Source organism: Neolamprologus brichardi, chromosome 15 (assembly GCF_056152115.1).
Source record: "Neolamprologus brichardi isolate AB-2024 chromosome 15, ASM5615211v1, whole genome shotgun sequence".
In the NCBI taxonomy this organism is placed as follows: domain Eukaryota; kingdom Metazoa; phylum Chordata; class Actinopteri; order Cichliformes; family Cichlidae; genus Neolamprologus; species Neolamprologus brichardi.
Window position 1 is genome coordinate 15,296,892 of NC_142118.1, and position 68,716 is coordinate 15,365,607.

Here is a 68,716-nt window from a genome sequence, read left to right on the forward strand (position 1 = left end):
CTTCTACTAAGCTGCTATTTATCTATTTGTTGTGCTGTGGTGATGCTGGTTCTTTGCCCGAGAACATCCTCTGCAAAGAGGAGCTTTGGGAATTCAAAATTCAAAATCCCTTTTCTTTTCTTTCTTTCTGTTTTTTTTTTTCACATAAGAACCCTCTGTCGTCTGCCTTGTTCCTATGCACCGCACTTGACAGCTTCATGGGTTGGGCAGATAACGCGGTATGGAAACACGTGACCGGGCTTTGTGGAAGCTACGCTTCATAAGTGTGAAGACAGAGAGAAATAGATTGGAGAGACGCTGGAGGCGGCAGGAGCAGCAGTAGCAGCAGGAGGAGCAGGAACAGCAACCTGTTTCCACAAAGCAGGAGCGCACTCCAAGAGCGAAAAGGCACTTCTGCAGGCACCCGAAAAACTTAACTTGCTCAGAGAATTTGAAAAGCAAACTAATTATTATGATAAAAGTGACGATTTGCGTTTAAAGCTTTCACGGTGGTTGTCTCTCCTTTTATGTAAGATCTGAGTTGGTTGGAGGATGCGTTTCTGACTTGGACTAACGCGCGGTGAAAAAAGGCGATTCTGTGCACTTGGGAAAATTATGTAAGGTAAAAATCAGCACTTTTCTATTGTAAGCGCTGCATTAATACTTAGATTAGTACTTCAAATGCCTTTTTAATGTTTCTTCCGCCAACAAAGGGTTGGTTTTTCTTTTTCTTTTTTTTCTTTTTCTTTTTCTCTTAAATGTTACGTATTTCCAAATATTAATTTACGCACCGGAACACAGGTTCCAATATACATTCCCACATTAAATGTTTAAATTCGTATGGGAGTGTTTAAAACTGTAAGTGGAAGTTATTTAATAATTATTGTTCTGTAATTTTATATGTCTCTTAGTAAGTTAGACTGCACAAATTTGCACAATAAGCTTAAAAATGTATAAAACAGTACTAAGAACAACGTGAGCTACTATGTGGGTCATGCCTAACTAACTAACTCAGTAATACGTGTGGGAAAAAATCTGAACTGCACAGACTTTCAGATATCTGCAGTGGAAAATTTGAATTATGCCAGGATTATCCATCTTAGAGAAATTTCAGCCCAAATTTTGCACTGCTGCAAACTTGTTTCTGTTTATGGCTTGTATTTTCTTAGATTTTAAAAAATATTTCTGAAATTTTGTTGTTGTTTTGTTTGTTTTTAAATCAATTTGAAGGTTGTCCAGACATCTTAGACTGCAGTATAACCCTCAGACGCAGCCATGAAATCTGTGCTGGATGGTGTGGCAGACACCACCTTTCGGACTATTACATCTGGTTTGCAGTATCTGGGCTCCAACGATGCTAACTATGACGACCCGCTCAGTGATGTAGACTTCAAGGGCAGCTTCTCTCTGCAGAAGCCGTTATCTGCTTTCCGCAGCAACTCTTTCCCAAACAAAGTACCTCCAGACGAGGAGCTCATCCTCAAGGGCATCCCCTTCTACCCTACCAATGCCACAGACTTGTTTGGCAACAGGAGTACATTCAAAGATGAGACTAACAATATACAGTGTGGGGAGAACTTTATGGACATGGAGTGTTTCATGATCCTGACTCCTAGCCAGCAGCTGGCTGTGGCTGTGATGTCTCTGACCCTGGGCACCTTCACTGTTCTGGAAAACCTGGTGGTGCTCTGCGTCATCCTGCAGTCCCGCACCCTCCGCTGTCGACCATCCTACCATTTCATCGGCAGTCTCGCTGTGGCTGACCTGCTGGGCAGTGTTATCTTTGTCTACAGCTTTTTGGACTTCCATGTTTTCCACAGGAAGGACAGCCCCAATGTTTTTCTCTTCAAGCTGGGTGGAGTCACGGCATCGTTCACAGCGTCAGTGGGGAGCCTTTTCCTCACTGCTATTGACCGCTACATCTCAATTCACCGGCCTCTCGCCTACAGGCGCATTGTGACACGGACCAAGGCTGTCATAGCCTTCTGTATGATGTGGACAATCTCCATCGTCATCGCAGTGCTACCTCTGCTGGGCTGGAACTGTAAGCGTCTCAATTCTGTTTGCTCAGACATATTCCCCCTCATCGATGAGAACTACCTGATGTTCTGGATCGGTGTAACCAGCGTGCTGCTTATTTTCATTATCTACGCCTACATATATATCCTGTGGAAAGCTCACCACCATGCTGTCCGCATGCTGAGCCGCGCCTCCCAGAAGAGCCTTGTTGTCTATTCAGCAGATGGGACCAAAGTGCAGACCACACGCCCTGATCAGGCACGCATGGACATCCGTCTGGCCAAGACCCTGGTGCTTATCCTGGTGGTGCTGGTAATCTGCTGGGGCCCATTGCTTGCCATCATGGTCTATGACCTCTTCTGGAGGATGGACGATGACATCAAGACAGTGTTTGCATTTTGCAGCATGCTCTGCCTGCTCAACTCCACTGTCAACCCAATCATCTACGCCTTGAGGAGCAAGGACCTGAGGCATGCTTTCCTCAGCTCTTGCAATGCCTGCAGGGGCAGTGGCCAGCAGTTGGACAATAGCCTCGAGTCAGACTGCCAGAACAGAAATACCCACATTTCTGCCAACAGGGCTGCAGAGAGTTGCGTGAAGACCACTGTGAAAATAGCCAAAGTAACAATGTCTGTATCAACTGAAACTTCTGCAGAAGCTGTCTAATTGGCCATGACGGGGAAAACTGTGTAAATGTCATCTCTCCCCTCACCAAACAATGCCATTCCACAACGTAAAGCAGAGGTTAGGCATTCATCTCCCGAAAATTCCGACTTACATCCTCACGTAGATGCTTTAGTGGTTGCATAATTTACGTTTGTGTATGAGTACATAGTGTGCCAAAGTGCCAAATGGTATTGCAAGGTCATGTAAAGGACTCATATAACTGGAAGGGGTCATTAAAGACTATCATAAGTCTGCTGTTTACCAGAGACGTCATGATATCCAATTAGTGAAGGCATATTATATTTTTGTACTGTGAATTCAGGTTTTGAAAACAATATTTCATTTATGGGATAAGGGGCTACTGACATTTTTAAGTAGAGATGTTTTACTGTGTCATTTAGACTTTAACACGTCTTGCACCATAAAAGTATGAAATCCTCGCATCTTGACTTTCTACAGGCTTCATGTACATGTTGCATATCGACATTTCTATAAGCAAATAGAAGGAAAAAATTGATGCAAACTGTCTTTGCCATATAACATGTTACTTTTGTACTTCTGACAACACTCAGTGAGTGGCAAACGTGTGAGGAGATTTTTGAGAAATCAAAGGTGGTTTGTGTTCCAAGACAGAAAACATTATCGCCATGATGAAGCAAACTCTAAGGCAAATAGATTCACAGCTTTTGGCATCGTGAAATCTGAAATGGCATCTTCTGCGGGAGAGTGACTGTCCCCGATATCTGTTTCTTTACTCGCTGGCTGTTACACCCTCAGAGTAACGTGTCTTTGTTCCGATGTATACCTAACAACTGTACAGTGTTTTCTTGCAAAATAAAGTGTTCAGATCGACACATTCAACTACAAAGCCGAGACAACAATAACAAAAAAGCTTTTGTTCGAGGCTTGAACAGCTCAAAAACTGAATTTGGACGCAGTGTGCTGGTCACTACTGTAAAAAACTGACTCTAGCTGCTTTCATCAAATGTATGATTTTACTGGATTCAGCCTTGTACGTGTGTGATACCTTGTGACTTGGTGATATGTTTCCAGTCCTGAGCCTTTTGATCATTGCAGTGAGGTGTTTTAGTGCTACTGTTGCAGCGGGGCATCATGTTGGAAAATAACCCATGCACGGGGCTAGTGAAGTAGTTTTGGCGTAACTCTACATTTAAAAAAAAAAAGAAGTCTACTTTTTTTTTATGTATGAAAACAAAGAAACTAAGGTCTTTTCATTAGATGGTACTTTGAATGAGAGTTTTTGTGTATGCGTTCCGTGGAGCATTGACAACTGACCTTACAAAAGAAGCTCAGAAGATGTGATTTTTCTAATAGGTGATGTAGTACTTTTAATCTAGAAATCTCACAGCACAATTGTTCTGTAGACATTTATCTCGGTGTAAACTTATCCAGACAGCTGTTTATCAGTATGCTTTGCTGCCTCTTGTAATTTTGAGTATTGAAGATCAAAATGTCAACTGTCAAGTGGCTTCTGTACATTGGTGGCATAATGAGGAATCTATGACTTTAAAAATCCCAATCAGTCAAGTGTTTTTAGTATTGCTGTTCTCAAACTTTTGAATAAAGTCGCAGCTGGTGGTCACTTTGCCTGCAGTTTGTTTGTTTGATTGATTAATTAATGATGAAAAACAGCACGTTTTTGCCTAATCTATCCACTCAGTTGAGAGGGACCAGACGCTAAGAAAGCACAGCTCTGAGCTCCTGAGCATCTGCAATGCTTCAGTGCCCCCTTGTGGAAGAATCTAATCAGCCTTTTTGAATAAAGAGGACATTCCTCCTGTTGGATTTAGCTTTGTTACGGTTACTTATCGCAGCCCTAAAAGTGACAAATTGCAAATCACTGGCTGCAAATCATCTCCTGACAGCAACATCTGCTCTGATCTTTTTATCTCTTGGCTTACATGAAGAGGCAAATTGAAACATCTGTTCTCACAGCTGTCCTTGGGATTTTGTTTAATGCAGATGCTTCAGTCTTCAAAAGAAAAAAAAGCCACGAGGCAGCATACATGAACAGGTCTCTCAGTAGTCAGCATGGTGATTCAACGGTTGGCACTTCTGTTTCACAGCACACAGGTCCAAACCAAAGCAGGACCCTGGTACTGATGTGGGTGAATGAGATTCTTAAAAGTTTGACTTCCTGTTTAAATAAAAGTTAATAACCCTGTCAAAAAACAATAGCCTTTATTCTAATTACATTTTTCTCCTTTTTACATATTAGGTCGCTGATTATGCAACAAGTCATACAAGACTAGTGAAAATAGGTCTTTTCTACACCCTTTAGCACTAATATCAGTCTTAAATCAGAATAATAATAGTTTATTGAGCCGCAAAGCAGCATAGTGACACAAAGAAGAAGTGGTGAAATAAACAAAGCTAGCATATCCTGTTGTACAGTTCAAACATAGCATATGTGTACAGAGGTTGCTGAGGAAGTGATGGATGGGAAATGTCTTCAGTGTATCTGTGCAAGAGGTTGAGGGTTATTTCAAAACTCAACCCGCATCTCTGAGAGACAGACTTTTGCAATCTGATTGTTAGAAAGGAAAATACCACATTTTGTAATAATTGTTTTAGAATTTTTATTATTCTTAATATTATTCTTTGCATCAAACAACACAAGGCTGAAGCAAAGAGAACACAACTCTTTGTGTTATTAAACAAAAAAAGACTAAATCAAAGTGCCACACCCAAGCTTTAAAGTGAGTCCTACAGGGTATCAAAGGTAGAACAGTTCTCGGCTTTAACATTTGCGGAGCATTTTATGGCTTCTATATATTCTCAGTAATAAGGAATGAGAAGAATTCAATTTGTACTTGGGAGTTTGGTTTTTAGCAAGCAGCAAGCTGTCTGATATTATATCCGGCATAAAACACATATCCTAAAGTACCTTATTAACCTAACAGAGCACTTTGCTCACTTTTCTTCCCTAGAGTTTCTAAAAGTAGAATGAGAGGCAGAGCCTTCAGTTATCAGGCCCTCTTCTGTGGGAACCAGCTTGAGTTTGGATTCAGGAAGTCTTTTTAAAAACTAAACTGAAAACTTTCCGTTTTGATGAAGCTTATAGTTAGGGCTGGATGAGGCGACAGTAAATGATCCCTTATTTTAAACTGGTGCTGGGCTTCTTTTGATGCACTCATTTCTTTTTCATTTACCTCTTTTCACTCCCTGTGGATTCATACATCACAACTGCATTTAATCACTAATAATGATCAAACTCTACTTTCACCCATTGTTTGGATTTAGTCTTTTCCCTTACCCCCAACCAGCTGAAACAGATTCCTGCCAAACTCCTTAGAGATTATTAAAGTGTTCTGATTCTGATGATTCTGTTGGAGGCTTTCTTCGTGTTTTTTTCTTCCCACTGTCACTAAGTGTTTGCTCACTTCTGGTTGTTGAGTTTTCTCTCTAACATTTAAGTAACTTTACCTTACAGTATAAATTGCCTTGGGGGTGACTGCTGTTGTGATTTGGAGCTATACAACAAAATAAAATTGAATTGGGAGAGACCTTAGGATTAATTTAAACAGAAGCTTTTCTTCATTGGTTAGTAATGAGACAAGACGACACTTCTTTTTCTGAGGCACATTCTAAAGTACATAATTTAAACGGGATTATGTATGGACGACAAACAACACATAGAGAACATAGAGAAATCGGAGTTCTTCACCATTTAAGTAGCTGAATTTTAACTACTTTAAATATTGTTATTAGCCAGTTAATTATGTTAGGCAAGCTAGTGATGATTTCGGTCAATATTCCTCACACATCTACGATTTAATGCTTTAAAATGTGTACTTTGAATGGTTTCTTCTAGAAAACAACTCGTAAATGTCAAGTCTTTTGCACAAATACTTTTTAAAATGTATTTGATATCATATCCTAAGGTTTTACACGAAACTGAAACTTCGCGTGGATTTGGTACGTTTTATGAACAAACAAAAACAAATTTAAAAAGAGTGCGTTTTCTGTGTTTTCGGGAAATGTAGTTTTCAAAATGTACAACCAAACGGATGCGAATGTGTCTAGAAACTACAATTACCTGCAAGAGCTTGTCTTCTTGCACATGCGCATTACCAAACAAACGCAAACTAATAAAAGGTAGGGTTGTCCAAACCGTTGTAGTCGGTTCTCTCAGCTAATGTGGTAAAATCTGTAATCATCTGATTTAATGCGACGTTTTCGCTACGTTATTTTATCCTGGTCACGGTAAAATATATTCGTTAACGTGAACGTTGTGAGATTTATCAGTGGAAGACAACGGGAGACGAAAAAAATCCGTATTTGTCTGCAGCCCGGAAAGGCTTCTACCGATCGACTTAGCTAACACTAGCTAGCAAAAGCGGTACATACCCGGGCCCAGGCCGGCGGCTTTCTCGGATACCAAGGAATTTTGAAGTTTCCTGGCTTTAAATATTTAACATATTTAAGCGCGATGGCTTGTGGAGCGACTCTAAAAAGGAGTTTGGACTTTGATCCGTTAATGAGCCCTGCTTCCCCCAAAAGAAGGAGGTGCGCCCCGGTTATGTCTCCGGTGTCTTCACCGCAGAAATATCTGCGCATGGAGCCATCGCCTTTCGGGGAAGTGTCGTCCAGACTCACCACGGGTAAGAAATGATGTCTATGTTTGATTTCACGGCCCTCTAGTTTTATATATTTATACCACGCCATATTAACAAGTATTTCCAGTGGCGTACATGATGTAACACTCCAAACACGATTGTGTAAAGTTAAGACAAGCATTGTTATATTTAGCGCAGCATGTGGTGGTAATTTTGTTATAAATTCAACTTCCATCGAACTTTTATGGCTTTATGAAGAAACATTGTTTGGTATTAATGTGTGTGTGTGTGGGGGGGGATAGTAAAAGAATAATCTCTTACAGTTTAACTGATTGATTTAATGTATTTGTCTACAGTAGGGATATACATTAAAATAATGCCAAGGCAATACTTAATGATCATATCTGAATACTGCAGCGACTGTCTCCATACAATCACAGCACCTCTATGTAAAGATCTCATTTAATGCTGCTTCTGTCTTTTTCAGAGCAAATTCTACACAACATTAAACAGGAGTACAAGAGGTTTCAGAAACGGCGACACCTGGACAGTGCTTTCCAGCAGGCTGAAGGCTGTCCTCTGGACCTGCAGAACATTCCCGGTGGATCTGCCTTACCAGGTAGCTATACCTGGGTTGTTTTTGAATAGGCTTGTTTTGCTGTAATCCATCAACTTCCTGTTTGAGATCAGGGTTTAAAGGGTAATATAAATATTTAAGTCAGTTGCATGGAGTGTGGATGAGCTTATTGTGAGGGATTGTTTTGGGTTACAAGTCTGATTTTTCTAATTTTTCACACTAAATCATCAGTTTTCTTTTACTGCTTTGTTTTTTTTTTATAACATTACTTGCTTGCTGGGAAATCCTGCTGCCTAAGGCAACTCCACAAAAAAAAGGCAGAGGGAGAACAGATGACATTCCTTCCTTATCCTTTCGCTTTCTTTTCATTGTGAGGTGTGTTTTGTTTTGGGTTTTTTTGTAATTCTCCCAGATGGGAGTGTACAGCAGACATTGGAGTCTACAGATGGTAGAGGCCCTCTGGGTCTTAAAATTACAGTTGACTTAAAGCGTATTTGCTGTACTAATACTTAACTGCAGTCAACAGTGGTGTTAAGTCTAAAAATAAGTGTCAGTGGCACATTTGCGTGACACTACTACCATACATCAGGGTATTATGTCATCAGACAGTTCTTTATTTGAACTGTTCAGCCTCACTAAAACATTCATCAAGACGTGTGATAATTGTGTTTAGTGTTGTTTTACTGGTAACATAAATGGCCTTTTATTCTACCAATAACAGTAACAGAAATATACATCTTGGTTGAAGGTTGGGATGTTAAAAAAAAAAAATAGACAATCACAATTGGTGTATCACAGTTAATTTTCTTTTATATGCTTAAAATGAGTGACAGAACCCATAAACTCACCAAAACAGTGTTTACATAGGAATGTTTGGGGGGGGGACAGATCATAAAGTGAAAACCAGATGTGTTTTAGAGTAAGATTAAAACCTGACAGCAAAGCATATGCACTTGTTTTTTGTTTTTTTGTTTTGTTTTGTTTTTAAAACAAGATCTAGGGCAGATGAGGTGTTTTAAACTGTATAATTACAGTATGAGGCTCAGGTTAATGTATTCGACTTGACAGCAGGCTTGTTTTGACTATATTTTAGTTTTTCTCATCAGTTTTAAGTTAGTTTGTTACAACCCACTTTTCTGTTAGCGATTTTTGGTTGCTAGCTATTATCACACAGATTTAAAACAAACTTATAGAAAAACATGCTGGAATAAAACTATTGTGTTGCTCTGGTGTGTTTAACGACAAGAACCTGCAGCCTGCTCGTCTCCTACTTTCCTGAGTGTAGAGAAAAGCACCACGAAATAAATAAATAAATAAATATTTATATATATATAGAGATATAGATATGGATATAGAGATATGGATATAGAGATATAGATATATAGAGAGAGATATAGATAGAGAGATATAGATATTAAAAAAACCCAGAAGCATCACTGTTTGGAAAAAGCAGTACGTTCACTTGACTGTTTTATGCTTACTGCACTGCCACACTTGAAGTAGTCCACTGGTGCAGCTTTTATACTCTTGTCATTAGCTGGTCTCATAGCCCACCATGAAATAGTCTACTTCCAAAAGGCATTTGCAGTAATGGTTCATGATTATGGACACAGTGACTCTTCTTTTTCCCCCCTTAACTCGGCACAATTTTGTTAAGTAATAGGAAATATCTTTGGCCAGAATCTTCAGTGGGGAGGTGTCACCATGGCAACCAGGAAAAACAAGCTTTAAAAGGGCATTATTTTGTTCCCCCAGCAGTTGTTTTCATGAAGATAATCAAGTTTGTTTGTTTTTCCTTTGCCTAAACCAAGTCATTTTAATGTTAATTAATATAATAATGTATTATAAACCTGTCATCTGTCTGGTGTGACTCAAAGTGTGGCCTCTGGTGTCAGCAGAGAAATGGTTTACTCTTCCACAAAGCGTGCCAGCCTCCAAGTGTGGACGTTTAAAAAGTGGAAAAGTATTAATATATATTAATTTTGTGTGGCACTAGTCAATAGATTAGGGGTTGTGACTGTTTCACTAACTGCCGAGCGACTGCGTTGCATTAATTATGAACGTGTAGGCAATCTTTCACTGTCTGTGACACAGCCTCTCAGCCGAGTGTCTATTCACACAGTGAGGGCACGATTGATGCAGCACATTGCTGCCACCATGCTCACACTGTTCTGGAGTGGTTCTAAAATGTACAAGCACAACACATTGCAGCTTGTTAGCCTAAACTCTATTGTTAGAAACAAAAATTAGAAAAATAATGTCGGCATGACTTGAGACTTGTAGGCCGTTTTGCTGGCAGCAGAAATGCCTGATTCGTGGTGCAGCGGTATCAAAATAAGGCAAGACTGACTGTGCTTCCTTTGATTTGTTTGAAGCAGGGCTTTGATTTGTTAGCATGAAGCTGGCAATTTTTTATTTCTTTGTTGCTGCAGGCTGATTCTCTGGGCTATATTTTGCCTGTAGTGTTGTTGTTGTTTTTGTTTTGTTTTTTGATACATATAACTTACATGTGAATTACTGACTCTTTCAACAGGTACATCCTCAGGTGCTTCATCTCCTGCCAGGAAAGAACAGCCTTTGTTTTCCCTCAGACAAGTTGGGATGATCTGCGAAAGACTACTGAAGGAGCGAGAGGACAAAATCCGTGAGGAGTATGACGAGATTCTGACGACAAAGCTTGCAGGTATAGTTTTGTTTTTTTTTTAAATTTATTTGTAATTTTATGTTCACTTGCAAGTAATCCAAACTGAGTTTTTTTTTTTTTTAAATATTTAATTTATTCCACCAGAGCAATATGACGCCTTTGTCAAGTTCACCCATGACCAGCTGATGCGAAGGTTTGGAGAGCAGCCTGCAAGCTGTGAGTGTATATTTTTGCTGTTAAACATTTCTGTCATATTAGCGATAGCTATGGTATTTGCCTCTTCAGGTTAAAGTGCATAATAAGTAGTTAATATTAAAATACAATATAAAAGGAAACTTGCTTTTCATGGCAGATCTCTTGTCAGAGTCTGTGTACATTTATGCTTTATCAGCAGTTACACAGCTTCTTGGTGCATGTTTACATTTTCACAGCAGACTGAAGCTGTCTGAGCTAAATGGAAGTATAATGATGTGAGGCTGAACTGTCTAAAATGACAAAGTATTTGCTGCAGTAGACTGTGCAGCCTTTTCAGTGTGCCCAGGCATATCAGCCTATGCTGATAAAAGCCTCAGAGTCTAGCCAACATGAATGAAATTCAAATCGTTGATGATGTTTTAGCTTCTTAGCTATTTGTGTGAAGGAAGAACTCACATTTTAAGCGGTAGCAACCAGAACTAGGCTGCATGTTAGTGCTCGCTCATTTTTCCAGAGTTTGGTTACAACTGACACATAGTGACTCATTTTCTATATTCAGGTGCTGCAGAAGTGGTGCAGTGTTTGGTGGGGATGTCATTCAAACAGCCCACCAATCTAAAACGGCAAACCGCTGATATAACTGTGATCGAATAAAGAGGAACTGGACTTTGCGATATTTATTTAAACTTCTTCATCTGCAAACATCTCTCAAAACCTACTTTTGAAAAATGTTTCTGGTGCATAAACTGTATATAAATATTCAGTCCCTCCTTGTTCACCGAACCCCTTTATTGAGGGGAAAGCCTGCAATATTTGCCCCCCTTAGTGGTGCTGGTGACTTTTCCACATCTGCTGTGTGGATTGTGATCAGTTGATCAGTTTCTTGTAGACGTGGTAGGGCTTGACTTATTTATTGACAGGTTGCTGTAGGCTATTTGCAGATGTATCAGTATTTGTATTTATTAATGGCCAGTAAATGGTAGGGGGTAAAAGCAGTAGAGACAGGGCAAACACCCTTCAACCATGTTATGAATATTGACTTTGCATAGTTTGTCCACAAGAGGGCGCTCTGCAACTTCCATGATCACAATGTGTGTTTGCGAACACAACAGCCAATCCTGTACTGGTCAGGCTTTTATTATTAGCTTAATCATTTACAAACATGCTACAATTACTTTTTTCCACAAATAAAAATTCATAGAAAACAAAGAAATCTGTGAAATCTGTTTTTTGCATGTTAATATAGAAGATGTTAAATTAAAAGTAATATTGAAAAGTAAATTTTTAAAAACAAAATGCAAACAAAATTTTGAGCTCTAGTTTGGTTTTTCCATGCTGAATACCAGTTATGAAGTTTTCAGTGCAAACATTTTTAGCTGAACTTTTGTTAAACTGTCTTATTAAGACAGACAGTTCCTGTCTGCCATCTCATATGTGTAATCGTTTATTCCTTTTTTCCTTCCATAGATGTTTCCTGAGGTCGGCGCCCAAATGGAGTACCATTTACTGCAAACTAATCCAGGGCCTCACTGGGTCTAGTTGGACTTTTCTCCTAGCTGTGCCATATCGCCTCTATGTGGACTCTCTGCCTCAGGCATCAGTTAGTGGCACTGATGTTTGCTGTTGCCTCCAGAGTTTGGAGGGCGCCCTGCTGCCTTCATGTCTGAGGACCCGCTGTGGCTCCACCCGTGGCCTCTCCACTGCCGCATCGATATTTATTTGGCGTTGTTCTGATGCCTTTGTGAAAGGCTGACTGCCGCCACTCATTTGACCTTTGATTTCACTTTATTTTTTATCATATTGAGTGGTTCCACAGAGAGGATGTTACTGTCGCGGCTTTTCTGTATGTACTTTTTTGAAAAAAGGAATGGCTGAAGGCAGCTTTCAGACTGACTTGAGGAACAGTTGTCTTGGCTTGTTTCAACATAGTTTAAACTGTACTGGTGATTACTGCTTTTACACTTGTATACACTGTATATTTTTATTTTTTTGCTTGATGTGTGTCCATTGTACCATAATTTCATGGTTTTATTTGCTGTAGGTATAAAGGGGCTTTGATTCAAGAAAATCAAACAAATAAAAGTCTTTACACAAATGTTAATTTTAGATTGTGGGTTGTTTGGGGGGGAGGGGGGGTTGTGTTTGTTTGTTTTCTAGCCATTTACCCTTTCTATCACTTGGTAATGGGCTTTGCCATTGTGATTTGTTACTTGGGGGTAGTTGTTGCTCATCTCCCAGGCCACAACCACACTCAAGTAATTCATAAAATTCATACAAATCAACTACTAACTGAAAGGTTGGTGGTTCAGTCCCTCCCTGCTCCAGTCTGTATCCCAAAGTATTCTTGGGCTAGATACTGAGGCAAGTTGATCCAAATGTGTTCATCAGAGTGTGAATGTTAGAAAGCCCTTTATTTAGAAATGGTGGTTGTGTGAATGGGGCATGTTGTACAAAGCGCTTTGAGTAGAAAAGTGCTATATAAACTGCTGTCCATTTACCATTTATGTAGTTGTTGCATTAAACGCTTATATAAAAATCAACTTGATGTTTGTTAAGATAAAAATTTTGGGGGACTAATTTATTGATTCACATATAAACAAGGAGCCCCAGGCCTCCAAAAAGTACTCATGTCATATTAGTGTTTTGGTATGTTCATTTATAATTACTGGTCATTCATACGTTCTGTAAATGTATTTAAGGCTTGGGGCAATAGCATTCATTAGGATAATAAATGTGAACGCTTAACACAAAATGACAATATTCAGCTGAAAAGTTTTTTTGTTTTTTAAAATAAAATTCGGCCCTTATATTCTGATAAGAGCCATAAAAATTGCAAAGCTTGCAGTACAGTAGCAGAAAGCTTAAGTAAAAAGAAAATTACATTTGGTAATGAAAAAAGTAAAATCACTGTGATGCAGGGATTATTGAATCATTGTATGTTTATATAGTAGTTATGGTGGGGTATTCCATGCTTGAATTTAACGCATCAATTTGACATTGGTCTTGTTTATAAACATCAAGTTCAGAAAAAAAGCATCAATTTTGACTTTGAAAATCACGCAGAAGCCCTGATATTGATCGGATGTTATCTCCTCGGTAATTCAAAGATGAGAAGACTCGAAAAATAGAGAAGTGTAATTACCCAACTTCTCCTTCCAGAGATGGTATTTGGAATAGATCACGAACTTTCCAGTAATCCGCGGGACTATTTTTCCTCCATATTTCTAACTTTCATACCTCCTGTTAAAGGTCATTTAAAATCACCAAAGATCTCGATTATCAATAAATTTAAGAAACAGTACAAATATAACTTAATCTTTCCCTCAATCTTTTTAGTGAGGATTTATATATTTTTCGACTCGTTACTTATGGAAAAAAGTTTTTCTAAGCTTTAAAGCTGCATTTAACGAAGTCACGTGAGTCCTCGAGCCAATTGGACCCTCTGTGTTACCAGGGAAAACACTTGACTCAAGCTCCATTTAACGGCTCTTGTTTTAGGACTTGCTCAAGTGCACAGATTTTATCCAGGGACTTGAACTTTTGTCTCTTGTAGTCAATAAAAAGCTACAATTAATAATAATAAAACGTTTCTTTCCGCAGGAGCGTTGTTGGTCATTTTTAAATTCACCAGCTCCCTCGTTTTAAGATGGCTGGCGATGATAAAACTAACCGCAGTCATACTGTCCGCCCTTTCACCTCCACTTTAATTTGACTTTTTCTCCTCTCCATGCCATAATAGGACCGGGAGCAGCCTAGAACAAATTCGAACAAACCCTTTCTTTTATTTACGCTATTTTCTAAAGCGAAGCCTGTGATTGGCCGAGGAAATCGGAAGTAGTAGCAGTAATGCGGAAGTGCAGTAGCAATGTGTCAATGTGAAAGCACCCTGCAAGGGTTTTTTTTAAATTTCATGCATAAAGGTTAAGTTAAGGTTTTGTTCGTGTGTTTAGAAAACATGGCTTGCTTTTTCAGGAGAAAAATCGCGGAGAAGGTAATGCGGCTGGGAGTCTCAGATTTTCACAAACCTGTGTGCTAATGCTATCATGTTTTGACCCTGCAGGGCTGTGATTGAACACTTACAATGTTTATCTGGTGTTGTGTTTTAATGTCTAGCTGGGTAGAGCGCTGCAGCAATCAGAGGATGTTTTTATTCCAGTTCTGACAGCAGTTCCAGTCCTGAAGAAACAGTTAAGTCTGTTTGTGTCGCTCACTGCTAACCTGTAGGATGCTATAAGTATGTTTTGTCCTCTCACCTGTTTGTCAGAGACTTTAAAAAAAGTTGTGATCCTCAGGCAGGGAGCCGATTTCAGGCTTTTAATTGGAACACTGAGAGCCAGTGGGATTTTACCATCCAGTGGAGACGTTCAGGTGCAGACAGAAAACTTGGCCACTCAGGTGAGATTAAACCACCCTTAGACAGTCACCATTCCTCTTCACGTGTAATTCCACCGCATGTATATATTTTTGGTGGAGGTCATGGTAATACCCGCGGCTTAAAGTGAGGCCCTTAAAGAAATTGTTTGCTCCAGGCAAAGAAGCGAAAGAAGCAGACTGGTTTAACCTGAAGCCTAACCTGTGACATGAACTGTAAGACTGTGACAGGCTGAGCTGCCTGTAGCCCAAGCTCTCACTGCTTGTGATCTATTTCATTCCTCATTGTTCCAAACAGGCCAGTCTTTCAGCTTCATGTGCATCAGTTCATCAGTTTCTTTAAGCACCGCAACCATGTGTTTATGACAGTTGGACATTGCACGACAGTCATATAATTGTATAATCTGTTCCTACAGATTATACAATTAATCTTCCTCAATTCAATGAGTTCTAGTTTGTGTTTGTCTCATATACATTAGATGAAGCTTTAATTTGTTTTTAGTAGGTAATTCACACTTGATCTTTCAGTTGAAGCAGGACAATGTGGTGGAACACATCTCAGCTGCACGTGGAATTATCAACTTTAAAGTTAATCGCAAGCTTCTTGCTCAGGTTTGAGTTTCCACTCACACAGTGACAGCTTAAGCAAACAAAACAAAATGAAACAAAAAACTTCCACAGCTTCTGCTGTGATCACAGTTCCTCTCCACTTTTTCTGTTCCAGAAATTGTTGGAGCCATTTGGAAATAGGGAGGATGATAAATTCGGGTTAAATAGTGAACTTTTCAATACTCTCACGACAGGAACGACGTTAGTGGAGTACAGGTAAGTGTGTTTTTCAGTTTTATTTATGTGGCGATAAATTTAAATGTGGCCTCTTTGTTAAAACGGGGGAAGGATTCTGTATGTCTCCCCCTTATTTTAACATACACCCCCTGGCTATGTAATTAGGTATGCCTGTTCAACTGCTCATTAGTGTAAACATCTAATCAGCCAATCACATTACAACAACTCAGTGCATTTAGTCATGTGAACATGGCCAAGGAAACCTATGGAAGTTAAACCTAAGTGTACGAATGCGGCAGCATAATAACACAGCTTGTCACAAAGCTCAAATTATCTCAAACTGGTCCCTTGAACATGACGGTGAGTTCACTGAAATGCCCTCCACAGTCACTGAACTCAATCTAATAGAGCAGATTTGGGATGTGGTAGAACAACATGGATGTGCAGCTGACAAATCTTTAACAACTCTGTCATGTCATTACTTAAATATGGACCAAACTCCCTGAGGAATTGTATCCAGCGCCTTGTTCTTTTGAATAAGAAAAAGTGGCTAATGTAGCTATTGAGTGTATTCATTTCCACTTAACAGACAGAGTTGATATGTTGATATGCTTACAGCTCTCCAAACATTGCCAAAAAATTCCATGCTGGGCACTTGCGGTCCACAATAATTGGTGAGTATAAACTAAACCGATAATAATAATAATAATAATAGTACAATTATTATTAACTGAAATGCATGTGAGCTACATATTAAATCGAGCCTTACCAATGAACTTATTACTGATTACAGAAATGTGCACAAAAGGGTTTAAAATGATTTTTATTTTGTCATTTTGAGCAACAAGTTTAGTTTTTTTAACCGTGAGTCTGCACAGTTTTACCTTTAATTATCAGGAAATCTTCAAAATATTTATATTGTTAGCTTGAAGAAGAAAATTAAGACCTGATGTGTCATTACTAGATTTTCAAATTCTTAAATATCAAATAGTTTTTCAGCAAGTGTAAAAAACTATAAACTCTATCTTCAGGTAACTTCATTGCTAACCTTAAACAGTCACTTGGAAATGATGTCATTCGAATGAACTACCTTGGAGACTGGGGGATGCAGTTTGGTGAGTTGGTCAGAAAATTACTCTACAGTGAGGGATTATCTTTTGTTTGTTTGTTTGTTTGTTTATTAAAACGTCAAGGACAAGTAACCTGTCTTGGATTTCAGGTTTGCTGGGAGCTGGATTTGAGCAATTTGGAAGTCCGGAAAAATTAAAACAGAATCCCTTACAGCATTTGTTCGAAGTGAGTTTGGATGTTCGGAGAAGGACCCGATAGATGCTCTCTGACTCTCAAATTTATATTTAAGCACTGAATGAGCCTCAGTTGCATGTTTAGAAGATGTTGTTTTTGTGTTATATTCTAAATGCTGTTTAAAAAGGCATTTTTAAACAGCACCAGTGGTTTTTTTCTTTTTTCTTTTGCTTTGCAGGTTTATGTTCGAGTAAACAAAGAAGCAGAGAACAATGAGAATATGAAACAGGCTGCCAGAGACTTCTTTAGACAGCTGGAGCAGCACGAGAGCCATGCTGTCTCCTTATGGCAGCAGTTCAGAGACATCACAGTGAAGGAGTATCAGGACATTTATGAGGTTAGAAAGCTGCCTGACAGCTTGGTAACAGCTTGAGTCTCTAAAGATAGAAACTTGAAATGAGAAATAAAAAATTTTAACAGTTGACTGCCACGGAGCACGACTGAGATTGATTTAAAATCTCTCCAGCGGTTGGGGGTCCACTTCGACGTTTACAGCGGGGAGTCCTTTCACCAGGATCAGGCCCAGCAGGTGATGCAGCAGCTGCAGAGCCGGGGCCTGCTGAAGACATCTGAGTATGTGACCACCTTCGATTGGTAACTGGTGTGTCTAACACCAAGTAAACATGTGCTAAGAGGCCACTGATTAGTCAGAGTTCAGCTTCCCTACAAACAGAATACAAATAGATTTTAACAGATGGGGAAGTTTATTTGCAAAAAGTGTGTCCATCTTTAAGCAAGGCTTTAAACTGCAAATAACATATATTTAAATGTGAAGGTGTCGTAGATCCCCGATGCATCAGTCATTCATTTTGGAGCCATTTGGAGATGTCACAGAACTTTTTATAGCTCTGTTTTTGATCTCGTTCAGCTCTATAGGGAAATATCTGGCTCTTTGGCTAATACATTCTCCTCTGTGCTCACCTGTGTCGGCCAGCTCTTTGGTGCTCAGCAGTCCTGTTGGTTTTTAGGGCTTTACTTTGAAAAACGAGAGCAACGGCTGAACCAAAACAGTTAAGCTGGAAGGCAGAGATTACATTTGAAAGAAAATACAGATTCACATAGTTATCTACCAGTTTATTGCTACATGCCACCCCTTCTATAATGATATTGTTAAAATATTTACCTAAGCCCAGACTTCTCTCACCCCATACACCTTTTCCAGCTCTATCAGATAACCAAAACACTTCAACTGGCTCATTTTACTGAGCAGGAGCCAGTTGAAGTGTTTTTTACAACACACTATGTTGACTTAAAAAAAAGATCAAAGGTCCAGTTTACCCTTTCCTGTACAGGATCACCCGCATCCCAACCTAGAATCAGGCCTAGGGTACCGGCTCAAGGCAGAGCATTTGGAAGCTACTTGGGTCTGCCCTCCCGTGAACTCACAGGAGTGTAGGGATTCAGTGCTTAGTAGCTTAAAATTAGTAGCTTAAAAAGTGAAATACAGTAAAATATGCATATATTCAACAGCTGAGCCTGACCCTATGTCTTCTGGACATAATTAATTTTTTTTTCTGTTGACAGGAAGGGCACTGGTGTGGTGGACCTTTCCCCCAATAGAGACATGACCAACGTCTGCACAGTGCTCCGCAGCGATGGTACGACTCTCTACATCACCAGGTTAGTTAGCAAGAATTGCGATCGGTACAAAATGATGAAAGCTTTTAGTCCTCGGGATTTAAGTTTATGTGAGCCCACTGAAATTGTTAGCTGCTTTAGTCTGAAAAATTGAGTGCACCTGGTAAATGATGTCTCTCCTTCTGATTTGACGCCATAAGCACTTATTTTGTATTTTCTGTTTTAGAGATATCGCTGCAGCCATTAACCGAAAGGAAAAGTACAGTTTTGATGAGATGATTTATGTGGTAAGCACACCCAAGCTCTCTTTTTTGCCTGTTGCTTTATGCCAATAACAGACGAGGAATAGATAGTAGAAATTGAATGACTTTAATAATCATGGAGCCCAGTTTATTTTCTGCATTATAATTTTTGTTTTTTGCCGTTAATTTTGTGAGCTGAAAACAGAGCAGAAAAATAAACTACTTTCACAACTGGTCATTTAAGTAACTTATACCCAAGCAATCTTTGTCTAATGTGCTTTTAAAAAAAAGCAGAAGAAATGTATTGAGAAATACACCTGGTCTTTCGTTTTAATGAAAAATAAATAAATAATAATTTTCTGGTAATTTTCTCAAAACAAGTTGTAAATAATCAAGAAAAGCAACTGGCAGATTAACTGTTTATGGTTAGTCTGTATGATATTCATATTTTGTATTTAATTCAGTATTTAAAACAAAAAACTGAAAAAAAAAAGTCTTTATAAGACTTAATATGAAATATTGTATTAGAAACACTAACAGGACTTTCTATGAAAGCTTGGAGTTATCTCAATCTAACTCAATAACTTGACATTTCAAATTTTTCTTTTTCTAGACAGATAAAAGTCAAGAGAATCACTTCTCCCAGTTATTCCAGATCTTGCTTGCGATGGGTCACTCTTGGGCAGATGGGTAACGTAGCATTACATAAATTCACTGATAATGCACAGGTTTAATGAAAACTAATTAATATCAGCTCTTAATAATCGTATTTTTGCACATTATGTTTATGAAAGACTTGAAATTAAAGATGCATTTAAGGCTGGAATGACAGTAAACCTCAGCTCAGTAATTACAGGATTTCCACGGTCTCTTATGTAATTCAATGAAGATAGATCCAGCATTACTTTACTCCTCCCACCCAAAACAGGCAGCTGTTGTAATTAGAAACAGAATGGAATTCTGCTGTCTCATGATGTCTGTGTGATGGTGCTGGCAACTTTGTGTTGGCCTTAATATTTAAGCCAACTTCAGGCTTCTATTCTACATTTCACTTAAATTTTCTGCCACTTGTAGTTATTGCTTTTTTTTTTTAATAAAGTTACACTTAGAAAAAAATAATAGCATACATTTGTGAAAGTACATGCATATCAAGAGTTTATAAAGTGCTTAAAATGAGTGCTTCTTATAGTATTAAATACATGATTTTAGGTGTCGGCACGTGTCCTTTGGTCTGGTGCAGGGCATGAAGACCAGGGCCGGTGAGGTGGTGTTTCTGGAGGACGTGCTGGACGAGGCTCGAGCCAGGATGCTCAACAACATGAGCCAATCAAACAGTAAGCCTGTCACACATTAGGCAGTTCTATAACAGTAAAAGAGTAAATAAATACTTATGTGTCCTTTAAGTACTGTTATGTGCCTTTCTCCAAAAGTTGATTCTTTTCATCTGGGCGTAACGTTTTCAGTGGGAGAAACGTTTCGTCACTCATTCAAGTGACTTCTTCAGTCTCAGCTGACTGCAGGTTTCCCCAGTCTTATAAACTTGGATGAGTGACGAAACGTTTCTCCCACTGAAAACGCTACGCCCAGATGAAAAGAATCAACTTTTGGAGATTTACTTACCTGGATGATTGAGAATGCATTAAGACGTTATGTGCCTTTAAAAACAAAATCAGCACTTCAGTCCTCAATCGACTGGTGTGCAGGAGTTTTGCTTTTATCTGTAATTGTTGTCAATTGCATTTTGCAACAAGAAGATGGCGCTCTTCTCTAAAATGAACTTGATTTACATTTTTACCTGATGAGCAGTGTCCCAAATAGGTATGGGTATTGATAAGATTTTCACAATTCGGATTCCATTTTCGATTCTGTTTAACGATTCGATTCTTTATCGATTCTCTTATCGATTCTTTTTTTTTTAAAAAGGAGAACACAAAGGTCGATTAGCTTAGAACTTTGTCTTATATCTTCTCTTTGAACAAGATAGAAATTTAGGAGTAGCATGGCCTTACAAACCCAGCAGTGAGATCTTAAGAGATCCTTAAGAGATCCAGCCTATGTCTCTTCCATGGGGTGTCACAGGGTCCCCGGGGAAAAAAAACTGTAAATGTAAAATAATAAAATAAATATTCTTCTGTAGCAATAACAAAGTATAACATAAATTATTCAGTAGCAATTACACAAGAATAACCAGTAATGTCCCTGCCTACAACTAAACACATTCACTTACCGAAAATCGGGGCATCTGCTGTGGTAAATGGGTGCAAGCCTTTGACCACAAACTTAGTCACTGCTCGGTGACATTCATCTATCCTGGCCTGAAAGGAGACGCTACCGGTAGACTGCAGCGAGAACTGCCAGCATCTGAGCCAGCCAGACTCTGTCTCTCTCTCTCATCATGGTCACCTAAATGCACAGTAATGGCAGGTTTTGTAATAAGGCAGATCGCGCTAACATAATATGCACTGTTAGTTGATTATTTACCTGCCGCATTAACGGGAGAGGACGTGCAAACGTTACCGCTGCTGCTGGGTTGAGATTCACGAGTCCTGAGCGGAATTAAAAACACGACATTCATTTAAGATCATCGTGTGTTTTGTGAGCAAATGCTTTTGCATATTCGTAGTGTTTCCTCCCTTAAATGAAATATCTACTTTGCAAGTATTGCAAGTTGCCCTGTTGTCATCCGTTCTGGTAAAGTATAACCAAGCTTTTGAGCATTTGAGCCGCTTAGGCGCCGTGTTTCCTGCCAGGTAAATGACGCTCCGCAACGTGGTGACGTCATTCGGGGCGACTGGAATTGATAAGGGAATCGTTTCCAATAATGGCAAACAATTCCAAGGAATCAAAACAGTGGGAACCGGTTGTCAACAAGAACCAGTTTTCGATACCCATCCCTAGTTCCAAATATATCCTCCTGTAAGCAGCTAAGCACATTTTTCTCCCACAATGAACTACACATGCCAAAAAAGGTGTTGGTCAGAGTTGACAAGAGCTGAAACTACTTGTAGATGGTTAAGGCCTTTAGAAAAATGCCTCCTTAAAAAAGTACAAAGACTGGTATGCATTGTGACATTATGGAACTGAGACACATTCTTAACGTTGACTCAACACGTACTTATTGATTGATTACTGTGGGAGTGCCACATGTCAGAACAAGGGCTGTTTTTGTTGTCACTGACTAAATTTAAATCTTTCCACAGCAACAAAGGAATTGGAAAACCCAGAGGACACTGCAGAGAAAGTAGGAATCAGTGCCCTAATAATCCAGGTCGGTTATTACAAAAGATGTTTAGTATTTTTATTTAAAAATACTGCTAGTATTCAGCAACCAGCAGCTTCATTCATTGATCTGCGTGCGTGATTAATGTTATGATTGGGAGTTTCAGGTCTTTTTAAGTCAGATAATAACATATTGGCCATTAACTGATATTCTAAGTTTGCTAAATGTTCAAAATTAGTGGTCATAAAGATCTAAAAGACTAATGTAAATCACATATTTGTTAAATAATTAAGACTTTGTTTCAATAGTACAAAAGAAAATAAACAAGATTATTACACTGTCAAGTATAATATTCCACCACTGGCTGCTTCATTTCTCGGTCTTAGTGATGATGCGGTGACTCCTTCTTTCAGGAGTTGTAGCATTAAAGCAACATTTATTTATTTTTTTATTAGTTTCTGGCCTTCATCGGGCCTATCACGAGCCAAAACCCATCAGTTAAGCAGTAAAGTCCTGTTGATGCATTACCTTTCTCACACCTTTCCTCCTCTCTGTGCACTTTGCAAGTAGGCATTGACGTGCCTGAAAACTCTGTGTTTCAGGACTTCAAAGGCCCCCTGCAGTCAGACTATAAGTTTGATTGGGACCGGATGCTGCAGGCTCAGGGTGACACTGGTGTCTTCCTTCAGTACACACATGCTCGACTCTGCAGGTCTGAGATTTCTAGTATTGATACGTTTTCATTTTGGATCCTCTATCCATTAATCTATTCAGTCATTTATTTTGGAAAATGAGAAATAACAGAGAAACATTTGAAAGACATCACACTTTAGATGCATGTCTGACATCCTTAATTCCAAAAGGTTGACAGGATATGTGTCATGTGATTCACATATAATCCTGTTATTACAGTTTAAAGCAGACAAACAAAGGTGTAGAGGCAGTTGCCTTTGACCCATCACTTCTATCTGAGCAGACGTGTACTGCCATCCTACAGCACCTCCTTCGGCAAGCACCCTTTCTGAACATCTGTTCTTTGTCAATGTCAATATTTGTTCCACGTTTACAAAACTGTCCCTTCTTTATTTGCAGTTATGACGAGGTATTGTACCAGTCAGCTCAGGTTTTGCAACCTAAGCACCTTGTCAACTTCTTGCTGAAGCTGTGGTAAGGAACAGGATGCCAGTCTTGCTACTTGGCAAGCCCTTACAGTCATAAGTTAACATTAGTAGTAAAAATGTACAGAGGTGTGTCCTTACTCTCTTTCGTGTCTTCCAGCCACTTGATTGCTTCAGCGCACAGAGAGCTGCCGGTAAAAGGAAGCCCTGAGGCTGTTGCACAGGTACAAAGAAAACAGAGTAAACTTCTACCTGTTTCTCCCCTTAAACCTGCCAAAATACTACATTGAACAGCCACAATGGAGTTGATTTTTGTATAGCCTTTTAATGCATGGTTCTATAATTTCTTATGCAACAACCTGTTCTTCTCACGCATGAACATGTTAAGAGAAACTGACTGGGACATTGTCTGAAACTGCCAAATTAGCACAGTCACATGCACCACAAGCTTTGTACTGAGGAGGTGACAAGTTGAGGGGCATTTACTGTCTGATTTGACTGTTTTGGAAATTTTTCAAGATTTTAAAAGGTCTAGAAAATTAATTATAGCTACATTCTGGCAGGAATACCCAAGAGATTTATACCAAGAAAATTACATGAAAATGAATAACAGAAGTGCTTATTAGTGGGGTTCAAAGCAGAAATTTGGACAAAGTTAAAGATGCCTTACCCCTCACGGGACTCTTCTTTGACTAATCAAACATTGTGTTTGCTTGTAGAAAACATTGGTCAGTCAATAGAATTTCTGTTTAATAGTAGGAGCACTGCTTACAGATATCAGCATAATGACAAGATAGATGGTCTTTATATCAGTGGCAGATACTTAGGTTTGTCAGTGCAATTGTAAGCCTGACAAATGTTAAAGTGTAAAAAGCTACCTTATTATCAAGGGATCAACACAGTAGCTTCACATATTTTGGCAGTTTTGTTTTTGTTTTGTTTAAATACACACTTAATACCCTTCCAGATGTCTTCTCTCTAGAGTCCAACTCGTTCACATATTTGACTGACAACCAAATGATCCCCATCTTTTGGTAGTCAGTCAAATATGTGAATCACTACATGAGTCTTTAAAATATGCTATACTGATCTCTTTGTTTCCCTGCGAGAACTGATTGTACTTGCAGCCACTGTTACATCTGTCACTACATATGTAAGGGCATTGCTAACAACAGTTTTGCAACCTGAAAACTGCTTCATTCTCCTCATATCCACAGGCAAGGTTACGACTGTTCAGCGGAGCATGCTCAGTCCTGGCCAACGGGATGAGAATCCTGGGCATCACACCAGTTAACAAAATGTAAAAACTGCATCGGTGTATGTCAGTGCTGCAACTATTGTTGATTTGTATTCTAAAAACAGAGCCTTATATTGTCAAAATAAAATTATGCTAGTCTGTAGGATTGGGTCTAGTCTGTATTCAGAAAAAACACACTTCTGCTAATAAATGCTGTAAAATGACCTTCATTACGAGACAACACTGAAGTGATTATGGGGGTTATGCATGCAGTCTGATTTGGGCACATTCAGAGTAAGGACTAAGTGATTTGGAGTTAAGTCACTCGTATTGCACAGTTTAAAGACCAATTATCAACACTGGATTATTAAATAAAATAAAAAGACAATATAATACTCCCGATTTAAAAAAAAAAAAAACACCACACTGGGAGCATAATAGTAAACTTCTTATGCTACTTATTGTGGCTGAAGATTGGAATCCAATTCCAAGAATTCACTGGTTAGGGTATAGATTCACGAGCTTACTGGTAGCTAGCAATAAGCAGTTTCCAAAAAAACTACAAAAAACCCAAACTCCCCCACCCCCTTTTTATAAAAACAAAAAAACCCACTAAGATTCTTCAAAGTATTCAGAGACTCAGTTCACGGTTCCATCTGATGACGTCGACACAAAGCAGATCCAAGTCTAACCTCAAATGAGGAAAGGCTTCCTCCATCCTGGTCCAGCATAGAAATGTCTGTCAGTCAGCACCTCACACAGAAATTAGTTTCTGTTTGTCTTCTAAATTTGTATCCTTCTGGGTTAATCTGGATGTGTCTTGCTTTGGAAGTCCATACAGGTATATGGAAATGCAGACAAGGAATGCTCCAGAGGCAAACGTCATAGCTGCACAGGAGGGTAAAAGCAAAATGACATTTCCATTATTAAAAAAATAAAAAAGGAAGATTAATGGTTTTAATGAAAGCCGGTGTATACCAAATCATTTTATATAAAAACACAGTCAAACCTTCTGTTAGTTTCAAAATGGAAAGAAAACATGCGAGGAGGCTGAAAGGTAGCACTGACTGTTGCCAATATTTTAAATTATGTGAATCTAAGCTGCTGTGTCCAGTGTTTTAAGCTGTTAATGTCAATAATAGAGTATAATTGAGGCTTTAAGCTACTTTTCAAAACTTTTCTAGAACGTTACAGGAGACTCTTACTTAATGAATTGCAAAGTGTTACTGGATGTTTTACACAGACAAGAGGGACGAAGCAACACGATTTTGACCATTAGTAAAGATTTGTGTTTATATATTTAATATCTGATCTACTCTATATTTGATCCACTACTTTATCAAGTAGTAGAGAGGTTTACAGTTCAAATAAAAGAACAAAAATCACAAGCCACAATATACTCTTACTTAATGAATTGGCTGGATTCAAACTGTGGTTATGAGAAACTTACTTATTTGTAGTCCAAACAAGATTACAGATGCCACCATTGAGAGGACAATTGCAGCTGCAGCAGAAAAGCCTTTCATGATGTTATCTGTGTACTTCACCACCACTGATGTGTACAGGCCACCTACACTGGCCAGGACTGAAAGCACAAGCAGAGCAGAGTCAGACAAAAGGTACAAGGAAAGTAAAAGAAAGGTACTTCTTCCTCGAGATGTCATACTTACATACTACAAAGAACACCCAAGGTGTGTAACCAAAGAAGAATCCTTTCTCCATGACCCTGTCTCCATCAGTCATATAAACACCGATCAAAGTGATCACTATGCCGGACAGGTACATCTGAATGTTTCTCACCCACAGGGATGTCTCTGAGCTCTTCAACACTTTCTCAAAGTACACACCTTAAAGTAAATACCAGACTGTCAGATTCAAAGGTTCAAAGTACAGCAGCAGTAAAAGTAAAATCCATCTACTTTAGAGAAAATATCATATTATCAGTTTCAGGCATGTGTACAGATTGTGGGTTTTGTTGGCGTTTTCTTAGTTGCCAAACGTATTTCTGGATTTTACTTGACAGTTAAGCCAATACTGAAAGTCAAATCATCAGCACTGGTCTTACCTGCAAATCCAGAGCAAAGGACAGCAACTGCAATGGCAATGAACCCAATAACAGGATTCTGTTCAATCTGTGAAAAAAGGATCAATAATGAACTACAGAACAGATGATACAGCTTGTAGATTAAAGAGATTTTTAAAATGAATGTTAATTTACTGCTAGTGGTATCACAGGAAATTAAGAGTGGTTTACTGAGTAACCAGGATGGTGTAACATGCTGCCCCACCTGAACTTTAGTGGCCTCCGCGGGTTTCCACTGAACCAGTGAAACGCCTCCACAGAGCATAAAGACGGAAAACCATTGCAGCCGGTTGAGAGAGCGGTTCAGCATGAGCACTGTACACAAGGCTGTGCACGGGATCTTCAGCTGATAGGTAACCTAAAAAGGATTTTGAACTAAATATTATAACTTCACACATAGATGTAGAATTAGTTTCCCTAAATATGTTGTACACTATTAGCATTTCAGCCTGAAAAGCAAAAGTGATCTTAAATTCACTGCCTACAAATCTCTCTCAAAAATGTGTCAAAAATGCAATTTACTGAACGCTTTCTGAAACTAAATACTAAATAAACTGCACATAAACTGAGCTTCATTTTGTCACAAATACTTGTGCAACAAACTCTTTGACTATAAGGGAAAAGTCCCACTTGACATAAGGAGGATATCAAACTTCTTGGATCCAAAATATACCAAGTACTTAAAAAATATAAAACAAAAAGGGAACTTTATCAAGCAGTTATCTATAGAATTTAGTTGCTAGTGATATAATTAAATGCGTGTAACAAGACCTGTGTAAATGATGATGTGGACTGTCTCCACAAGAGCCACACGTCAAACCCAGATTCACATAATACCTGATAAACTGCTACATCCAGATTACTCAGGGCGATGAAAGCCATATTATTCTGAACTGCATACACCACCGAAGGCACGCTGAGTTTTAGCAGTTCTTTAGGGCTGCAGAAGATGTGTTCCTGTATGGTGGCTTTTAGTTTGATGAGACTTCTCGTTTCCCTGGGAGAGGAAACGTGAAAAACAACAGATGAATGGACAAAGAAGAAATATAAAGGGCACTGATGCCATTTTTTGGTAAATGATCAAACCATTGTTATTTGAATGTTCTGCATGACATGATAAATAAACATGATATGTTTGTTTTATCTGAGGGGTTTATTCATGAAACAAGTTCAACAAGTCTCTTAGTGTGTCATGAAGGTGTGTCTCTATTTGTGTGGCTGCAATGGCACGGCAACTTATGACAAAGACAATCTGCAGTTAAGTTCAGACTGGAAATGGCACATATTTTCTTTTCAGAATCACCTCTAATTACTCTTTGGAATTTCTCTTGAAGAAATCCAGTTTATACGTAATAAATTATTGTGGTGCATTTTATTGGCACTGACAAACGAAAGCACGCAACAGGAATTTATACACAGTCATATGTGTTACAGTGCTGGAATTGCAGCTTATAGAAGACAGATTAGAAGACGGATCAGTTTATTTGTAGTGCAAATTACTTGCACTCTCATTTGGACAAAAACTAATATAATTTCCATATTACGCTCAGGTTGCAGCACAATACAGTTTTACCTTTATATTTTTATAGCCTTTTTAAAAATAAATCTCAATACTGTGTTTCTCTGACAAATTCTGACTGACATTGATCTATTTTGTGTGGAAAAAGTTAGGTTTAGAAAAAGAAAATGAAGCAAAGACCATTGATAACCACTCTGCTTCTCTTTGACTGGTTTTGTTGAGTCAGCTAACCCAAAGAAAGTCTGGATATGCTGAACCTGAGCTCTGTAAATAAAGTTACAGATTGAACTACAATGTGTCTAAATATGTTTTTCTATTATTAAAGTCTTCTTTGCTGTCTCTTTACAACTTGTCACTTGTGAGAAATTTCTGCTCTTCTTTTTCTTGGCAGCCTTTAGTTTTTTGGCATCAATCTGACAAAATGAATATGAAATGACAAAAAATGAAAAGAAAATTATAAAGGCAAAATACTGGGCTTAAATGAGCTGAAAAGGTACAAGTTTAAAGGAAATGTTATACACCAAACAATAAATCGATTTACTCGGAAAATGAGTGGCAAAGATTATTATCGTTAGGTAAAAGCACATACATATTCTTAATGAAGCTAAGCATCATCTATTATAGCTTCAATTTTAATTATCTCTGGGATGTTAAAAGGTTTATTTAAAGTTTGCTAGCTCTGCCCTAACATAAGGTTTTGAAAAAATGTTTATTTTTAAAACTAAGATCTATAGCCCTTAGATTTAAATTAAGGACTCTTTGAAGTATCATCTCTCTCTTGCTTATATTGTGTCTCTTATTCTGATAATAGATTTCTTGGGCTCTTGTCCACTTTTAGGGAGTACTAGACAAAATCTATTGGCCCATTTATCAAACGAAATTTCAATCTAGGCAACCTTAATTTATTAATATAAAGATTTATAGAGAAACATTTTTATGTACACACACACTTGCTGATTACTTTATTAGGCAATTAAACTGCTTGGCAACAAGTACATTTGGAAACCACAACCAAGCCAATCTACTCAGCTTTAAACTGAGGAATGAGGAATTAAAGTGATTTACTTGACTCTCAACATGGCATGGCGGTTGGTGCCAGATGGGCTACTCTGAGTATTTCAGAAACTGTTCATCTGAAGGGATTTTCATGCACAATTATCTCTTGTATTTACAGAGAATGCCTCAAAAAAGAAAAAAAATATCAGCGAAAATGCCTTGTTTGAAGTCACATGTCAGAGAAAAATGGCCAGACTGCCTCAAGTTTATAGGAAAGAGACATTAACTTAAATACCCATTCATTAGAGCCAAAGTTTGCAAAAAGTGTCTCTGAACACACAAGATTTTAAATCTCGAAGCGCGCACACACGCACACACACAAGGAAAAATGTTTCCTGTTATGAATCTGAGAGAGCCAGAATTTGGCATACACAACATGAAAGCCTTGATATATCCTGCTTAGACTGAGGATATTGGACATTGGGCCCCTTAGCATCAGCACAGCCTACCTGAACGTTATTGCCAACCGTGCCCACTACGTTATGACCACACTGTACACATCTTGTTGTACACACAGTTGCTTCCAACAGCATGTCATAAAGCTCAAATCGTCTCAAACGGAATTCTTGAGCATGACAATGAACTCACTACAATTAAATGACCTCCACAGTCACCGGCTTTCAATCCAATAGAGCAATTTTGAAATGTGATGTGCAGCCGAAACATCTGCAGCAACTGCGTGATCCTATCATGTCAACACGGACTAAAATGTCCGAGGTATGTTTCCAGTAACTTGTTGAATCAATGCCGTGAAGAATAAAGACGGTTCTGAAGGGAAAGCGGAGTCCAAACCAGTATTGGCCAGTCATGTAGGTTTCTTAATTCCATACCTTACATTCTGTGGTCACTAAGGAAATAGCGGGTAGCGCCTCAAACACTTACTTTGTGAGCATCCCCAAGCTCAACACTAACTTAATGACCTCGGCGATGCACACTGCAGTTGTGGAGAAATAAAGTTCCTCTGTTGAAATGGTCCTGGTGTACCGCAGTGCCACTGTGTAGGTCGCTGCCACCAGTGTCATCACCGTGAGACAGTACACTTTGAAGATCACGCTCACATTTTCTGAGGAGAGAAAGGGGAAAAAATGTTAGCTACAGCTCGTAGCACAAAATGGTATGAAGCTACATTAGCGACCGCTTCAATAATTACTTTATGAGCAGAAACGACGCGGTTATGACAGCTTATCTGTAAACTGTTCGGTTTTGCATTTTAATGTTTTTCTACCTAATGTTTTTGTCGCTCTAACGGGGTCTTACAGCTAACATTAACCAGTTGTGTTAGCTTGTGTTAACAAGTAAACTCACCGTTGGCCATGGTGGCTCCGTTCATCTACCGTCCGAGTCAATGGAGAAGTAATAATGCCGCTTATGTTACATGTCATCAAAACAATGCGTATAGCAAGCATGCACTCAGTAGGAGAATGCCGCTCGCCCTGCAGCACGTGAAACCCGTTTTCTTTTATATTCCCAGCTGCTGTGTGTCGTCATTCGTTCCGCATTACCCAGAATGCAGCGTAAGTGGAGTTTACAAATGGTGCGTTTGTTTTCTACACATTGACGTCAAACTGTTAAACACAAACCATAACAACATTGCGCAATAGAATAAAGACAATTGCTCAATAAGGTAAAAATGATTGAAAAGAATGAGTATTATTAAAAAGAACATAAATAAATAAATAAAAGAGCATCACGTGACCCCCCTTATTGAGCAAGCGTTATTTTTCTTTTGTTTTTTTTATAGGTTTTTCAAGCTTCAGGATTAGTTCTTCCGGATGTACACTAAACGCTCTTCCTTGCCCTTTGTTCTTTATTCTGTCAAGATCCCCTAGAAGTGCCTAAAGATACAGTTTAAAAAATATTTATTTCCTGTTATGTGTAGACGTAACACTGGTTCATCTACTTGAATAGTTCATAGATCAGTGTTACAAACTTTGGAAAGCCTTTCAGAAAGCCTGGAGAACTATTGTTCAAGAGCACTTTAAAAATTATAAGACACATTGTGTTTCTTTGAAGCAAAATATTGGCAGTATAGTGAAACATATTTTGCTTTTTTGAAACATAATATTAAGAAATGAAGGGTAACTCGACACTTCCTGTAGTACTTTGGTGCCTTGGGCTTTCCATTACGACTGGTATGCAACCAAACAAGTATGTCTATATAAAGTTCAATATGTTACCTTATTTGAGCTATGAGACCAGTTTAGAATGCTTTCAAACCTAGAAATTTGAACAGTCTAATTTACAACAGTTTATATTAAACTATGTGTGTCCTTTGATTTAGTCGATGTCAAAACTGAGCTGATCGTCTACAAAGCAAAAAATAATCTAGGATTTTTCTGTTTTATAAATGCGGTGGCATAGGGGTTAACAGGTAACCAGTTTAGGAAAATATACTTTGGTCATGACAGTAAATATACTTCATTTTACTGTGTGGCAGATATAAATATACATTTATATACAATATCATTAACATTTGCCAAATAAGAATTTATAATGCACATCATTAAATTTGAGGAGGAGTCATTTCAAATAAGTATGTATAATTGTTTCCCCCTTTTTTTCAGATTGATTTCACTTATATCAGGTTAGCTTGTTTACGTTGACTTAGGAGAAAGTATTCAGTCACAAAGCATACCGAGAACTGCTTTCACTGGCCACAATTGTAATAAACACAAGGTCTAAGCCACTGGTAATGACAATATTTAATGATAAAATGATTGTTTAAAAAGGCAAATAAACTAAGCACATTAAAAAAAAAAAGAAGAGAAAACTAACCAGATTGTGATTATTTGGGCATATTAAGTAAATCTAGATATGCACACACAATAAAAAAGAGAATTAAATAACTGCATATTTGAAATCATTTATTGTTTTGCAAATAAACATATCACAAATCTGAAAAACTAAAACAAAATCATGCTTTGTTAAATAAAGGAAAATAAACTGGATAGATAAGTAGTGATGTAGTGAAATATTGGCATTTCTAACTCTGTAGAACATGTCATATCAACTTTACTGAATTCAGGTTTATTTATATTTATAGAGTCAAATAAGAGGTATGGAAAGGTAAAGACCCCACAATAATGTTTTTGTCATTTAATAGATAAAATAAACTAAGTGACAGGCTTAAATTGCTAACCTGTCTGAATGAAAATAACCTGAATTATAACATTTTATATCAACTAATAACTCTTTTATTAAAGGTAATTCTCTAGCACAGCTAAGCCCATAGGGTAATCTATACTTAATATGATCATTTCCAGCAAAGCATCACATTGAACACTTTGTAGAAAATGATTCTTTTGCAGTATAATGTTCAATAACTCACTCTTAAAGCAAATTAGACCCATTGACAGCCTCAGCTTTCAAGATTCACCGCATTATCTTTACACAGAAATCTGAGCCTCCTGTAAGGCTGCAGGAGCCACGTCTCTTCATCTGACAGCAGCCACCATCAGCTACACCTGCTCATCACATATTGGACATGAAGATGATTTTTAAATGGGAAGAAAAGCAACTTTATTTTCCCTTTGAGGAATAATCCCCATCAGAATTGAAAAAATATCCAACACCTTGTTGTTAGTTGTTCCCACAAACACCCAGCCTGTGATATTTTGATGTAGCTGTAGGGAGAAATGGAACACCATCAATGCAAGTCCATGTTCTGCTGCTGCTGCTGGAGGGAAAGCTTTGGTATCCACAGATAAATATAAATGAACTCAGGAATTGTCGGTCGGGACGTGCTCGAAGCCTTCGCTCTCCCTCACCAGCGCCCTCTCCAGGATGACGCGGCCCTCCTTGTAGCGCTGGCTCTCCTCTGTGGCGAATTCGTACATCCAACCGAGTTTGCTGTTGCAGTTCTTGCAGCTGACATCACGCACCATGTGCCTCCCCGTCAGCATGACTCTGTCCTGCACCTCGCTGTGCTGCAGATTCACAACCTGGAGAACACCAACCACACGTCACTGTCACTGTACCGCATAATTGCTTTTCTTATTCAACATGATTTATTCCAGGTAACTGGTTTCAGTAAATTAAAAAATATTAAAGTAGTGAAATTGGACTTTTATAGCAAAGCAAATATGAAAGAAAGAGATGAGCTGAAAGACAAAGTGAGAAAATTGTTGAAAAACAAGACAGTGATAATTTTATCTTGATTATAGTGTTTTGTTTGGAAGCCAGAATTGTAACTGAAACTACAGCTTGAATAATTGCACCAACTTTAAATCTCAAAGACAATCAACAAAGACAGATCCAATAACAGCAATTTTGGTTTGAAACTGTTATATGTATTTTGGGTTTTACCTTCATGCAAAACATTTCTGAAAGAAAATCGTCTGGACTATAATATTTATAGGTTTTGTTCACTCAAGCATAAAATATGTTTTTTTTGTTAATGGAAATAACATAAAAATGCCTTCTGTTAAGTAATGTACCACAGACTCTGTGCCTTAGCTAATCACAAACCAATTGTGCCTGCTTACATAGAGCTTTTCTACCCTAACACAGGACTCAAAGCACATTTTACTACAAGCCACATTCACCCATTCATATACAATTTCATACAGTGCTTTGTTCTAACTGTAACAAACACAACCAGTCCAATGCATGAATCATCAGCAATTAGGACAGGATAACATGCAGACTGGACGACCTGGGTTTGAACCTTCTGGCTGGTGGATGACCATCTACCTCCTGAGTCACAGCCACCCTCTTTTAGGGGCTTAAGGGATCCAAAAGGAAGGAAACAAATATGGTGACTTTAAAGTTTCCTAATTTCAGTTAACCGCTATGTGCTTTGACAGACTTTAACTCTTCTAATACTTCTTAATATGAAAGTAATTATTTACATAGCTGCATTAAATATACTAAACAATCACTCTATATAAGTTAAAGTATTTTAACTAAATAACATCAATGTTGTCCAACACATGAGAAACTGATGTACCTTGTTGAAGAGGAAAGCCCGGCCAGTGGCTCCGGTGAAGCGGGTGGAGATGAGCTCAGCTCGGTTGGTCAGGATGGTGTCACAGTTGGCACAAGAGAAGAGGCGAGTCCCACCGATGTGGTCCAAGAAGATACGCCCCATTTTGAAGCTCGGCCTTCATAGTGAAGAAAACAGCCCTGTTGGAGTATGCCTCTCACATCTTTCTTTAGATCGCTCTCACACATACAGTGGGTTTTAAAGTGATGAACAGTGTGAGACTCTTTGATTTTCTTTTCAAGTTTAATGTGCAAGAAACTGACAAAAAAGCCATGTCTCAAATTGGCCACAAATAACAGAAAATGTTTTTACTGTCTGAATGAACACTATCCTTTCAAATAAAAAAATAATTGAAATACTAACATCACAAAGAGATAAATCAGAGGGGTTTAAATATAAAAAGAAATCTTTATGTGCAAGAAAACTTCCTTTTTGTTGGAGTTGCCAGATAAATTTCAATTTGGTACTTTTATACATTAACAGCTGAGTCATTCCATCTGAAATCACAGTGGGCCTTTTGCTCACCCAACCCAGATTTATCGAAAAATGTCACAGTCCAATGACTGGACATAGATAATGATTGCTGTGGAATCAAAGGAGCTTGCAAAGAAAAGCGTCTGGACTTCTTTAAGTTACTTGAAGACGTTTCACCTCTCATCCGAGAGGCTTCTTCAGTTCTAAGGTCAAATGGTGGAGAGTCCCAGATATAAACCTGGTGGGAGTGTCCCCCCACAGAGGGACAAAAGGACCCCCTGATGATCCTCTAATCGCCTGAGCCAAGGTGTGGAACTGGGTGTGGGTCCCAATCAGCCAGAGTTTCGGGTGAGTTCATTGTGAAACCTGGCCCCACCTTATCATGCGAATTCCTGAGGTCAGATGGCCCAGGGTGTGAGTGGGCGTTAAGGCGTCTGGGAAGGGATCTCAAAACTGGATTATAGATGGCAGAGAGTTGGTGTCGTAAACCACCGCCTCTGTTCAAAGATGGTCGCTCACAGTGGACATAGATGGCTTCTTTCACTCCTCTTTCAAACCATCTGTCCTCTCTGTCCAAAATGTGAACATTGGCATCCTCGAAAGAGTGTCCTTTATCCTTAAGATGCAGATGGACAGCTGAATCTTGTCCTGTGGTGGTGGCTCTTCTGTGTTGTGCCATGCGCTTGTGAAGTGGCTGTTTGGTCTCTCCAATGTAGAGGTCTGGGCATTCCTCGCTGCACTGTACGGCATACACCACATTGTTAAATCTGTGTTTTGGCGTTTTGTCTTTTGGGTGAACCAGTTTTTGTCTGAGTGTGTTGCTGGGTCTGAAGTACACCGGGATGTCATGCTTGGAGAAGACTCTCCTGAGTTTCTCTGATACACCGGCTACATAGGGGATGACAATGTTGTTGCGTCTGTCCTTCTTATCCTCCCTCGCTGGTGTCTGATCTTCTTTTCTGTGCCTCTTTGCTGACTTTAAGAAATGAACAATGAACTCACCCGAAACTCTGGCTGATTGGGACCCACACCCAGTTCCACACCTTGGCTCAGGCGATTAGAGGATCATCAGGGGGTCCTTTTGTCCCTCTGTGGGGGGACACTCCCACCAGGTTTATATCTGGGACTCTCCACCATTTGACCTTAGAACTGAAGAAGCCTCTCGGATGAGAGGTGAAACGTCTTCAAGTAACTTAAAGAAGTCCAGACGCTTTTCTTTGCAAGCTCCTTTGACTACGATGACCTGGATGACTGAGAACCTTCACAGACATTGCTGTGGAATATACGCGTCATATAGAAAAAAACAAAAACAGAGCAACCCACCTATTTTCATCCTTCTTTTCCCCCCAAATGAAATCTGAGGCCATGTTTGAACATGAATATCTCATACAACAACAACAACTGGTTTTCCATAAAGTTTATCGCATCGCACTACTATGATAGTCCACACAATATCTGAAAGACTCGAAAATATGTTGATTAGCTCCTTTTAGGTGCTTTTTGATTGTTAGCTTGTGTATTGATAGAAAACGGAACTCAAACAGCTTGTTTTTATTTTGGGGGGTATCCAGACAGAGTAATCAAAAAACAAATATTCACCACTTACTTTTAAAATAAATAAATAAATATGATTTTGTACCGTACTTGTTGTAAAATAAACATGGGGTTTCTGTTTTTAAAGGGACCCCTTAAAGGCATCATCAGGCCGAGAGCTTCGCCAATAACAAGGTTAGGAACATATACAAACTACGTTTCAACATCGACATCGTAAATTATCAAAAAGGATAGTTTTTATAATAAACAAATAATTCAGCTGAAGCGGACGTATACCAAAAACCTTCTCGGAAAACTGTATGAAACGGTAATGCCAAAGTCACCCAAACAATAGCTAAATAAGGATAACCTCAATAGGCCAAAGAAAACCGTTACGTGTGCTCCAAATTTCTCACCTCGCTGCGTTAGCTGAAGAAAACTAAAAAAAACTACGGACGTTTCCCTTGTTTTTAGTCGCCGGGTCGTCTTTATATTCGAGTATTTTCACGTTTCCTCTATTGTTATTGTCGTCAAACTCAGCACAGAGGACAGCGTTTGATGCGATTTCTGTTTTTTTACCCAAGCTACCAAGAATGATATGACAGCTTCCGTTCAGGGGCTTAAAAATAAATCCGAATCAAAACTTTTTTTTTTAATACGGAAACATTTGTGTAAATAATATGTAATTATAAATGTTAGTGCCCTGAAAAATATCTTAATTGGAACAGTAGTCATAAACCTACTTTTTTTCAGCATCTTCTTAAAATAAAGGCTTTTATTTTGGAGTCTCGTTCTCTCCAACGTTTTCCATACTATTTAGTAGCTTGACGCAGCTCCTACCTTTGACCACTAGGGAGCAGCACGTCATACCAAAATAGAAACCCTTTACCAGACCCACATGACTGGATGTTGTGGTATATTTCGTTCCTGCCAATTGAAGCATAAATCCACCAGTTCATTGCTAGATAGATTACCTTCTTTGACTTTTTTTTTTATACATGAAGTACAACTACCCTTAAACTGTACAGAAAGTTTCCCTTGTAGTAAATTTATCCTTTGTAAGATTTACTTTCCATATGTTTTCTTCATTTTAAAGTAAAGGTAAATATGTCAACGAAGGTTGAATCATGTGCTTGTGAGCAAAAACTGCAGACCGGTTTATTTTTAGTCAAAGTTACTGAATTTCAAATTTTCCATTGTGCTAATCTTGCAGTAAACAGTCAGTTTACCTTACAACCAAGATTAACCAATGGGATTTACCCAGGAATGTGTCCATTCAAAATAGAACCACAGCATACTTGCACCACCTGCACCAGCTTTCATTCTGTAGCCTCATTCTCCTTCCATGGCACTTTATATCTCTTCGTCAGACTTTCGTCAGCCCCCTAAAACCCATTTCCTATGTTATAGTGAGTCAAGCCAGGTTTCCAGAATAACACGTGTAGCTCTTTATCCTCTGAGAGGACTCGTTGCATCTGCTGTCACATTAGACTAATGTGCTCTGAACAGCCAGAAAAACAATCAGGAACATTGGACATATTGTCAATCATTCCACTTAGTGTCATATGTGAAGGCAGTCATTTCTCCATGCATTGTCATTTTTCCTTGTTATCTATTTTTGCCACTCTCTTGTTTTGCCACTAATCAGGGATTTGAGGGGTTTTATTGTGACTTTTATGAAAACTATTCCAATACTTCCCCGTATTCATGGGTTTTTCAGTAGATTTAGTACTTTAGTGCAATCTGCCAGTTTACTTTTCTCATTTCAGTGCCTGATACAAAGGCTCCGAAACTTTGTGCATTACTTTTGAAGTTGCTTCTTTTCTCCAACAGCCAATAATAAACTCATGTTTTTAATTTGGTGGTGGTTGGTGTTGAGGAATAAACATTTTTCCCTATTGATTGGTGGTTGCTAGGAGGTCACTGGTTGGTTTCTTTATGGGTACTCTGACAAAAGTCAACAATAGGTGCTCTATTGGCTTGAGATCTGGTGACAGTGGATCCCATTTGTGACATAATAATAATAATAATACATTTTATTTGAGGGCGCCTTTCAGAAACCCAAGGTCACCTTACAAAAAAACACAATTAATAAAAGGAACAATAGTCATAAAATACATAAAATAAGTTAAAATTACAAAACAGAGCGTGACAACAGATAAAAATCAGCGTTAAAGCGAATAAGCCAGTCTAAACAGGTGTGTTTTGAGCTGTGTCTTAAATACGGAAAGGGTGTCAATATTTCTTAGTGCAGGAGGAAGAGAGTTCCAGAGCCGGGGAGCAGAGCGACTGAAAGCTCTGCTCCCCATAGTGATAAGGTGTGAGGACGGAACGGTAAGATGAGTAGCAGATGATGATCTGAGAGGGCGGGAAACAGTGGTGATATGGAGAAGGTCACACAAATATAAAGGAGCAGATTTATGGATACACTTGAATGTGAGAAGTAAGACATGGCGCATTATCCTGCAGCAACAATCCCTAACAATACTCAGGCAGGCTTAAACATTTAAACAATGTTCAGCTGGTCCTAAGGATCCTAAAGTGTCTCAAGAAAATATCCCCCACGCCATTACAGCAACCAGAACAGTTAATATAAGCAGGGTGGATCCATGCTTTCATTTAATTAATACCAAATTCTGACCCTACCATCTGAATTTCACAGCAGAAACTGAGACTCAGACTATCAGATAAGACAGTGCTTTTTTCAATCTTCTGCTGTCCAATTTTGGTAAACCTGTGTGAACTATAGTCTCAATTCTGTCTGCTTAGTTAAGACGAGCTGCATCCAGTGTGGTCTTCTGCTGCTAGAGCTCACCTGCTTCAAGGTTGGACGCATTGTGGATTTAGAGATGCCCTTCTGCATACCTTGGTTGTAACAAGCGGTTATTTCAGTTGCTGTTGTTTTTCTATCAGCTTGAAGCAGTCTGAACATTCTTCTCTGACCTCTTGGTCTAAGGAGCTTGGAAAGAAAAGCATCTGGACTTCTTTAAGTTTCCTTAAAGATGTTTCCCCTCTCATCCAAGAAGCTTCTTCAGTTCTAAGAGCAAATGGTGGAGAGTCCCAGTATTTAAGCCCCATCTGGGACTGTCCACCAATAGCTCTTAGAACTGAAGAAGCTTTTCCAAGCTCCTCAGACTACGATGACCTGGATGACTGAGAACCTTCACAGACATATTCTTTGACCTCTCCTTTCTGCCACTCTGCCACAGGTGCAACACATAGAGATAGGTAACCATTCACACTCACACCTACAGACAACAAATTCATTAGTTAACCTAACAAGCATGTCTTTGGAAGCCACACAGGTATACTCCACACAGAAAAGCAAATTCAAACCCATTACTTTCTTACTTTCTTTGAGCTTATCAGTGTCATTATATCATCATATATCATCTTCAAGCTGTGTCCTTTGAACAAATAGGATAGTCCCTTCCCTGCATGAGGATTTATGGCAGCTATAATTAACTGACTAAGTATAACTGATAATAACTCAGAAAGACGGCTTACTGTAAGCTGAGAGAGCAGGAAGGAAAGAAAGCCACACAGAAGATAAATGAAAACAAAAAATAAGATGCTTCAGCAGCTGCTTCTGATCTCTCTGCTGGGTCTCACGTGGACATCAGGTCTCCACTGTTACTATAGCTCGATCTAATGCTCATGTTTCATGTTTGTTATGATGCTGTTTTGTTTCAATTTGACAAATTATAAATATATATTTTGAAAAGGTTCTGCATGAAATGTAGGAATTATGTATGATTTACCTAAAGTAAATTTTGCAGAAGTCAGGTGTGGAAGGACAGTGCACTGAGATATATTAAAATAAGCTATTTTTAACTCAGTCTGTTAATACTAACATTACTACTTGTACTATTTATTTGCTTATTTTGGTGGTTTAGTTTAAATTATTGGATTTTAATGTATATTTGCTGCTATAGTTATTTATATAGTTATTATAGTTATTAAAAATAATTTAAGTAAAATTAAAATATTCCGTATATGACTGTCCAGTTGGTAAGAGTGATAGCAATACAGGAAGAAGATGTTTGTGTTTGTTGTGCTCCTCTTTTCCAACCTAGAGTGGTCGGCAATTGAATAAATAGTAATACTTTTGCCAGAAATGCTCCACAGGGCCTTGAACTTCTGTACTTTGAAGTATTTTTATCATTTGTTATCTCTTCATGTTTTCTAGCAGTCGGACTGCCGTGCTCTCAGATGATCCCTTCGCAGGAGCCTCCTTCAACTGGTAAATTAGACAAGCATATGGTTTTATGAACAGCCTTCAGGAGAAAAAAGCTCCACAGCTGACTCTATAATACTGATCTTTATGATAAACTACAACTCAGCCATGAAGTGTCTGACCATGCAAAGGTACAGAGCAGGGTTGGTGAGTGCTGAGGTACATAGTGCATAAAGCTCTGCTGACTCATTACTGTAGTCCTAAACATCCTCTTGCATTAACAACAACAACACAAAAACTGCACTGGGAGATCGATGAGCAGCTCTTGTAGGTGTAATGATTAAGTCTGAGTAGAGCGTTTAGCATGATTACTAGATAGTTTTAGTAAACTTTCCTGTTATCACAGTTTTGAATCCAGCAGCTTTATGTGAACTTTTTAAAACTTTTACTGGGATATAAATAAATGTAGGTTATAATAAATTTATATATAAAAATAAATAAAACAACTTCCCTGCTGCACACACTAATGTAACACCATCATGGGGCGATCGTGGCTCAAGAGTTGGGAGTTCGCCTTGTAATCGGAAGGTTGCCGGTTCGAGCCCCAGCTTGGACGGTCTCGGTCGTTGTGTCCTAGGCAAGACACTTCACCCATTGCCTACTAGTGGTGGTCAGAGGTCCCGGTGGCGCCAGTGTCCGGCAGCCTCGCCTCTGTCTGTGGCTACAATGTAGCTTGCCATCACCAGTGTGTGAATGGGTGGATGACTGGTTGTGCAAAGCGCTTTGGGGTCCTTAGGGACTAGTAAAGTGCTATATACAAATACAGGCCATTTACCATTCGTACCTTTACCCACATTTGGTAACTAGGCTAATCAGCTGCATCGTTATATTTTTTGCAATTTTTTCAGTTAATGTTGTTAGGCCCTCAGATGTGGGTCTGCTTTCCGCCATTGGACTTCACATGCGCAGGTGAGCACAGTTTACTGTTCAGCTGTGATAGCGCAGTAAAAACCTACACAAACTTTTAAATTCACACTTTGGTCCTTTTCTACAGCACTGAGCTGTCCTCAGTTGTATCAAGACTTAGAGGTAAGTATATATCTTTAACAGCTTCTGACATTATATATTTACCTAATAAAGTCGCTGTTGTTTTTCTGGGCTTCCCGTGGGACATAATGTGAGAGCTTCAATGTGTTCAAGTGTCTCTGGGATAATAAAAAAGTAACCAAATGGCTTGATCCAAGCTTTACCCTCACTAGAATTACAGCACTTTACTAAATACTCATGTCACGAGGCTAATAATTTTTCCCTGTTATACCACAGTGCTTTATCTATACAGCACTGATATGAACACAACGTGATAGTTACTGTTACAAAAACACTGCTATCATGTTTACGTCAACTTGGCAGGGCAGATTAATTTTTATGATTAATCTGCAGTCAGAAAGCTTAAACCTAAACTAGTTTTAACAGCCACACAGAATAAAACACAAAGATACTGTACTGTGATTGAAGGTGAGCAGTAAACTCTTGCATTTAAGAGATTTAGGATATTAAATATTGGCCTCTTTTTCAATCTTTCTACTCTTGGGCCTGTATGATATTTTAATACATAGATATTATCTAATATGCCCATCTAAGGCACATAGTTCTAGCTGTGAGCACAGATTTTTCGGCCCACATGTTGTTCAAACTTTCTGTTTATGAGAGGCAGCCATTTAGAAAGGAAGTTGGCTTAAAGGCAGAAGAGCTTAAAAAGTGTTTCAGCTCTTGTAGCTCTAGTTCAGTTCAATTTAATAGAAATGAATTTATCTAGCACTAACACACAGCCACTTCAAAGTGATCTACTGCATTAAGGCCCAGTACAGGAGAAACAATTCTGCTTTTAGAGCTTATTTTGAACTGCGAATCATGCAAAGCTACCCTAGATGAGTTCAAGAGTGAAAATAGGTTAAAAATGAGTGCTAATGTTAAACTTGTGTTACCTTCTCTCAACCAGAGCTGATGGTTCTGTTCAATCCTGAACTGATTAGTCACCTCTCAGAGGAAACAAACCTTTACACCCCTCAGCCTATACAACACAGGTACAGCGTGTACTTTTTGGCTCATGAGGAAAAGCTATGATTGCATATGGTGGCTTAACTCCTTCATGTTATTTTATTTTTGTAGCACTCTGGTGAATCGGGCAAAGGAACTGTCCCTCTATCTACAGAACAGTCAGGTATATTCTTGCATTTTCCAACCTTAAGGATAAAATTCGATTTTATGCTTTCCATGGTGAATCAAGAAGATATAGCTTATTTGGAAATGAGGGAAATATTAAATATTCACAATAAAAGTATTCTAACCAACCTTCTCAGAAAAAATATATATAATTCAGTGTTTGTTAAAAAAAAACACACACACACCAGAAAACAAAATATATTATCTCATTATTGATTTAATTATTAAAAACTGGAAATTTTGCAGAACTATATGTTTGAACAGGTGTTGTTTTAACCTGCTGTGCCCTGAGAAAAATATCTAAAGATCATACTTGTCATACAATTGACTAAACATGTACCGGTGGATGGTGTTTCTTACAGGTTCAAATTAAAATTATTTCAAGTAAAAGTTCAAAAGTAACCAGCAGTGACTTCCCCCCAACAGGCTCCCAATGTGAATCGGGACTGGAAGTTGGTGCTTCTCTTTGTTCAGTTGGATCAGTTTTGTGCCTGTGAGGACCAGCAGGTAAACAGTGAAAGACTTTACTGAGGTTCCTTAATCTTTAAGAGCTCAATGCCCAGAGTCCAAATCACTTGTTATTCATGTTTTATAGACTTTGTTGCCTTAATACTGTAGTTACAGAGCCCAAGCTATCAATTCTTATCAGTTTCAGACTTGCACTATCCCAACTTCCCTTCATATATGCAGATAAAATTTGTTCTGTAGATATGTTGTCACTGTTGCTATTGCAAAGGTTGCCTTCTATAGCGTTTTTTGGCTACTTAGCATTTCGTATAATTTGATTCACATAACACATTAAAGTATTAGCCGACAACCAAACAAACAAGTGACTGTACTGGTGACTCTCTTGTTGAAAAAAAGGAGCATTAAAGTCACTAAGAGTTCATGGAGTCTGTTGTGTTTGTACTGCAGGTCCCATCAATTATCGAGGCAGTGGTCAAAGAGGTGGATAAGGCTCTGCAGTTGCTGCATTCTCGGGTATGTTTCATATTATACGCATGAAGCAATTTTACCTACAATGTGTTCATAAAATTTGCAAAATTTTATTAACTTCACTGTGCTACAGCTGAAACGGACCATTGTCAGTGTTGCATTATGGGATGGAGAGCATAACACTATGCAGAGCAAGTAAGTTCACTTTTTCTTAACCCGTTTACTTATTTCCTTTAATAGTTTTATTTTCATTTTTTAATTATTCACTGTTGGGGTAGTTTGTTTTCCTTTAAACAGGAGGATCCATATTAAGTTTTAATGAGTAAATGTGTTTCACTGACAGATCATGCCAGTGTTTGGAAACAAACAGTGAAGGGGAGCTCAGGCTCCTGAGAGCCGTGCTGACTCAGTCTCTGCAGGTTTGTCCTTATTTCATGTTCAAATAGTGTTTGGATTTGCTTGAGGGTATAGCTAACCTCTTGCTGATAAATGTTGCTCCTAAACTCCCTTTTTCCAGGAATCTTTGGATGAGCTGTTGGTACAGAAACACTGGTACGGTGACAGAAAAGACTTCACTGTTACCCTTCAGGATATACCTTTCATCACAGACCCATCATTTACTGCTGTGAGTTAAATTCAGATCATATCATCCTTTTATTCTCCTATAATTCCTTTCAATTGCACCATTTTGCAAATCTTTATTAGTGCCTTAGTCACACCTGCAGTTTACTGTGATCATTTCTGTCATCAAAAAAAATGCTAGAGCCTATGCTGACACATTTTTACCGGGCAAAACAAAACCCGAACATTTTTATTGTGATTGAAGAAATTCACCCAACCTTTCTATTTAAAAGCCTTGAGAGAGCAAATATTTATTAAACAGTGACCTATTTAACATTTCTTCATCCATTTTGTTGCAACAGCAGTTGGTCAAATTGAACATGAAGTCAACTTCCTTTTCTAACAGTTTTTTTTGCTTGTGGATGTGTATCTGTGAGGAGCACTTTAACATTAGCTTCTGAATATACAAGCCCCACCCACCTTCTCTTTAGACCTTCTGTTTATGATGGGAAGCCAATCAGAAAGGTTAAAGGGATGTAATAGGGAGCTAAAACAGTTAGTGTAGTAAAACTAAAGAGCTTCAAGAAGGCCCATCAGGGTGATATTAAATCGAGTGTTGTAGTCTATTTGTATGCATTATATAAAAGCTACTTTCAGGTGCTCCCTACGTCACAAGGGATCACCACAGCAGGTAGCTCGCACAGTGGTTTAGCAGGCGTTTTTATGCAGGATACACTTCCTGATTAAGTCCCAAAGGGATTTGTGTCTCATCCCAGCATCTGTGAAAATCGACTCCCAAAGAGTACAACGACTTTGTCTTCTCAGTAGATGATATTAAATGTCTGTGTTTACCTTCCTGAACTGAACTGAAGATATTTTTTATGCACTGTACATTGTCTGTCTTTCTTGCTTTTAACAGAGAGGGAAGCATCTCACTGAGTCTGAAGCATTACAGCACAAAGATAAACTGTTGGTGCAGATGTGGACAAACCTGGTGAGGCTTGGGACTCTCAAAGTCGAATGCACTGGCACTTTCACACCCAGTTACTCTACTCGGTATCCCAGACATGAAAACAATGAGCCTTTTGTCTCTTAGCTGCAGGCCACAGTTGCCCAATATAAAACAAAGGACAACGGTAAGATCTTCACATTGCCATGTCCAAGCGAGGTGAGTAATTTTACAGAAAACCCACTTATATATATGGTAATCACATTAGACACACTGTATTTACAGATGAACATTCTGTGCAGCATATTCCTCCTCCTTAGTTATCTGTCTCCCTCCCTTAGGAACGACCCTACCTGAGGACAGAAGGAAACTCTCCGTCATATCACCACAGCAATATCTCTCCTCTCATGGAGCCTGTGAGTATTGTCTACAGCCAACCCGGACCAGCTTTGGGCCAGCTTTGCACGCTTCCTGTCTATTTCTGATTGTGCTCTGTGTGACTGCTCAGTTTACAGGGACAGAAATGCCCTGTGAGGACTTAAGTCCCTCACCTTCCACACCCACTTCAGGTAAGATGACATTAAAGGCTTTTCTTGAGCACTTAGGTGACCTTAAATTAGCAAAAAAGTAAGACAGATTTTATCCAAGATCTGGCTTTTTATATAACATATTGAAGGTTATTCATTTATTCCCCACTTTAGCACATGGGACTAAAAACTACAAAGTAATACCTCTGACACTGTACAAACTTCAAGTCACAATCTAAGATGCTTTATGATGGAGCTTTGTTTTTGTTGTTTTTTGTGAGATGTCTTGGTTTCCTCAGTCTGTAAAATGTAAAGTATTCTTTAAATCTGCCCTTTCAAATCATCCTAATAGTACCTCCCAGTACATTGATACTATTATACAATATTTGTAGGAAGTTTAATCTTATATATTTTTGTATTTATGTGTATTCTAAATATAATATTATTCTACACTTGTCTTATTAATTTTATTTATTATTCGGACCATTTCTTCTGTTTTTTGCAGTCCACAAACTCAGACCTGGAGACGTGAAAGTTGTTGCTGCTGTTGGCGATTCGTTGACAGTGAGTCATTCTTATCAGCTTCTCATTATTTAGAATTGAATAAGTTGATCCTAAAACTTTTTAAAACCTGCTGTTTTTCAGGCAGGCAATGGCATTGCATCCAGGCCATCTGATATCCTGGATGTCTTGCGTCAATACAGAGGTTTATCCTGGAGGTGAGTCAGGACTCTTCAGGTATCCCATAATGTTGCAGCAAAATACTACTATTAAACTTCCTGGGCTAGTGTGTCACATCATTCATGTATTTAACGTCATGTTTATTTCCCAGCATTGGTGGAGATGAAAACCTGACTAGCGTCACCACTCTGCCCAGTGAGTCATTTAGATAACCAAACACATTGCTCAACATTACGTGGGAATTTTTTTTTATCCTTGATTGTTATTACTATTCATTGTTGTTCGTTATTATTGTTATTACAGACATCTTGAAATATTTCAGCCGAAACCTGACGGGCTACTCTGTTGGCACGGGCCAGCAGGACACACCTCAAGCATTCCTTAACCAGGCTGTGGCAGGAGCAAAAAGCCAGTGAGTCCTTTTTGAAATCTTAACACAAATACCTGCCAAGAGATTTGTTAAAGGTGATACATGAGTGATCATCTTGTAGAATATGTTTTTCTATACTGAATGAGTACAGCTTTTGTTTTTGCTGTTTAAAAGTTTTGTTGATGTTTTGGTTCAACTTTGATAAAATGACTCTTTAACCATCAAAGAATTGTCTCTTACTGTGTTTTTAGTAATGTACCAACCCAAGTGCGTGCTCTGGTGGAAAGAATGAAGAATGACTCTGTATGTTTAAAGATATTTGATCTTTAACAATATTTTTACCTACCAACTCATCAATAGATCTATCTATCTATCTATCTATCTATCTATCTATCTATCTATCTATCTATCTATCTATCTATCTATCTATCTATCTATCTATCTATCTATCTATCTATCTATCTTCACATTTGTGCATGTTGCAGAGGATCAACTTTGAATCAGACTGGAAGGTGATCACCTTTTTCATTGGAGGAAATGACCTGTGTGAGCACTGCTACAACTCTGTAAGTACTGGCATGTAATAAGAACTCATAGGTCATTTTTAAGGAGCCAAAACGGTCACCAAACCCGAAAATTTATTTGTTATATCTTGGTTTGCAGCTACGTTACTCTACAGAAAATTATTTTCGCAATGTCCGAGAAAGCCTGGATTATCTTCACAAGGAGGTAAAATCATCAGGCAGGCTGTCACATTTATATAGATGCAGCTTGTATGCTGGTCCTGGTCAGTGTTAGCATTAGTATTAACTTAGCTAATGTCTGATAGGTGCCTCGGGCTCTGGTGAACTTAGTAGAGCCTCTGCAGATAACACAACTAAGAGAAATGCACAAAGATCCCTCACTTAAATGCCCAACCTGGCTGGTGAAGTGAGTATCACTTTTTTGTATTATGAGATATTAAAAAAAAAATGTAGGTAATGCATTGCTCAGTTGCTCTTTTTTATTGTCCACAGTTATCATTTCATAAATAATCTTAAACTGTTGTGTAACCCCTTGTTATCTCTCCAGGATTATGTGTCCTTGCGTTATTTTGCCAAAGTCCAACTCTGAGGCTCTTCAAATGTTGGAAGACCTTAACAGAAGCTATCAGGTAGAAAAGTCCAGAAAAAGGAAATCTCATTAAAAAAGGAGCCCTAAAGTCAGTCCCCATTGATCATCATTGTTTTCTCTATATTTCAGCGAGTGCTACATGAACTCGTGGAGTCCGGCCGGTATGACACTCGATCAGACTTCACTGTGGTTATCCAGCCTTTTTTCAGAGACATTATTTTCCCCAGGCTGCCGGTCAGTAATAAAGCACAGAGCACAGGATTTACGGGTGTTTATCCACAGCTCACCTTATCCAGTATGTAACAACATGGCCCCTGCAGCAGTACACAAGGATTTTGTCGTTATTCCACTATAAAACCACTGAATCAACGGCTTCCACAGAATCTGTTCAAGCAATTCTGTAAATTATTCTGCAAAGCATAACGTCTAATTTTGATTACCTTAAATCATCAACAAAAGATGTGAAATTTTAAATACTAGCTAACAAGAGAAAGGACTATTGAATTTCTGTAGAAATTCTTGTGAGAAATTGTTTGTGTCACAGCGAGTGGGGTGAGCCGTGTGGAGATAATAAAGGAGGATCCAATTGCAGGCACTTGTAAAGATGTGAAGGTGGTTTATTGAAAATAAAGTACAAAATAGAAAAACGGCAAATGGGACTGCAGACTGTCTAAACTGAGAACAACTAAACTACAAAACACGAATCAGAACACAAACATGAAGGACGATGGACAGCAGGGCGAACACACAAATGAAACACGGTGGATACACAGACGGACCAGCAACTACTACAACAGAAGACACGACTTAAATACACTCAGAGAAACACATGTTAAATCCCAAGTTCTTACAAAAACAGCTTTATTGACATTTTTTAAAAAAGAAAATACTGCAGATTCTGCCTTTTGTTTGTTTTGTTTGTTTTTGTATTTTGAAAGATCTGCTGGTCCTGATCAGATATCTACACAGTAGTTATATTGTGACCGATGCAAGTAGTCCAAAAATCTTAACATTTGCATATTTATTGTGCATTTTTCTCAGGATGGCCGCCCTGATCGCTCTTTTTTTAGTGCTGACTGCTTCCACGTCAGCCAGAAGGCCCAGACCATGATGGCTCGCTCCCTTTGGAACAACATGGTAAATATATGGCAAACAAAAGGGACTCTTTTTGTAAAACACTTATTCTGACCCGTATATATTTTTGCTATTTGATACTTTTATTACTACAAACACGACATAATATGACATGAGTATTTGATTCTGACTGAATATGTGTTTGTCAAGCACCAATAAAGACGTAGTTGCCACACTTCAGCTGTTTCATGTGCTTCTAATTGTGCCATATCAACAAGGATTTTTTTCTTTCTTTTGACATCTCTGCCTGTGCCACTGAAGAGTCTCAGTGGGATCAGCCATCACAAACAGCAGCACTTACCTTCGTTCGTAAACAAAAAGAGGCTGTTACAGTATTTTGCACACATGCCATTTTGCTGTTGACTGCATTATTAATGGCTGTTGGGGATGTTGTTCTGCTTCATGAAAATATTAATAAGTGGGTCACTGCATGGAAAACAACAGTGTTTCACCCCCCACCCAGAATCAGAACATTATATAATAACTGTAATATATCTAATGGAACTAGTACTATGGATATTTTCTGAATTACAAGCTTTCAAAGTACTTAGTGGTGGGTAAAAACCACTATGTGCTCCCTCAACAATGCCATTATAACTACTGATGCTATGTGTACAAGGCAGGAACATTGTAAATATCAGCTGATAAAACTACATTACTAGTATGAGTAGCTGAGCTTATAAAGAATAATATATATTTTCTGTACCCTTGAGACATAAGGATATAAGAATTTATACCGACTAACAAAACTGTATCTGTTAGACATAATCTTGACTATTTAACAGACTGTTAAACTTCCACTGATTTATTGGTACTGAACATTATCCTAACATGATTATAAACACTATAAAGCTTATTTGTTCTAATCATTATGCTTAACATGCTGTGTGCACAAATCACAATTTATTTTTTACTCTCAAAGTTGGAGCCACTGGGCAACAAGACTTCTTTACAGGACTTTTCTGTATCCACTGGCCTGAAATGCCCAAGTCAGGTAGGAGCAAAGTCAACATGTCTTTGTAAATCCTCGTTGGAAAAATTGCTATTCAAACGTAGCTTAGATTACAAATGTTGTGGTGTGTGGCATTTCTTTGTCTAGCCTCTAGCCTCTATAGATACATATCTCTTTGTTATCACTATACATCACAGTTAATTTAAGTTCTTTTTATTCCCAGACTTCACCTTATATTCGGACCTACAACAACAGCAATTACATCTATTCCAGTCCCTCCCCAACACCTCAGCCTAATACAGTGAGTATCTAACTTCCAGGTTTTGAAGGTCTTTATCAAAAAAAGAAAACCAGCAACTTCTATCACGATTAAAATATTTTATTGTTTAAGAGCCAAAGACCTGAATGGGCCATTAAAATTAGCAACCTACCTATTATCAACCTACCAAGTGTCAATCAGAGCTTTTGAACCACCCATCTTCTGTCATTTATCTGGGTTAAAGTTGCTAGGACAGAAGTCTAAGCAGAGGTGTCCAGACCTCTCTCCCCGTAGCTACCTCGTCTACCTCATTCAGGTGTTAGCTGTTCCCAAGCTAGCCAAGAGACATTATCTCTCCTGTGTGTTCTGGTTCTCCCCTGGGGCCTTCTCCTGACAGGACATACCCAAAACCACTCCCCTTGGAGGCTTAAAGGAGGCATGGTCAGGTGCCTGAATGAACTCATATGCATCCTTTCGATGTGTAGTGGTGTGGACTGAAATAGTTGGCTCTGCTCTGAGCTCTTTTTGAATGACTGAGCTCACCCTGGAAGATAATTTTCGACTGCTTGAAAGCTCATCTTTTGGTCAACATACAAAGCTTGTGATTGTCATAAATGCCAGGGCTTGTCTCAAAGCACACATTCAAATTACACACAACATTAAAGCTATAAGATTGTTTAAACCCTAGTAAACAGACTCCCTTTTTTTAGGGTTTGGGCTTTTTTGAAGGTGTCATGCACCAGAGTCTGTTGGGTCTTAGAGGAAGCTCAGAACTGCTTAACACTTATCTAAATAACTAAAATAGATGCCAGTAATGAGCAGCCCGAGGGCTTATGATGGTTTGTCTTGTGCCAGGGACTTGGGTTAGACATGTGGATATTTTGGAATTGGTTCCCAGTATTCTCCTTGTTTTTAATTATTTCTATAATTCAGCTAGTATCTCTTATTATTGTTACAAGGTTTATGCACTTTTGTTGTGTACGTGTCTTTCCCTCATTTACAAATGCTTGCCGAATAAAGCTACAGATCTTAGCCCAATGATACACCCCCCCCCCCCCCCCCCCTTAAAATCGAATTAATGTCTGCTTATTTTCTTTGGGTAAGCATTAGATAGAAACCAGTGCAATGCTTGGACAGACTTTCCATTTTTAAAGGTTAAAAGACACAAATATTGTTTTTAAGAAATGTTATTTTACTGATGCTTCATGAAAGCTAAATGTTTTGATTAATGAGGACTGATTAAAGTATTTTTGGTATTTGCAATTCTTTCAGAACTGGGGAAGTGACTTTTCCTGTGTAAATATTGCACCATCTGACACTGTGCCAACTTCAGGTAAGATGGACACCCACATACACACAGACACACACACACAAGACGTGTCCACTATCTTCCACTTAATGCAATCCCAATTCCAAAAAGCTGGATAGATATTGGAACCAGGGAACTTAAAAGCCAAAAACTTTAAGCTAAAGTACCAAACTTTGCAATAACTAAAACTATGATAACCTATAAGACTAAACTAAAATTCAATTTAATTCAATTTTATTTATATAGTGTCAAATCACCATAACAGTTGCCTCAAGGTGCTTTATGTTGTATTGTAAAGACCCAACAATAACAGACCAACTAAAATGTAAGACATAAATGTGTCGCTCCATCAACACACACAGCTATCACACATTTGTTGTTTTTGTTCTTAAGATGAATTATTCTTAAATGAAGACATTGATTTGACACAAGTAAAAATATGGTTGATTATGTTTATTGTTAGTTAAGAATAAGTTAAGCGAGGGTGAAAAAAGAAAAGAAAAATGATGAGGAAGGGAGGGGGGGAAGAAAGAAAAAATGGGGAGTGATGGAGAGGTGGTAGGAGAGAAAGGGAGAAGAGGGGAGGTGAAAAGAAAGGGATATAAAGGAGGAAAGAGAAAGGAGGAGAGAAACTCCCAACAATCCCCTCTGAGCAAGCACAAGGCGACAGTGGTTAGGAAAAACTCCCTTTAAAGGAGCGATTAAGTGAAGAAGCAAGAGGGTCCCTCGTCCAGAAAAAACAGAAGCATTTCTTCCTTTTTGCCTTCTTTTGCAGGCACTGTTCCTGGAGCTCTTTTTTCTGTAGGATGAGGGTTTTCAGTTCTTTGATTGTTACTGCCATTTCCTCCTCAAGTTTCTTGCATTTTTTCTCCAGTTCTTCTAATTTTGCTTGTTTTTCTGCAAGCTTTTCTTTTAGAGGCCTCCTGTAATAGCTTTGCCTCGTACATGTCTGTATTCCTCTGTTGTACATGTTGTACATGTCTTCTAAGTCGTGATTTCTGCTCTGGATTTCTTGAAGCGTACACTGCAGGTCATCATGTGTTTTCTCCAGTTCTTGCTCTTGAACCTGCATTTCATTGTTTCCTTTCTATACCTTGTTCATCTGAGAAATGTGCTTTGAACATAGATATTTTATACTGGTGAAATGAACCGAATGCCCGCTATTGATGACATAATAAAACATCCACCAGTAAAAAGTAATTAATACTCTGAGTAGTTTTTGAGAAGAGTACTTGAGTATTTTTACTTGTACTTAAGTACAAATTTTGAGTACCCTTTCCACCTCTGGTAGTCCACAAGCTGAGGCCAGCAGACATTAAGGTGGTGGCAGCATTAGGAGACTCTGTGACAGTAAGTGCAATAATAATTATTTCCCCTTTTTAAGCAGAAAAACAAACTTTCTGCATCTTTAAACTGCTGTGTGGTATATTTGTTTTCATAGACAGGCACTGGTGCTAAAGCAAAGAACATATTTGAGCTCAATACAAAGTATAAAGGAGTATCATGGAGGTATGATATTTTCTCATTATACAGGATGATGACTGTTATAAACCAATGTACTGCTGATCGGCTTTTTTCATGTATATCTTAAAGCATTGGAGGTGATGATACTCTGGACACAGTCACAACACTACCAAGTGAGTTTATGCCACTCGTTGGGCAAAAACCAGTTACTTTATGGGACTGAAATAGCCGTTTCTACAACATGGATTCATGGGGTATTTAAAGTCTTTAGATAATTCTTTCTGTTATACGTATGTCTAATAATCTCTGATTTACTGTTGAAAACATCCAATATAAATATAAAGCCTAAAAAGAAATGTTACAGGAATTTTGCCTTTTTAAAACAATTTCTGATTTGCTGTTAAAGATTTTGATTTGAAATTGCAATACAACTTAATAATAAAGATTACATGATAGTTAAAGTTAAATCATTACCCCACTGTGTACAAAGAGAACACCACTCTTGCATATTCTCATTACTCATTTACTTGTATTTCCTCAGACATCTTAAGGAAGTTCAACCCCTCTCTGAAAGGCTTTTCCAAAGGTCAGGGGTTATTGCAGAAACACTTCAACATGGCTGAACCTGGAGTTAAGGCATCGTATGTACACCTCAGTGAAACAAACCTTTCACCGACCCTCTTTCATTTTCTGTAACGTGTTAACGGTCTGTGTATTCACTTGTTCAGAGATATTCCATCACAAGTCCAAGCTCTCATCAAGGCCATAAGAAAAGATACGGTACATGAAAACCGAGTTAGATTTAAAAATGAGTTACATTTAGCAATTTGTTTGTTTTTGATAATCAGTTTTGGTACATGTGCCCCACAGGAGGTGAATTTTGAAAAGGACTGGAAACTTGTGACAATATTTATAGGAGGCAATGACCTCTGCAATTACTGCTTTGATCAAGTAAGTGTTCCCCAAAATTACTGCATTGTACACAAACAACAGTTCACTATGGAACAATAACACAACATGTGCTTAACCTCTGTAGAATAATCTATCGCCCAAGAACTACAGCCATAATCTTAAAATCAGCTTGGATATGCTTTACAAAGAGGTAGGTTATATTTAAAATAGTGAACTATACTGTTATCATGAGTTTAACTAAGTTACATTTCTCTCCGTGTATCTTTAGGTACCGAGGTTGTTGGTTAATGTCGTGGAGATCATGCAGATAAATCTGTTGAAATCAGTTACGAGGAACACTCTGGGCTGCTCACTAATCCAGAGGTTGGTTTTGTAGTGCATGTCTTTTTTGACCTTTTCATAGAAGGAAACAGGGATTTTACATATGTCATGTAAATCACCTTTTCAAATGTGAACAAATAAATGTTCCCTTGTTTTACAGATGAGATTGTTCGGAGATGACGTTTGCGTCTACTGTATCATATCGACTGTATCATATCGACTGTATCATATCGACTGTATTACCATATTTCAATTGGTCAGCTGATAATGTTATTCCTTCTAAGGACAATAAAACAATAATAAAAGGATTTCTTTTTCCAGGACCAGCTGTCCCTGTGTTATCAACCCATCAGAAAAGTCTCCAGAGCTTGAGGAGATGAAACGAATCAATCACGAGTACCAGGTAGGGAAGCAGTTTGTTTTAAAATCATTTCAATAACTTCTTTATTTTTAAAAAAATCCTTTCTGTTATATTTCTTTAGGCTGAGCTCCAGTATCTTGTATCTGGAGATCTCTATGACGGAAAAGAAGACTTTGCTGTCGTACTTCAGCCATTTTTACGTAATTCCTTCATCCCTAAAATTGGAGTGAGTAACTGAGAAACAAACCAAACGCGAATTATCAAATGCACCCATATTGGTACTTTTTTCATTTTTTTCACCAGGAGGGTGAGCCAGATACAAGTTTCTTCTCTGTAGACTGTTTCCACATCAGTGAGCGAGCACATGCTGAGATGGCCATTGGTCTGTGGAATAACATGGTGAGCTGCGGGAAATAATGAACCAAACTGAAGCAGGGTGGTATAGTCTATGCAAACTTTTAACTCAGTAAAAAGTATTAACTTCATGCAAACCTTTCTTTTCGCTTGCCATTTTAAAGATTTCAACTCTTTTTCTTTCTTTCTTACAGTTAGAGCCTATAGGGAGAAAGCAGGCCTACAACAACTTCACATATGACCGCTCCAAAATTCACTGTCCCTCTGAGGTATTTAGGAAGATTTTAGAGAAATTCTACTAATCATGTTGCTACAACTATTTAATAATTAGTTGATTTAATTCCACTTACAATCTATGATTTCAAAAAGAGTTTTTTTTTATTTTAAAAAATATAAAAGTATAAAGTATAAAAAAAAGCAAAACAATTATTATAAATATATATACATATAAATATAGGGGCCACACCTGTCAGCTAAGAACAGGAAACTGAGGCTACAACTTCCACTGATTCACCAAAACTGGACAACTTGGTGTAAACAGCCTGACAGCAATGTCCTTTTTTTTTTTTAACAACAGTATAATAATCTTCTGATGGCTGTTTCCAGCAGGACAGTGTGCCATGTGACAGAGCTCAAATAATCTCATAATCTCTCTCTTTTTTTTTTTTTACCATGATGAGTTTACTGTACTCAAATGCCTCCAGTCAGCAGATTTCAATCCAAAAGAACACCTTGGGGATGTGGTGTAATGAGAGATTTTTTTTAACATGGACGTGCAGTCGACAAATCTGCAGCAACTGTGAGACGCTATCATGTCAATATGGACATGTGAAGATGAATAGGAGAAAATATTTCACAATATGTCAAACGATTTTAAAAAATATAGTGGATTATTCCACAAAATTAAGTTTTATTTCCAGTGTTTTTCCTAAGTTCAGAAATTCTTACATATAGACAGCTCTTGAGCTTTTAACCATTTTATCTTTCCCATAGGCCAGTCCGTTTATCTTCACCAAGATCAACAGTCTTCCAAGTCCATCAGGAACCACACCTACTCCATTTACAGACTCCACCCACAGTTCCAGCTCTGCGTTAACAGCCCCTGTGCTCAACTGTCCCTCCTCCACCCCTGTGTGGGTCCCTGTCCTTGTGGGAATTGTAGGTTTAGTGGTGGGTTTTGCTGCCTGTTGGATAATTCTGTCCCTCGGTCATCGGCGCAAAAGCAAGGCAGAGAGAAAAGAGCTTGAAATGAAAGGAACAGCTTTTTAATGTTGTCTAAAATCGTGTCAAGAATCAAATCAGTGAGCTGAAATCTGGACAAGACTTCATGATGGAATTTAGGTTTGAAGCCATCTCTCAAATATTTAATTTTACTATTAAAATGTTCTTTAAAAGTGCTAGCAGGTGTGTGAAATGTTTGTAATTACTTTGTATTGCACAGACATTTTGAACTATTCATAATTAAAAAAATGTATGAATCCTGACAGTTTGTACATTTCACTCTCATCATACCCATTTTTATTTATTGATGAAATAAAAATGCTTCAGTAGTTGAGTGCGCTTTGATTCATTTGTTTAAAACAGAGTTGAATTTAGTGTTTTTAAATCTTCTAGCAGTTTTTTGTCCAACAAGTGAAGCATTAACTTTGTATAAATATGCAAATATTCTCTAGAGAAGAAATACCACTGGCTCTGGTGATCCCTCTAACCTTTTCAAAGCACCCAGCAGCAATTTGACATTTGTGGTTTAGATTTATATATTGAAGTTGCTCAGCTTATCAGTATTTTCATACTGTTATTCATTATCATGCTACTCTCAGGGTGAACTGGAGTAACTTTGAAGACCACTCATTTCTGGCTGCATCTCAGAAAGCGTTCAATTGGGCAAATTAAGAAAATGTTATGTGACTCCCACCTTACTCATTAATGTCAGTAAGCAAATGTTGCACACATGGAAAACTAAGAAGGTGAACTGGAACATATTTATAATGTATAGTATGTCTATATCACATAGATAAACATTATTTATTGGATTTGTTTATGGAAATATAGATCACATCTTTTTCTTTTCTTTTTTTTCAATTTTTACACAAGCCAAAACTGCTGATGATGCAGCCCATCAGCTTTCATTGGCATTACATTATTTTAAAAATGGCTGAATGACTCATGCCTGTGCCTTAATGTTAAAAAGACCGTATCAATGTTTTTTAGTAAACCTAAAACAACTGTGGCTGCAGTAAAAGTTCGCTTGGGTGCACAAGAACTAATTAATGTTGAGGAATTTAAGTATTTGGGAGTGCTACTAGACTCAAAATTATCCTTTAAAAAACACATTAAAAAGTAGTGAAAACTGTAAATGTTAATATACAGAACTTTAGACATATCCGCACATCATTAACAGACACAGCAGCGATTACCTTCCTGCACTCTATGATATTGGCTCATATTGAATACTGTATTACAAGTTGGTCCTATACGAGGTTTGCTGCTATTGGACCAGTCGAAGTATGCTACAAAAGAGCATTGAAAATATTAGACAAGAAACCTTTTTAATTTCACCATTGTCAAATTTTAGATAAATATAAGTTTCTAAATTTTACTAATTTCAAATTGTTTAAATCTGCCTGTCTAATATACAAAGTTATACATGGTCTAGCGCCTCCACCAATGAGTGATTTTATTAAACAAAATTCTAGCAGCATTGCTGGGTCTTGATTGACTCAAGCCACTGTTAGAGGTGATTCTGAATTGGCATTTAGATGGACTACCTTTTCACAGAATGCTCTGTCATATCAGGGAGTGAGCTTCTGGAATAGTCTTCCACTGTCAGTGAGGGAAAGTACAAGTCTCCCTATCTTTAAGAGTAACTTAAAAGGGTGGCTGAGGGACACACAAATATATGATCATGTTTAACTAATCATGCTTTGTATTGGACGTGAAAAAGAGTTAGTGTATTTACAAAAAGGGGAACAACCATTAGTGTAATGGGTCAGTGCAATATCAGGACAGTCAGGGCATGTGTAATACTGGGGTTTGTGCAATATAATTGATGTGTTTCCTTTACTGTTATCTATATTGTCCTGTGTTGTCCACTCTTCTTGTCATTGTTTGTTCTAATATGATGTGATCACTGTTTTTGTCCTTGTCCCATGATCTGTGAATAGTGTCTCTGTATGTTTTTACTAATTTATCTGTAACACCAACCTGCCAGAGGGTCTGCAGATGGAAATGAGCCCAAGCCTGGGCATATTTACATTTGTTAAAATGTTCATTAATATGTATTGTCCCTCTTTCTAAATAAAAATAAATTAAATTAAATTCTATTAAAATGACCCTCATCCAGATCGCACTGCTTACAGGCATTTTCATAGCATAAAAAGATAGAGCTGGAGTCATTTAGATACCAGGAGAGGAACATTAAGTCTATATACTGTATAATTGAATGCAAAATTTGAACCAGGTGTGTGAATTTCTCCTATATTGGCTCCCTGTCAAATCCAGAATTAAATTCAAAACCCTGCTCCTCACAACATCTTGAATCATCAGGCTCCATCTTTGTCTTTCCTGCTTCTTTAGTGCTCACAGTGAAATGAGTGTGTTCAGTTGTACGCCTGAAAGGGCGAGCATTCAACTGAGTTAAGGAGTCTAACCATAGTAAAAGTATTTCCTTTGCAAACCCAGCATTTTAATAAAGCCCTTGTATCAACATGTTTCAGTTCACAGGGTTGTTGGATTTGTAAATATATGCAGGCATATAAAAGATAAACTTAAAGTAACAGAATAAAAATGCCCTGCAAAATGCTACCTAGCTTAGCACAACGTCACTACCTGTAGCTTGTGCAGTATAAAATAACATTATTAAACTTTTAATTTAATTATGCTAAATGTATATGATGCATTTGAAATTGTGAAGTAGTTGATGACTGATTTCAATTATATTAGTTCAAATAAGGATAAGGTTTATATGTACATGTGTATATGTGGCTGATTTTAATCTAAAAAAGGGAGGTAGGTAGGCCTCCCAGCACTCCTGTCTATTTTTCTTCATCTCTCTATCTCATTTTTCTTCCCCTTTTTTTCTTTTCCTAACCTCTTCATTTAAATACTTTTTAAGACTCTGAGTCAAGTGCTTGTACTGCATTACTGGACTGTTCTGAACGTCTTAAATCCCTTTATTGATGAAGCAAAGTCAAGCTTTACAAGTAAAGACTTAACAAATGAGTTGGGGCAAACTAAACTGAATGAAAAACAAAAACAAACAAAAGAAACCCCAGAATAAATAAACTAATAAAAAATAGAAAGCTATAATACCTCTGTTAGTCGGTACTGTGTCTTGACAATACACTCTTGCCTTATTTTACATCCATAGCTTCCGTACTTTTGTACATTTAAGTGTGATTTTACTTGAGTAAGCTTGTCCACTCATCGAGCCTACAAGTCAGCACTCAGGGCCAGTGTTGTCCATTAACCTGCCTGTGTGAGCATCAGAAACATGGCGGAAAGCGAGTTGAACGTTGACAGCCTCATCTCTAGATTACTGGAAGGTAGGTTAGCATTTGTGATCTAGCGTCTTTATGTAAATTTATTCGGTCAGGAGAAAAAGGCTATCTGGAGGTTCTTGTTTGTAACCAGGAACTTCACGACATGTTTCGAAAGCATTTCGCCATCGCATCCTTAGCTGTTTTTCATCGGCATCAAGCGTTAAGCTAACAGCCGCGTTAAAAAGCTACGGTAAACGTTAGACCCAAATAGTGTGGCATCACTCTATCTGTTCGTTATTGCTGGTTAATGCTAGTTTTGAGATTGTGTGGAAAATAAGAGTGATGTCAAATTGGCTTGCTGTTGCCCGATAGGGATAGTGAAAGCTAATTACATTAAGTAGTCATATAAGTTGAGGGTTTAACAGCACCTCTTTTGTTGTAGTGGGTGCTGGTTAATATTTTTCTTATGTTGGGGAACAGGAAGAACTGTTAAATTTTATGGTTGCTTAGTAACACTAACTGTTCTCGTTTCCAAGGCATGTAACTAAGTCGGCTACCTCTGCGGACACACCCCCTTTACGTAGGGGATCACTAAAGCCTGCACGGCTAATTTAAACAGTAAACCAGTGTATTCCCTAGGCTGTACCTGGGGTGGGAATCAACTCAGTCCACTAGTACTGTTCTGAGGTATTAGTATTTCCCACGAGTACCTGATACTTTTAAATAAAGCAATTCCATAACATTTAAGAAAACGAGAATCTTGAGTTATTAGTTGCTGTACAATGCATAATTTAAGAGATAAAATAAATGAAATGTATCAATAAAAATGACGTATTTGATCGATTAAAAAAGTGTCTTAAATGAAAACAAAATACACAAAACTTAAAATTTAATAGTATTTTTTGGTCCAATTTCTAAAAGCAGAAAAAAATCTGCGTATGATACCCAGAATTATAAAATAGTTTAAATAAACCCCACATCCATCAGTGTAAGTAAAAGTGAAGTGAACTTCTTTTACCTTTCACCTTAATCTTTTCATTTGCTCATAACAATTCAGTATTATCTTTGTTGTTGCTTGCCTGAAACCAAATAAAGAATGGTATATGGAAAACAATAAATAATATCTGGTTAAACATCCTGCTTATTGGCATATGCACTTTGTGGTAATGGAAAAACCAATGATATGCAAAATCATTGTTACTGTCTTTACACTTAAAAATGTATTAAATCCTTCAATTCCATCTACTTTAATGCATGTCATGAACTAATTTTGGATGTATTTGTTCTGCACATACTGAAATTTGTGCATTTAACATCTGCAGGAAGATTGATAGTATTTAACATTACTAGAACTCCACTGTAATTAAAAATCAGCATCACGCTAATTTATTACAAATCTATATTGTTTTTATCTGTGGTTACCATTATGGGTTTAATGTGCAACTTGTACCTACTGTCAGTTGTTCAATAACATTTGTGAGTAAGCTTTCAGCTTTGGCTAGCGCTACCACATTTCTAAACAACCTTGTTGTTTTTCTTCATACATTAATCTGCCCTCTAGACTGGACCGCCTGCGCTCACTCACTCATAAACTTCCAACTGAGCCAACAAGCTGTTCATTCCTGATCTTGCCAGTTCATAACAACCCATGTTGATTGGAGTAAATAGCATATTTGGCCAGTAGCAAAGCAAAACTTGGTGATCAGATTTCTTTAATCTGTGGTGCAAATGTAAATAAAAGACAAAACTTGTGACTTGAACATACTATTTTTTTTTAATTAATAGTTTCGTTTAATATAAATGTTTTGGGAATTGGTGATATGAATGAAATTTTTTTCTTTTTCTGTTTAAATTACAATAATGATATATGTGTGTTACTTTTTACCTTGTAGTGCGAGGATGCCGTCCAGGGAAGATCGTACAGATGACAGAGGCTGAGGTGCGCGGGCTCTGCATCAAGTCCAGAGAGATTTTCCTCAGTCAGCCAATTCTTCTTGAACTTGAGGCTCCACTCAAAATCTGTGGTGAGAACCCACCTATATCCCCAGAGGGCGTTTATATACATTGTTTTTATTTACTTTGTTCACTACATTTACAATGCTTACAGGTTGAATTGACCAAAAATCCGCTTGGATTTGTCTTATATGTTTTAAGTCCCTTCACAGCAAGACAGTCCACCCCACAATGCTGTTATTTTTGCTCCCAGCTAACCATGTTTAGATTCACAGTAGTTCACTGTAGCACAGAAACCGCATTAGTGAAGATTATGAATGACCACCTTATGGCCTCTGACACCTCACTCATCTATGTGCTTGTCCTGCTAGACCTCAATGCAGCATTTGATACAGTTGAGCTTAATATTTTACTAAACATTTTATAAATATGTTTATAACATGCCATTCATTTTCAAAGATATCTGTATAATCACATGAGATCAATAAACTGTAGGTAAAAATTTTCATTTCAGGTGATATCCATGGGCAGTACACAGACTTGTTAAGGCTATTCGAGTATGGAGGTTTTCCGCCAGAGGCCAACTATCTGTTCCTGGGAGATTACGTGGATAGAGGGAAGCAGTCATTAGAGACCATTTGCCTTCTGCTCGCTTACAAGATCAAATATCCAGAAAACTTCTTCTTGCTCAGAGGGAACCACGAGTGTGCCTCCATCAATCGCATCTATGGCTTCTATGACGAATGTAAGTTGGAAAATCAGTGCTTGTCTGCATCTGAATACTGTTAGATTTAAATTCTGTTAATTTAACTTGATGGTTACAGTTTCATAGATGTAAAGATTAGCTGCTTCTGTGGTTTGTATTGATACAAACTGAAGAACTATTTTCCTTTCTCTTTCTGTTATTCAATGGAAATAAGCACTATGGCGATAAATTATGTGTAAAAGACAAAAACGTTTGATCAACATTGGATTTAATCCTTAATATTCTCTAGTGCTTACTGCACTAGAGAATACAAATCATGATTATTAAAGTAATCTGATAATGATTAAAGTTCAAAACATATATTGAATTTTCTGAAAGCTAAAAATGTGAAAAGTGAACATTTCTGGTTGTGAGATAACTGAAGTTTTCATGGATGTAACATAACACACCTGAATTGGAAATTGTTTCTGGTTAAATTTTCCTCAGGCAAACGCAGGTTCAACATAAAGCTCTGGAAGACATTCACAGACTGTTTTAACTGTCTGCCCATTGCTGCGATTATTGATGAGAAGATTTTCTGCTGTCACGGAGGTTTGTGAAACATATCTGTTATGTAGGAGGTAACAAAGTACGGCTGAATAATTTGTCTCCGTGAATTAAAAGTGTGCCTCTAAATAGGCAGTAGGATCATATAGAATTACTCCATTTATCAGTCTTAGGTATTTAAATGCATTTGAGGGCTTAGCTAGTAATATATCTTGTTACTATTGCATTAACTTAACATATTTTTACTAACTACAGTAAATACTTGGTAATTCATGACATTAGTCAACTTTGTTTTTGCCATGTCTAAATTTTTTACTGATGCATGTAGTAAATACTGTCCTCTTTTGCTCAGGACTGTCACCTGATCTGCAGTCCATGGAACAAATTCGACGTATTATGAGACCCACTGATGTCCCAGACACAGGTCTGTGTTTAAGTTAATAGATTCATGAAGATCATCATATATATCTGTTGTCATTTCCCATTGTGCACATGTTCAGTGTAAAATTATGAATACATTGTCACCTACTGCTTTAGCATGTAGACTGTATATAAAGGATGGACATAGCTTTGAGGTTTAAAGAGTAAAGCCATTGTCATAGTGCCTTAAGCCCCATCCAGATATGAAACAATTTGCTCATGGTGCCTTGCTTTGTAGCTGACAGATGTTCATTGCAGGACATTTTAGGCTCTGGTTGTCTAGGTAACTCGCTTATGTTTTTACCACCCCCTTATATGTCAGTCAGCACTTTCTTTGTTCCCACTCAGAGCTGTTTAGATCACTCACCTCAGAGATGAGGAAAAATGTAACTCAGGAGTGGTCCACTTCATGTCCTTAACAGTTTTTTCATCTGTTGTCATTTGAAGCATCTGACTGTTAATGACATTCCCGGATCTTTGCTTGCCATATCGCTGTTAGTTGTTCCATTTTGAACCCCCATTTAGACTGATTTTTTTTTTTTTACAATGGCCAGTCAGGGTGACCATACCCATCACTTCTGGTAATTCCATCACATAGCCACGCCCATTTATGGTCACTGTCACGGTACAGCTGTCTTATTCCAGCTTCAGCAGCTTGAGGGCTGTGCTGCTCAAATCGACTAGTGATGTCAATTTGAGGTCGACTTTGCTGGATGGTACCATAAACACTTTTGTGATGAGGTTATGGTCTTGCTGACTAGTTTCAGTTATGTACGGTTTAGGGTGAGCCTGACTTGTGATTGACAAGTCTCTACTGTATCAGTGCATGGTGACAAGTTTGGATTTAAAACACCAAGATGTCGCTCGGAAACAAGTCTTCACAACAGTTTCACTAACAAACAGGTGAAATGTCAGTTTTTTTAAACATACAATTACATGTATAAGTTTACAAAAATAGGCACTTGTCGGTGGGTAACTGCTCAACTCGACTGCGCTGCTGACTTAAATGTGCCACATTCCAGGCTTGCTGTGCGACCTGCTGTGGTCTGATCCAGACAAAGATGTCCAGGGCTGGGGTGAAAATGATCGGGGCGTCTCCTTCACCTTTGGGGCTGATGTGGTCAGCAAGTTCCTCAACCGCCACGACTTGGACCTCATTTGTCGAGCACATCAGGTAACACTCAAGCTACTTGATGACATACAACTGTATTAAAATGACTCAGCTGATAATTAAACTTCCATTTGTTAATGAAAACAAGTTTGGTCAGTTTTAATTTAATTAAATCATTTTTATTTATTACAGCTCGAAAGTGAAAACAGATCTGATCATTTTGTATGCAAAACATGTTCCCGAAATATTCTTGAATAACATACAACTACCTAGTAGAAAATATTTTTGGCTTACTGAGTGGAACATTAAGCTACCAAAACCATCTTTAAAAAAAACAAGCCTTAAAAATAACTGAATTGAATTGATTACCAAAATAGGTGCCAGTTAATTTTCAGTCAGTCATCTTGTATTAATCCTGCCACCCCACAGGTTGTTGAGGACGGTTATGAGTTCTTTGCAAAGCGGCAGCTGGTGACCCTGTTTTCTGCTCCCAATTACTGTGGGGAGTTTGACAATGCAGGCGGCATGATGAGTGTGGACGAATCGCTCATGTGTTCTTTTCAGGTAGAGCATGTTCATTTTGATGGCACATTAAATCTCCCTTAAATCCTCTGTAGGCCTATATGTCAACACCGCTATCTGTTCTTTTCAGATCCTGAAGCCGTCAGAGAAAAAAGCTAAGTATCAGTATGGAGGGGTGAATTCAGGTCGCCCGGTCACCCCACCTCGTACCACTCAGGCACCTAAAAAGAGGTGAGCAGCTGGCCCCGACTCTCCTGCTCCTCCTCTGGCTGGGCTTTGGCCCACATCCCTGCAGGCTGCCTCAAACACTCCAGCCTTCTCAGTCAGTTTATTCACGTGTAAATAGAAACTCAAAGAGAGGGTTTTTTGTTTTGCTTGTTCTGTGGGTATTTTTATGAATATGTGAGTGATTTTTCTTTTTTTAATGCTACAGTATGTATTTACTCAGCTCATTCTGGAATATTAACACCAACCTTTTTTTGAAATGGCCGAGATACTTCTTTGCCTTCAGATTAAAAAAAATCGTGGTTTTGTAAATGCATGCACGCTTGTGTGATTGAGATGAGCTCTTTGTTTAAGCAATGTGTAAAATCAGCACTCTCCCAGCCTACAGGTCCAAATAAATCCAGTCTCATCTCGATTCCCACTGTGTTATCTCAAGTATTACACACTGGTTAAATCGTTAAACATTTTGGGAAATATGCTCCTTTGTTTTCCTGCAAAATATCAGGTAAGACTTCTCACCTGTTAAATATGGCTTTCATAGCTTAGCACAAGGGCCTGAAATCACTCTTCAGACTTCCCAGTGTAAAACTTAAATCGACAGATCTCTTGTTAAGGACACATTGCATCTCAATACTTGTCACACTTTCAAAAGTATGGATGTGCTCTCAAGGACCCCTCCACAGAATGGCTGTTTGTTGCATTAGTGCATTTCCCACCATCACGGGTGTTAGTTTGCGAAACAGATGTGCCATGAGCACAGATTCATTAATTAGACACAAATTGTTGTGCTTCCAGTCTGAAAGTGCTAAAGACTCTGGAGACACTCAGGACTAACAATTTTAAGTTTTCCTAATTGATACTTTGAGGCTTTAGTTGTGTTTTTAGGTGTTGGTTTGGTTTAGGCAGCAAAAATATTTGGTTAGATTTAGGAAAAGATCATGGGTTGGGTTTAAACAGGTGTAGCAAATGTTTTAAAGCAGCGCATGTGGGCACAAGAGGTACTTCCAACTGAAGTGCATTAAATTCAGTGCTGGGGTGAGTGTCAACAAAAAGGACAATTTGTGTTCAAAATTAGTCGTATTGTCTACTCCTTCAGGTTTTGCAGTGAGACTGAGCTGCAGGGTAGCATGAGCAAAGTATCTACCAGGTCGATTGTTAGATTTAGCTCCTCGAGTACTATTTTTTTTCAAATTTTTCACAAATTAAATTTGAATTTGATTGCGATCAAATTTGGACTACCTTCTTAAAATTCACATACTATATAAGTATGGTGTACAGCATTAAAGTTTACTGAAAGAAACGCCTTTAAAATTAGTGTGGGTTTTTTTTTTGTTCGTCCAGATAAACCAAATATTGTTAATGTTCTTGTTAATATTATTGGGCTTTGGAGGTGCTGATATGTTGATTTTGTTGTATTTGATCTCTGCTAGTCATGCTAGACACTTGATTCCAGTCTTTATGCTAAGCTCTGTTAGCTGTACCTACAGTCCCAAACAACACAACAAACGAACCGTTAATCAATTCACCATGAATTTCACTCTTAGCAGGTACGGCCAAAGCATATTTCCCATAATGTTGAATTTTATCTTTAAACGTGACAGCTAAGACTTTTCTTACGACTCAAGAATGTTTTCTTCCTATGGAGATGCCAATAAAATCCAGAGACTTTTATGATGTAAGTGCAATAAATATTGCTAGAAATCTTGCTGTATGCAAGCACAATTATGTGAGACGGCTATTAAAGCCTCTTAATTTCAAAAAGATGCCAACTTGTGCTAAATCTTTAGTTGGGCATTTGTATAAAGCCGATGCTCCTCGTAGTGTTTCAAGTCCATTTTTCCACAACTCATACTGTACTGTCTACATTTTTAATCCCTCACATCACTGAACAAGCATTAGTGGGTGTTTCCATTGTTGGTATAAAATATCGATAAAGCAACATTGTAAATGGTTCCTTTTTTGCTTCTGAAGTAAAAATTCAGACATCATGGACCCACACTGCTCAGAGAGCACTTTGAGTGTGTGTCCTTTAGTCTGATAAATACTTAAATGTGTAGAAAAGTAGACAGATGTGCCAGTGTGAAAAAAGAGAAAGTAAGAAAATGAAGAACACGGCATCTTGTTAGATACAAGACGAGGTTTCAAATACAGGATTAACTAGTCGTTGTCAGTTCATTTTTAGTGTTCACAGCTCAGTTGTATGTTTGTTCTTCACAGCAGTGGGGTTTGACCATTGCCCTCTTTCACTGTCCAGAATGTATTTTCTGTTACTGTGTGTGAAAAGAGGGTAAAATGTATCAAGTCAAGATGCCTGCATTTTGTTTGTTGTTGGCATTGCATTACATATAGACTGTTCCGACTTTGTGGTTACCGAATCAAGTACAGTACATCATTTCCAACTCACTAACCAACATTTAACCTTCAGATCTTGCCTTTTGCCTTGTAAATCTATTGGTCTTCAAGTTGAGAAACAGTATGTTAAGATGTTCTGAGATTTGTACAAGTTTGTTTCAAACGAGTGAAATAAATGGAAGCGCTGTTAAGCCTGCTTTAATACTTGTGTCTGATTCATTAAATTAGTGCAGATCATAGTGGTAGTTTGGTTAGTCCGCTGACACTCAGAAATCACGGTGATTTGTTTTAGGCACAGGAATACAGAATACCCTCAAAACTGCTGTTACTAGTTACATTTGAAAATTAGATACACCAGTCAAATAATGTGGTTAATAAAAAAAACAAAACAGTGATTTTACACTGTATGTTTTGGGAACATAAAGACAGACCTCAGTCTGACTTGAGAGCTTGCAGCACTGACTGTGGTACTCTGCTGACGTAGTACTTGTGGTTACGGAGTGTAGCAAGAACCCCGGCCGAGTTCATGTGCTTTACACTAGCATCATAGCGGTATGCATTTCCATGCATATCAGTCAGTTTACCTGCATTAGAAAAAGAGATGATCAGGAAATATTTGGGAAACGATTTTAGAAAGTGGTTTAAACACTAAAAAAAAAAACAAAAAAAAAAAAACTGTCTATACATGACATTATGTTGCTATATGATTAAATGTTTTCACCTCCAACAGCATGCAGGATTGCTTCAGGAGCACAAGTGTCCCACTTCTTGCACCCTGGACTAGCAAAGACATAGGCAGAAGCTTTTCCTTCAACAAGCTGGATAATCTGCAGGTAGAGAAGCACGGACAGAAAAATGTACGTTCAGTCTCTCTGTGTAGAATGTATCTATATAACTAGACAAAAGCATCCACTTTTCCAAGTTTTAATTTTAATAATGTGTCAAGAGATTTATTCTAAAGACACTTCTTCAGCTAAGAATCTAAAGGTAGAAACACACAGACGCTGCAGTTTTTACTTGCAAGGGCATGATCACAGAACGCTCACACCAGAGTGAAGATAAGAGTGGTTCAGGTGTATGTGTGTGTGTGTGTGTGTGTGTTATTCTGAAGGACGTGGCCCCTCTTCTTGCAGATAAAAGTATCCAGCTCTCCTCTTCCTGGCAGGAGTGAAATGATAACAGCTTGCTCAGCTATTATCACTGTGAGAAAGAATTTATAAAGCAAGTCTTAATTCCAACAACAGTCTAAGTCATAAAAGGGTCATCATGCAGTATTCTATAATATGCAAACTTATATCACTAAAAGATTATACTGACTACTAAGTACAATTTTATATTGACATAATGTAAAAGAAAAATCTCACTGCATCATAATTCATTGGTCACTAATGTAAAAAAGTGAGTTCAATTTGTTAGCACTTTTTTATATTGATTTACATCTTTCTTTTATTATTTATATAGTAACAACCTTCACCACCTTCATAATGGGGTGCGCTTAAACTAAAGCAAAGAGCTTGCAACAATAGAGAGAAAACCACATTTACAACAATCTTCTATGAATGCTACTTTTCAATACTGGGAATATTTTAATATAAAGAGAACGCCGGTTGGGGTGAGGGGAAAGAAGAGCA

At 38.1% G+C, this 68,716-nt stretch overlaps 8 protein-coding genes across 12 annotated transcripts in view; 5 read left to right on the forward strand and 3 right to left on the reverse strand.

Moving 5' to 3' along the window:
- The first annotated feature begins 269 nt into the window (after positions 1–269).
- cnr1 (cannabinoid receptor 1) lies at positions 270–4,271 on the forward strand. 2 transcript variants are annotated; one of them, XM_006792623.2, is made up of 2 exons: positions 270–601; positions 1,210–4,271. In XM_006792623.2, exon 2 carries the CDS (start codon positions 1,255–1,257, stop codon positions 2,662–2,664), a length of 1,410 nt encoding a protein of 469 aa, XP_006792686.1. In that variant the 5' UTR covers positions 270–601; positions 1,210–1,254; the 3' UTR covers positions 2,665–4,271. The 2 variants fall into 2 exon arrangements, with proteins under 2 accessions (XP_006792686.1, XP_006792687.1); XM_006792624.3 differs by having other exon boundaries at positions 270–596.
- A 2,464-nt stretch (positions 4,272–6,735) lies between these two features.
- Positions 6,736–12,761, forward strand: akirin2 (akirin 2). Its single transcript, XM_006792625.3, has 5 exons — positions 6,736–7,289; positions 7,732–7,863; positions 10,355–10,504; positions 10,610–10,681; positions 12,128–12,761. The coding sequence occupies exons 1-5, from the start codon at positions 7,118–7,120 to the stop codon at positions 12,136–12,138; spliced, it is 537 nt and encodes a 178-aa protein (XP_006792688.1). The 5' UTR covers positions 6,736–7,117; the 3' UTR covers positions 12,139–12,761.
- Positions 12,762–14,504: 1,743 nt separating this feature from the next.
- Positions 14,505–24,943, forward strand: rars2 (arginyl-tRNA synthetase 2, mitochondrial). Of its 2 annotated transcripts, XM_006792627.3 has the most exons (20): positions 14,505–14,651; positions 14,774–14,847; positions 14,953–15,055; positions 15,560–15,643; positions 15,756–15,856; positions 16,436–16,491; positions 16,849–16,932; positions 17,037–17,113; positions 17,301–17,459; positions 17,589–17,695; positions 18,647–18,742; positions 18,927–18,987; positions 19,556–19,632; positions 20,152–20,276; positions 22,143–22,210; positions 22,765–22,874; positions 23,075–23,170; positions 23,255–23,329; positions 23,441–23,504; positions 24,498–24,943. In XM_006792627.3, exons 1-20 carry the CDS (start codon positions 14,616–14,618, stop codon positions 24,582–24,584), a joined length of 1,740 nt encoding a protein of 579 aa, XP_006792690.2. In that variant the 5' UTR covers positions 14,505–14,615; the 3' UTR covers positions 24,585–24,943. The 2 variants fall into 2 exon arrangements, with proteins under 2 accessions (XP_006792690.2, XP_087709013.1); XM_087852887.1 differs by having other exon boundaries at positions 23,075–23,329.
- On the reverse strand, positions 23,586–30,674 carry slc35a1 (solute carrier family 35 member A1). The gene is made up of 8 exons (XM_006792626.3): positions 30,481–30,674; positions 30,058–30,238; positions 27,438–27,597; positions 26,806–26,958; positions 26,583–26,649; positions 26,188–26,364; positions 25,968–26,102; positions 23,586–25,405 (listed from the first exon to the last, which is right to left on the reverse strand). The coding sequence occupies exons 1-8, from the start codon at positions 30,503–30,505 to the stop codon at positions 25,272–25,274; spliced, it is 1,032 nt and encodes a 343-aa protein (XP_006792689.1). The 5' UTR covers positions 30,506–30,674; the 3' UTR covers positions 23,586–25,271.
- Positions 30,675–32,026: 1,352 nt separating this feature from the next.
- Positions 32,027–36,774, reverse strand: LOC102798928 (protein yippee-like 5). Of its 2 annotated transcripts, XM_087852544.1 has the most exons (4): positions 36,583–36,774; positions 34,124–34,277; positions 33,830–33,898; positions 32,027–33,116 (listed from the first exon to the last, which is right to left on the reverse strand). In XM_087852544.1, exons 2-4 carry the CDS (start codon positions 34,262–34,264, stop codon positions 32,895–32,897), a joined length of 432 nt encoding a protein of 143 aa, XP_087708670.1. In that variant the 5' UTR covers positions 34,265–34,277; positions 36,583–36,774; the 3' UTR covers positions 32,027–32,894. The 2 variants fall into 2 exon arrangements, with proteins under 2 accessions (XP_087708670.1, XP_006792691.1); XM_006792628.3 differs by lacking the exon at positions 33,830–33,898.
- A 2,945-nt stretch (positions 36,775–39,719) lies between these two features.
- On the forward strand, positions 39,720–56,117 carry LOC102782044 (phospholipase B1, membrane-associated-like). The gene is made up of 42 exons (XM_087852143.1): positions 39,720–39,789; positions 40,356–40,409; positions 41,252–41,312; positions 41,398–41,432; positions 42,343–42,427; positions 42,513–42,564; positions 42,993–43,073; positions 43,482–43,547; positions 43,636–43,697; positions 43,846–43,921; positions 44,020–44,127; positions 44,983–45,057; positions 45,160–45,231; positions 45,354–45,428; positions 45,521–45,581; positions 46,045–46,103; positions 46,185–46,258; positions 46,372–46,415; positions 46,524–46,632; positions 46,842–46,893; positions 47,076–47,156; positions 47,254–47,319; positions 47,420–47,520; positions 47,662–47,743; positions 47,833–47,937; positions 48,745–48,840; positions 49,760–49,831; positions 50,013–50,090; positions 51,321–51,381; positions 52,649–52,707; positions 52,799–52,866; positions 52,951–52,994; positions 53,363–53,462; positions 53,550–53,601; positions 53,692–53,772; positions 53,858–53,923; positions 54,002–54,096; positions 54,376–54,457; positions 54,537–54,641; positions 54,719–54,814; positions 54,964–55,038; positions 55,763–56,117. The coding sequence occupies exons 1-42, from the start codon at positions 39,720–39,722 to the stop codon at positions 56,036–56,038; spliced, it is 3,312 nt and encodes a 1,103-aa protein (XP_087708269.1). The 3' UTR covers positions 56,039–56,117.
- Positions 56,118–59,206: 3,089 nt separating this feature from the next.
- Positions 59,207–65,049, forward strand: LOC102799878 (serine/threonine-protein phosphatase PP1-beta catalytic subunit-like). Its single transcript, XM_006792632.3, has 8 exons — positions 59,207–59,313; positions 61,143–61,274; positions 61,718–61,948; positions 62,396–62,500; positions 62,808–62,879; positions 63,898–64,049; positions 64,416–64,550; positions 64,639–65,049. Exons 1-8 carry the CDS (start codon positions 59,262–59,264, stop codon positions 64,741–64,743), a joined length of 984 nt encoding a protein of 327 aa, XP_006792695.1. The 5' UTR covers positions 59,207–59,261; the 3' UTR covers positions 64,744–65,049.
- Positions 65,050–67,267: 2,218 nt separating this feature from the next.
- bpnt1 (bisphosphate nucleotidase 1) overlaps positions 67,268–68,716 on the reverse strand; it is a 6,907-nt gene continuing 5,458 nt past the window's right edge. For both annotated transcript variants that reach the window (XM_087852888.1, XM_006792630.3), the window contains 2 exons: positions 67,807–67,912; positions 67,268–67,669 (listed from right to left, as the gene is read on the reverse strand). In XM_087852888.1, coding sequence (XP_087709014.1) covers positions 67,518–67,669; positions 67,807–67,912 — 258 coding nt within the window. In that variant the 3' untranslated portion in view covers positions 67,268–67,517. The remainder of the gene's footprint in view (positions 67,670–67,806; positions 67,913–68,716) is intronic.

Bases quoted from the DNA above. Each gene is read 5' to 3' on its own strand.
- cnr1 (XM_006792623.2), top strand. From the start codon at position 1,255: ATGAAATCTGTGCTGGATGGTGTGGCAGACACCACCTTTCGGACTATT.
- akirin2 (XM_006792625.3), top strand. From the start codon at position 7,118: ATGGCTTGTGGAGCGACTCTAAAAAGGAGTTTGGACTTTGATCCGTTA. The intron at 7,864-10,354 runs GTAGCTATACCT...CTCTTTCAACAG, and splicing joins CGGTGGATCTGCCTTACCAG to GTACATCCTCAGGTGCTTCA. The intron at 10,505-10,609 runs GTATAGTTTTGT...TTATTCCACCAG, and splicing joins TCTGACGACAAAGCTTGCAG to AGCAATATGACGCCTTTGTC.
- rars2 (XM_087852887.1), top strand. From the start codon at position 14,616: ATGGCTTGCTTTTTCAGGAGAAAAATCGCGGAGAAG. The intron at 17,460-17,588 runs GTTAGAAAGCTG...AAATCTCTCCAG, and splicing joins AGTATCAGGACATTTATGAG to CGGTTGGGGGTCCACTTCGA. The intron at 22,211-22,764 runs GTCGGTTATTAC...TCTGTGTTTCAG, and splicing joins TCAGTGCCCTAATAATCCAG to GACTTCAAAGGCCCCCTGCA.
- slc35a1 (XM_006792626.3), bottom strand. From the start codon at position 30,505: ATGAACGGAGCCACCATGGCCAACG. The intron at 30,239-30,480 runs GTGAGTTTACTT...TTCTCTCCTCAG, and splicing joins CGGAGCCACCATGGCCAACG to AAAATGTGAGCGTGATCTTC. The intron at 26,959-27,437 runs GTATTATGTGAA...AATCCTTTTTAG, and splicing joins TGGATGTAGCAGTTTATCAG to GTTACCTATCAGCTGAAGAT.
- LOC102798928 (XM_087852544.1), bottom strand. From the start codon at position 34,264: ATGGGGCGTATCTTCTTGGACCACATCGGTGGGACTCGCCTCTTCTCT. The intron at 33,899-34,123 runs GTACATCAGTTT...GGATCCCTTAAG, and splicing joins GGGCTTTCCTCTTCAACAAG to CCCCTAAAAGAGGGTGGCTG. The intron at 33,117-33,829 runs GTCGTCCAGTCT...GGTGTTCTCCAG, and splicing joins GCCAGAAGGTTCAAACCCAG to GTTGTGAATCTGCAGCACAG.
- LOC102782044 (XM_087852143.1), top strand. From the start codon at position 39,720: ATGAAAACAAAAAATAAGATGCTTCAGCAGCTGCTTCTGATCTCTCTG. The intron at 43,922-44,019 runs GTTTGTCCTTAT...CCCTTTTTCCAG, and splicing joins TGCTGACTCAGTCTCTGCAG to GAATCTTTGGATGAGCTGTT. The intron at 44,128-44,982 runs GTGAGTTAAATT...TGCTTTTAACAG, and splicing joins CAGACCCATCATTTACTGCT to AGAGGGAAGCATCTCACTGA.
- LOC102799878 (XM_006792632.3), top strand. From the start codon at position 59,262: ATGGCGGAAAGCGAGTTGAACGTTGACAGCCTCATCTCTAGATTACTG. The intron at 61,949-62,395 runs GTAAGTTGGAAA...AATTTTCCTCAG, and splicing joins CTATGGCTTCTATGACGAAT to GCAAACGCAGGTTCAACATA. The intron at 64,551-64,638 runs GTAGAGCATGTT...TGTTCTTTTCAG, and splicing joins CGCTCATGTGTTCTTTTCAG to ATCCTGAAGCCGTCAGAGAA.